The 72,089-nt window shown below is 40.3% G+C and overlaps 1 protein-coding gene and 1 pseudogene across 9 annotated transcripts; one reads left to right on the top strand and one right to left on the bottom strand.

Moving 5' to 3' along the window:
* Nucleotides 1-28,505: 28,505 nt before the first annotated feature.
* On the top strand, nucleotides 28,506-58,119 carry CCNG2 (cyclin G2). Of its 9 annotated transcripts, none has more exons than XM_042984336.1 (10): nucleotides 28,506-28,792; nucleotides 28,903-28,956; nucleotides 29,648-29,674; nucleotides 29,760-29,897; nucleotides 30,496-30,633; nucleotides 31,931-32,181; nucleotides 32,367-32,445; nucleotides 32,538-32,636; nucleotides 34,574-34,779; nucleotides 35,935-37,381. In XM_042984336.1, exons 4-10 carry the CDS (start codon nucleotides 29,760-29,762, stop codon nucleotides 36,053-36,055), a joined length of 1,032 nt encoding a protein of 343 aa, XP_042840270.1. In that variant the 5' UTR covers nucleotides 28,506-28,792; nucleotides 28,903-28,956; nucleotides 29,648-29,674; the 3' UTR covers nucleotides 36,056-37,381. The 9 variants fall into 9 exon arrangements, 8 of the variants coding, with proteins under 8 accessions (XP_042840270.1, XP_042840266.1, XP_042840269.1 ...); XM_042984332.1 differs by having other exon boundaries at nucleotides 29,367-29,674; XR_006216931.1 differs by lacking the exons at nucleotides 28,903-28,956; nucleotides 29,648-29,674; nucleotides 35,935-37,381 and adding exons at nucleotides 51,405-51,760; nucleotides 52,978-53,046.
* Nucleotides 58,120-61,110: 2,991 nt separating this feature from the next.
* On the bottom strand, nucleotides 61,111-67,864 carry LOC122238085 (annotated as a pseudogene).
* Between the last annotated feature and the right edge of the window lie 4,225 nt (nucleotides 67,865-72,089).

The following is a 72,089-nucleotide window of genomic DNA, read 5'->3' as shown; positions in this document are numbered from 1 at the left end:
GGTGGAGGTAATTCTTGTTGTCTCTTCTAATTCTCACAGGCTGGTCCTTCTAAACGATTACATATTCCTTTTCAACTTTCCTATGTAGTTAAGGCACATTCTATTACTAACTCCTAAATATTAATAAATTAGATTAAATTATTCAAGACAAGATTAAAATATTAGAACCATCTCCCAAATACATCTCTTCTCCCATGCTGCACAAGGATGATTGATCATTTAAAAACAAAAACAGGGCAGTGTTAAAGAAAAAATTATTCATGACACTTGTTAGAGATGGTAAGGCAGACTTTATTCAAGTTGGGGCTACCTCAGTGAAGTTCTGTAGTAGAGGAGAGAGATCTGACTCCACTCTGACTCCAGTAAGGACAAGCCAAGGTAGGTGGGGGAGTCAGTGATTGGAAAATTACTAAGAGGAAACATTGTAAGTTAAGGAGGATTCTTGCTAGCAGGTTCAATAGAATTCTTGCTGAAAGCAGGCCAGGGTGATAAGAGATCATTAAACTGATTTAGCAGGATTCTTGCTTAAACTGGATTCTACAGGACAAAGAGTGAAACCTAAGGTCTGACCTAGCCCAGCAGAGAGCTCATAGGAGGCTGGTTAAAAGTAGGTCAGGGAAAGAGTATTCATCAGCAATAACCAAGAGTCAGTGGAGGTTATAAAGTTAGTGCATTAATAACTAATGCTTAGTATGGCCAGTGTTTTTTCTTTTTTTAAAAAAAAGTTTTAATGTGTATTTATTTTTGAGTGAGTGAGAGAGAGAGACAGAGCATGAGCGGGGAAGGGGCAGAGAGAGAAGGAGACACAGAATCCAAAGCAGGCTCCAGGCTCTGAGCCATATCATGACCTGAGCCGAAGTCGGACACTTAACAGCCACCTAGGCGCCCTGACCAGTGTTTTTCAAAGAGCTTTGCGATATTAAATAATCTTCACAATAATTGTAAGAGTGGATAATGTTATGATTCCCATTTTGCAGGTGAGGAAAGTGAGGTACAGAGAGTTTAAGCGACTTTCCCTAAGCCTCCCAACTATTGACTGAAGGGTTTAAATCTAGGGAGTCTGGTTACGTGTCCACAGTCTGACCAGTAAGGCATACTGTCTTTTTGTGCAAGAGAGAAGTAGAATTCAAATCTATGATCTGCGTATAGATTTTATAGCTGACAGAGTGAGGTGGAAGCTATGACAGAATAATTTATAATCTCCTTTTGTTGGTTACTGTACCACAGTTACAGAATTTTAGATTAAGTAGGTCAGTTTCTAAGATGATTTGCAGCCCCTTAAATGAGAAAGGAGCTGAAAATATGGGTAATACTTATTAAAATGCATGTAAACACCCATGTTCCTTTTTAAAAAACCAGCTCTTGCTGGACGCTTGTAAATTTGCATTTTAAGAGGACAGAAACTGCAAATTTTGGAAAATTCCCATCTTTGAAAACTCTCTTAGGGCTCATTAAAAACTAAATTTGTTCATTCTTTAGGATGTTAGAAGGTATTGCACAAATGCAGACTCCTTAGGATTTTGCATATAGTGCCTTCTGTTTATAATATTATTTATTCTGCAAAGAACACAGCGTGATGGCTAAAATGTGCAAACACACAGATAGCAATTACAAAGTAGGTCTGGAAAACAAGACTACTGTTTGGAATGGGAACAGAAGGAAAGGTCAAGATCCACATTTTAGGAGAAATGGGCTGCATTAGAAGTAGTACATTGATGGGCCTCCTTTCTTAATGTATCTTTTTTTTTTTTTTTTAAGTGGCCCAGGGTTGTTGTTGCTACTGTCAGAACCACTTCTCTCTCTCTCTCTCTCTCTCTCTCTCTCTATATATATATATATATATTTGGTATATGTCTTATTTGGAATGGCTAACAGTATCAGACAATTAAAACTCTAACACAGGTTATTTTTCCAGTTGTTATCATGGAGGAAAAGACTGCAATATAGAACAGATAGGTAATACTTGGGTGAAGAACAGGTCTAGAAGGTAGAGTAGTGCATGGGCGATGGCCAGCCCAGGTTTAGTGACAAAGTGGGCTGTGGGAGGCATAAGGCATATGCTGGGGGAAGTCTGCAAAGGGAGAGGTTTCTCAAAACATATTTTGACATTATTGCTGGGTGTCAGAAAGTGGTTTTTGTTGTTGTTTGTATTTTGAGGGTGGTAGATCTCAAATGTCCTTTTCCAAAGCCGTGAGATGGAGCCTCATCAACTTGGAATCACTGAAGAGTTGTTTTCGCTTAATGTGGTGGTAATATATGGTTCATCCTTTGTAGTGGACATCTTTTGGAATCAGCCAACTAATAATAAACACCACCCCTCACTTAATTGCCCCATCTGGTGATTCATGGTAGTAAAACCAAGCACTCCCCAACTCCTACATTATTCCAACCATCAATTCCATTTTGTGTAAGGTGGTTCCTTGACTCTGCTTCTCAGTTGCAGTTCATTGTACCAGTGATGAATATTTGACTGAGGCGAGACCAATCAGAGCACTTTTTCTACAAATTTGGAATTGAGGTGGATGAAGAGTAGAGGGAACAAAGAAGGCAAGGAAGGAGGAAACTGGTTCAATTTCCCTGGGAATTAGATGGTGACCTGCAAAGTCAGGAGTTGTGGGTAGCCTCATTCTACCGGGGAGGCAGAAAGGTAGGGTACATGGACAGAAGAATGCAGTGGTTACACTTAGAGAAACATGATGGAGACACAAGGAATCCAGAGGTGGCTCTTTCTGAGGCTGAGCATCTCTTTAAGTTTCTATGAGATACCCCTGCAGTTTATAATGAATTCTCCCTGTTAGCTTAATTTAATTCAACTGGATTTGTTTTTTGTTTTTTGGGTTTTTTTTTGCAACTAAAATAATCCCAACTGGGGACATCCCAGAAAGCAACAAATTCTCCAACTACACAGTTCCCTCTGGCTTGTAGCCTCTGTATTTTATGTATTTTATGGCTTATGGAAATGAAATTCATGTCAACCTTGTTTGTTCCCATTGCACCTGATGTGTGGGAGCATTGTTGGTACATATGTTTAAGCCAAGAAATATGGCTTAAATTGAGACAATGATGTGAAAGTAACCCGGCATGATGCCTTCCCTAGTAGTTAGGAGTTCATTGGACTGCAGTGGTTACAAGGAACACTCAAGTTTTTGTTTTTGTTTTTTTAAACACTGGGTTCTTGGAAGGAAATACATAGACAAAAGGAATCTCAGTGGAGAGCTGAGGCCTGGCACAGCTACTCTAAGAACTGGATTTTCTAGTTAGCCTTTCAGTAGCAGGAGTTTGTTGCCCTTTTACCATCATGATGGCTTGGTTCCTCTTCACCTCTTTTTGAATTGCTTTTGCAGCTCTACTGACCAACTTGCTCACCCTCTCTTCAGCCCCCTTTCTCTACTTCATCTGTTTTCCCTCACTCATTGTCTCTTTTCTTGTAGCTTCAGCTTATTATAATTTTTGTATGCTTGTGAGCCATTATAGCCCTGACTACCCCATTTCTGATCTGAGTGTTTTTTTCCCTCTCAGCTTCTATGTCATCTACACTTGCTGATTCTTTTTTTCTCTAGTTCATATTTTTTTCTTTTTTCTTTTTCTTTTTTAATTTAAATTCCAATTAGTTAACATCCAGTGTAATATTAGTCTCATGTGTGCACTATAGTGATTCAACACTTCCATATATCACCCGGTACTCATCACAACAAGTGCATTCCTTAGTCACCATCACCTAGTTAACCCCTCACCCCCATCCACTCTCTTTCTGGTAATAATCAGTTCTCTACAGTTAAGAATCTGTTTCTTGGTTTGCCTCCTTCTCTCTTTTTTTCTTCTTTGCTCATTTGTTCTGTTTCTTAAATTCTACATATGAATGAAATCATATGGTACCCGTCTCTGACTTATTCCACTTATAATACTCTCTAGATCCATCCATGTTGTTGCAAATGGCAAGATTTCATTCTTTTTTATGGCTAATATTCCATTGCATATATATATATATATATACACACACACACACACACACACCACACCTTCTTAATCCATTCATCAGTTGATGGACACTTGAGGTGTTTACATAATTTGGCTATTGTAGGTAACACTGCTGTAAACATCAGGGTGCATGTATCCCTTTGAATTAGTATTTTTGTATTCTTCAGGTAAATGTCTAGTAATGCAATTGTTGGATAGTGGGGTAGTTGTATTTTTAACTTTTTGAGGAACCTCCATAGTGCTTTCCAGAGTGGCACCACCAGTTTGCATTTCTGCCAACAGTGCAAGAGGATTCCTTTTTCTCCATATCCTCACCAACACCTGTTGTTTCTTGTGTTGTTGATTTTAGCCATTCTGACAGGTATGAGGTGATATCTCATCAGAGTTTTGATTTGTATTTCCAGAATGATGAGTGATATTGAGCATCTTTTCATGTGCTTGTTGGTCCTCTGTATGTCTTCTTTGAAAAAATGTCTATTCATATCTTCTGCTATTTTTTAGTTGAATTATTCACTTTTTGACTATTGAGTTTTATAAGTTCTTTGTGTATTTTGGATACTAACCCTTTATCAGATATGTCATTGGCAAATATCTTCTCCTATTCTGAAGGTTGCCTTTTAGTTTTGTTGATTGTTTCCTTCGCTGTGTAAAGCCTTTTATTCTGATGAAGTCCCAATAGTTTATTTTTGTTTTTGTTTCCCTTGCCTCATGAGACGTATCTGGAAAGAATTTGCTACAGCTGACGTCAAAGAAGTTACTGCCTGTGCTCTCTTCTCGGATTTTTCAGGCCTCACATTTAGGTCTTAATTCCATTTTTAATTTATTTTTGTGTATGGTGTAAGAAAGTGATCCAGTTTCATTCTTTTGCCTGTTGCTATCCAGTGTTCCCAACACCATTTGTTGAAGAGACTGTTTTTTTCCCATTGGATATTCTTTCCTGCTTTGTCAAAGATTAATCAACCACATAATTGTGGGTTCGTTTCTGGGTTTTCTGTTCTGTTCTCTTGATCTACGTGCCTATTTTTGTGATTCTTCTTTTTTTAATTTCTATATTTAAATTTTGGAGAGAAGGAGTCTGATTTCTGTTTAGTTAATCTCTGTTTCAGAATAGCTCTTGGATTAATGTCATTATAATATCCTGGTTGCTATGATCCTCTATATTGGGTGTCCTCAGTCCAAAGTCATAGCTGGACAGTAATAGGGATGCTGGGTGTTATGAAAAAGCTGTATGGTCTCATGGTAAATCATGACATTCTAGAGCTGCTCCATCTCAGGAGAGACCATGGACATGATTCATTTGTTTAATATAGCTCTCAATAAGTTCTTTCTTTCCTTCTCTTTCTTTTTCTTTCTTTCTTTCTTTCTTTCTTTCTTTCTTTCTTTCTTTCTTTCTTTTCTTTCCTTCCTTCCTTCCTTCATAGTGACCTGGTAAAACAACTTCCCAAAAATGTTCAGTCATTCACATTTGTATGGCCCTTATATATATGCAAACCTCCCAGAAGATGACTTGTGGCTAGATACTTTTTCAGTTGTCTTGTGCAGTGATTCTCAAAGTGTGGTCAATAGACTCCCTGGGAGATCCTCTCTGGAGTCTGTGAGGTTAAAATTATTATTTTTTTTTATTTTTTAACGTTTATTTATTTTTGAGAGACGGAGTATAAGTGGGGGAGGGGCAGAGAGAGAGAGAGACACAGAATCTGAAGCAGGCTCCAGGCTCTGAGCTGTCAGCACAGAGCCCAATGCAGGGCTTGAACCCACAAACTGTGAGGTCATGACCTGAGCTGAAGTTGGACACTTAACTGACTGAGACACCCAAGCACCCCCAAATTATTTTTATTTTAATACTAAGATAGTACAAAATTATAATACTGTTTCTCTGTGTTAACATTTGCACTAATGGGATAAAGCAATAGTGTTTAAAATTGCTGGCATCTTAGTGTGACTCAAGGCAGTGGCACCGAATTGTACTAGGAGTCATTATATTTTCTCACCTTCTTGCACTCACAGTAAAAACCAAGAAAGCAAGAAAGCAAGCAAGCCAATTTCCCTTAAGAATGTCCTTGATGGAGGGGTGCCTGGGTGGCTCAGTTGGTTAAGCATCCAACTTAAGCTCAGGTCATGATCTCATAGCTCATGAATTCGAGCCCCGCATTGGGTTCTGTGCTGATAGCTCAGAGCCTGGAGCCTATTTCTGATTCTGTCTCTCCCTCTTTCTCTGCCCCTAACCCACTCACATTCTGTCTCTGTCTCTTTCAAAGATAAATAAACATTAAAAAAAAAAAAGTCCTAGATGGAATGGTAAAATAAATTTTCTTGAATCTTGACACTTGGTTATATATTTTTCAATATTCTATGTAAAGAAGTGGGAAATATGCATAAAGCACTTCTGTTGCAGAGAGAAGAGTACAATAGTTGCCTTGAGTAAAATGGCTTGGACAATTGCTGTAGATGTAAGCTGAACTGGTTGCTTTTCACATGCAACATTATTTCTTGAAAAAATGGTTGACAGAAAATGATAGTTATTCAGACTTGGGCATTGGCAAACACTTTATTAAAAATGCATGAAGTGAACCTGTCACTTAAAGGAAAACAATTGATGGTGCTTTCTGCCAATGAGAAAAATAGGAGTGAAAATTAGAATTTTGGGAAACTTATCTCCACCACAGTGAGCTTGATAGTTTCCGAGTATTAAAAACTTTACTGATGAGATTGGTGGTGATATTAGTGAAAATAATTTTTGACCTTATATAATGAAGCATGACAATATTTGGAACAGCTGTATAACTCAGTGAAGCAATACTTTCCAAATGACCAATGTTTTATTTTACAAAATCATGCTGGGTAAAAGATCCACTCAGAATGCAAGATAGACTAATGGACATTCTTGTAGTAGAGTTTAAAAGTTTATTGTATGGTTTCAGATTCCACATTATAACTAACCTTTAAGAAACTATCACTTTCGGGGCGCCTGGGTGGCTCAGTCGGTTAAGCGTCCGACTCCGGCTCAGGTCATGATCTCACGGTTTGTGGGTTTGAGCCCCGCGTCGGGCTCTGTGCTGACAGCTCAGAGCCTGGAGCCTGTTTCAGATTCTGTGTCTCCCTCTCTCTCTGCCCCTCCCCCACTTGCACTCTGTCTCTCTCTGTCTCAAAAATAAATAAACATTAAAAAAAAAAAAAGAAACTACCACTTTCTGAGTTTTAGTGTATTGTCAAAGAAGAATGTCCTCAATGATCTGAAATGGATATTAAAATATGCATTCTTCCTCCTTTTTGTAATAACATATCTACGTGGGACTATATTTTCGTCATATACTTAAACCAAAACAACATATCCCAATAGAATGAATGTTGAAGGAGATATGAGAATCCAGTTGTCTTCTCATAATTCATAATTAAGAGATTTGCCAAAATGTAAAACCATGCTCCTCTTCTCACTAATTATTTTTTGTTTTGAAAGTATAGTTATATTTTACAAAAATGTTATTTATGCTAACAAGTAGTGGGATTATTGTTATTTTTAATAGAGTTAAGAAATAAAGAGTCGAAAAATTTCTCAGCTCTAATTACTAATGCTGTAAATATTTGCAGATGTAATTTACATAAACCAAAGTCCTTTGAAGTCCTTAATAACTTTGTAAAGCAATGGTGTGTTGGAGCTTGAAGGCACTGGTTCATGGGAGCCAATTGTGTGGATCTCCTTCCAGCTCTGCATTCAATGACATCATGTTGATGGCTTGACATCAGCGATGGAGGAAGGGTTTACAAAAGAAAAATCAGCATATGCTACAAATCAGTTTTTTTTAAAAGCTGTTTATTCAATATTTACCAGTATATTACTCTCCAAAGGAATGCTGAGATCAATATATTGGTGAACCACTGGTCTGCTGGCTACTCTCTTTCCTCTGTCATCTTCCCATTAGGAAACTTCCTAGAGTATTCCTTTACTCACCCAAAAAAATATCCACCAAATGTCTCTATTTTCTAGGCATTATTTTGGGAAATGGAGATGCCAGGATGACTAATTTAGAAATACAGAGTTCCCCATTTATCAGGGATATAAGAAAACAGACAACCACAAAATTATATGATAATTATTGTGGTAGAGGGTTGTTAATGGTAGTACGGTGGGAGAGAAATTTCCAGCCTAGAATGGAGGATGGAGCAGGCGAGGGAATCCTAGGAAGGTGTCTGTATCAGTCCGCATCCAGTCAGGAGACAAAAAGCACACCAAAATGTAACACAAGGAATTATTATCTAGGTACAATGTTGTTACCTAGCGAACCAAAAAAGACAAAAGAAAAACACCAAATTACTAGGGAAGTAACAATTGCTGGGAGCAGCCACCACTCCAAGGCTGGTGGAATAGAGAGATGTTGGGTTTATTAAAACTTAGAAGCTTGGAGCTGAAATTCAGATATCATAGCCTGAGGGATTGCTCAGTTGGTGCTGGTATCTCTCAAGTTTGGAAGAGGAGCCCTTTGGGCTGGAAGCCAGATCTCTGAGGAAAGGGTGCCTGCTGCCTGCTGCTGTCTTTAAAGTAGGGCAAAATGAGGATGGTTCTACAGGAAGAGGAAAAACTGCAAATAGAGTTAAGCTGCTGCTTTGGGAAGAAAAGAAATGGTGCTGCTAGGGTGAAGACATGATGTTAGAGCAATGCTCACAGGCACAGAAAGCAGGCAGAAAGTGCCCTCATCCTCCTGCAATTTTGCAGTATCCTTCTCTAATACCTTCTTAGTGGTGCCTAACAGGCAGCCAGCTGGCAGAACAAAAGTGTGGGAGTTCCTGTATCAGCATCACAAAACAAGAGTAGAGAAGAGTGCATTTGCAGCTGAGAGATAACAGCTTAGTAACTGACACAGTTTACTCACAGCATCCATACTCACCCTGGTATTCGATCGGATGGAAAATGAAAAGAACTCTACATTTCCACTCAGCAAGACTCAACTATCCTTTGTGTAATTGAAGATATTTTTCCTTTCTTGTCAAATTGAGGAGACACAAGGTGCTGATAATCATTGAATCAGTTTCTGGGCGTCGGTTGCACCACCTACATCTGGACCATGTCAAGTATTCCTCAAATTCAGTCATAGTCTCGCCTGAATATTCTTCTACTATAGGCTAACTTGTAAAGGTAACCTCCAGCAAAACTTGTGTAAAATAATAAGGGGAAGAAGGAGAGAGAATAAAATCGTTTTTTTCCCCTCTTTCTCTCTGTATATACACACACATTCATGACAAGCAAGAAAAAATATACAAAGCTGCTACAGTCTTTATTTCTAAAACTGGTCACAAGACCATCGTTGATACTAATAATTTCTCTCTTTCTTTCTATATTTTATTTCTCCTTGGGTAGGACTTCAGCTGAGAGGAATTCTTTGCCTGGTGGTATCATGTAAACTTTCAGTATGGAGGCATCTAAATATTCAGTTGTCCTGACTTTTTTTATGGCTGTAGTTTTCTATTAAATTGAAGTAGTGAGAAGCTCCTCAAAGTATCCCCTGGGCTCTAGACATAGTCCTCACCCCCTTCCTTTGTTGTTTACTGGCAATTCAGTTTTACCTCAGTAATCTGGATCCATCGTTCCAGTAGTCTCAAGTACGCATTCAGCCAGTAATAAGAAGAGTCCTAAAGAGGCAGGTATCAATTTTAACTTCCAATTCAATGGAGCCATTGTTCTTTCTCCTGGCAAAAATATTCTGCTCTTTGGAACCAAGATCTCCAAATCAACAGAACTGTAAATTGCAAGAATGGGTAACAAAACTCCTGGGAATGGTCATTAAATGTAATATTGAAGGGATGCATTCCCATGTCCCCCTTCATTCCTGAACCTGTGTATTTTGCTTATGGAAGGGACTGCATTACATATTAGTTGCTGATTTAGAGTGTTTTTATCTTGTATGCTAGAGCCCCATTCTCTGGGAGACATTGTGAGTTCAGGAGGCTATTCCACTCTTCCTGTAAGCTAACTGCTTCTGACTGATAGACATGTGGTAAGACAAGTGAATTCCATGGGTAAACCCATTGCTTCTTTGCTTGTGAAATGAATTCTTTGACCAGGAGTGACGTTGTACAGAATGCCACTATGGCAAATAAAACATTCTTAAAGTCCACAAATGGTGATGTTTGCAAAAGCATTACAACAAGGAAAGGCAAATCTATCTCCAAAATACATGTCTATTTTAGTGAGGGCAAGTCTCTGCCTCTTCTTTAAATTTTTTTTTTTAACGTTTTATTTATTTTTGAGACAGAGAGAGACAGAGCATGAATGGGGGAGGGGCAGAGAGAGAGGGAGACACAGAATTGGAAGCAGGCTCCAGGCTCTGAGCCATCAGCCCAGAGCCTGACGCGGGGCTCGAACTCACGGACCGCGAGATCGTGACCTGAGCCAAAGTCGGCCGCCTAACCGACTGAGCCATCCAGGCGCCCCTCTGCCTCTTCTTTAATACAGCGATCCACCTTAATCAGTCTGCACTTGGTAGCTGGCTGGTCCCCTGAGGAACAGTGCTACATTGGGGACTCAGTATTGATCCCTTATGTTGGCCAATTATGGACTCATCAGTAACAGTGGCTAGGCCAGTCCATGTTGTTAAGTCCACAAATAGCTTCCATTCTTGCCACCGTGACCATGTTATATATGGGCCCAGTGAGCAAGCCCTGCAACGGCTGGTGAAAGAAACTGATTTATACAGACTATGTCATTTTTTTCTACCAACGTGATTCCTGAAAGCTTCCTCTGTGATGTATGCTGTTTGGAGGGTATTCACAAACAACTTCATACTCTGTGCTTATTATGAGACATCCATTCATACATCTTTGCCACAGATCCCTTCTCACCATTATTCCAGTCCTTTTTTGTTGTTTTTTTTTTTAACTAAGCCCCTGAACATCCAGTCAAACTGTTACCAACTGCCCATGAACCAGGGTAAGTCCATACTTCTGGCCATCTCTTAGTTCAGAAAACATGGACAACCAAATATATTACTCGAAGTTCTGCCTTTGGGGCATATAGTTCTGAGTAGAACTATAACGCTGCAACTGTCTATTCCAGTTTGTCCCAGGATATTGTTTTACTATCTGTAAATCAGGACTGATCTTCTTCCTCCTCATTCAACTGGTAATAAGAAACTCCCCTATGGGGCTATAGATATGGATTGAAGAAGAGCCAGGAGTTGATATTGAAGGAGTAAGCCACCTGCTCGGGCAACTTAATTGTGCCCTTCTGGACCTGCTTGGGCTCAATCTCTTGTGTACTATTTCCATTTGATGATAGTCGCTTCTTTGTATACCCAATCTTACGGCCAGGAAGGTCACCTAGTTCATAATGGGAAATTCAGAATATATGTAAGGCATTCAGTGCCGGTCTCACAGCAGAAGTGGTTTCTGAAAAGAATTTTTATCGGTGGACGAGGCATGCATTTGCTTCAAAACCCTGAGTTCTACACTTGATTCTGCAACTGTTGCTTGCCAGAAACTTCACTCAACCTCCCATTTGTCACAGACAGTCCAAGTATCATTGAGTCTTCTGGGTCACCAAGAAGAGCAGCTTGCCCTTCATCCCATACTTATTTTGGTCTCACTCAATGCTGGCAGCTTTGCAGATTACTTGTAAGTGGGACCTAAGTAGCCCACTCAAATATGGCATATATTACCTCTAAAATCCAAAAAGGCACCAAGAGGTGCCTCTTCTTTAGAGGTAGACCATTACAAGGTGCAGTAACGATCTTTCAGTTTGAAGGGCATCTTGAGATTTTCTATACTGTTTGATTCCCAGGAACTTCACGTATGTAATGAGCCTCTGAAACTTCATGGGGTTTATCTCCTATTCTCTGACTCACATGTGTTTTCTAAGTCACAGAAAATACCTGCTACTTCCTCTTGAGGTCCTGATCAGGCCCAACCAATATAATGCCCTCAATGCAGTAGCCCGGTGTGATTTTATGTGGACTGTGACATCAGCATAATCTCTGCCAAATACATTGTGGCAGAGAGCAGGAAAGCTGACATAGTACTGAGGCTACATCTGATAAACACAAATGGCTTCTGGTGGCCGGTGCACGCTGATATGGGAAAAGATTTATTTTCAAATCAATAGCCGCACACCAGGTGCCAGAGATGCTTGATGTGTTCCAGGAAAGAGGCTACATTTAAATAGCAGCTGCAGTTGAAGGCACCTGATGGAGTTTGCCATACTGCACAGTCATGTGCAAGGATCCACCCAACTTCCCTATAGGTCAAACAGGCAAAGTAAATGGTAATACTATAGGTCTCGTTACCCCTGCTTTTTGTCAAATCTTTGATGGGAATGCTAATCTCTGAAGTTCCATCAGGGTTGAGGCATTGTTTTTAGGCTACAGTCCTAGTAAGGATAAGAATTTCCGGGGTCTTCTACTTGACCCATGTTTACGATAATGGTCCTCACTATGCAGAGATTCAGTGAGACCACTGTAGAACAAATGAAAGAATTATCCCATCTCTGAGCTATCCCACCTGTGTTGGGAGACCGATGGGTTATATATTCACCCACTCAGTCATTGGTTCAGGGCTGTTCTCACATACAGCCTGGACAGACTCTGGAGGCCAGAGAAAATGAACAGGTTACCTGCAGCTTCTGCTACACAGGTATTTGAATGGGACAGTTTCTGAGTTCTGTGTTGCACGTGTTGAGAAGTGAATGATATCCAGTAGGCTGTTGGATTAGTGAGTCTGAAATTCAGTAAAGAAGGTTTTAGTTTCTCCTCTGTACTTCCATGGCCCTGTGCTCACCTATATTATAGCATTTACAATGTTTTATTTGAATGACCTATGTGCTTGCCTTTTGACCAGTGAAGGGCTATGTTTTCTTCTTCCTTTTTCTTTTTTTTCCAGTGTCCATCATGGTACCTGGTACACAGTAGCTGCTCATTAAGTGCTCACTGAGCCATAGTGAATGTTTTTCTCCTCATCAATGTTTTTGTGCTGTTTTAGAAAACTCTTCCAGAAGTGGCAGAATAACAACTAATATATAACCCAGTAAATCTCTTTGGGTAGTAGGGAAAAACTTCTTCCAAAAGAATATTGAAGAGGCCAAAGTCTATAATTAATCTATAGTTTGGAAGCGAATACATTTCCTATATTAGGATATGATGTGATGTAAGTGCATTTAACTGTCTTACACCCCAAGGTAAGGCCAAGTCAGTTATTGACACCATATACAATCCCTAAAACTTAAAAACTGGCTGATAATATTCATATAGAATTTATTATTCCCTGAGAACAAAAAAAAAAAAACAAGTTACCATCAGCAGTGGGGTAAATATGTGAATCACACCATTTTATTTTTCAAATAGGAAATAGATTATTAACAACAAACCTATACACGAAAGGAAATATATTGTTTGATCTGAAACAGAATGCGTGCGTCTATTTTAGAGTCATTGAAACCCAGTGATCAAGTTCCTTCAGTTGCATTAACAAATAAACAGGTGTTTGATTCCCAGTACTTGTGCAACTGGTTGGGATAAGATCAGAAGTTACCATGATTCAGTGACTGCTGGGAACACACGCTGTTATATATTTATGGAGAAATAAAACAATATTTACTTGGTTTACATTACTGTTGTTCTGTATGCCACATACTACAATATACCAAAAATTTCATACTTTTTAAATGTATGTCACTTTATTTTTTTTTAATGGAATAACATAAAGGGTTAGCATCATTTGGAGCCAGAATTGTCCCATACAGCTGTCTGCTTTCCCTGGCACGTGGCTGACCTGAATTTGGGTCATAAACTTCTTGGAGATGTCTGACCTCAAAGGCTGTAGGGGAAAGTGAATTAAGCCTGTGAGAAGTAGCACGTGGCTTTTCTCCATAGATACCCATTTTGTTCACCTCTCAAAAACCATGGAAAAAAGACACCTGGGAAGAGACAGCCCAAGTCATTTGGTTGTAGAAATGGGCAATAAGGAAGGACAGAGTACAGAATTGTATCTTGAATAAGAAAGAAATCGGTCATGATTGAATTGTCCTTGTATGAAGTAAACAAGCAATATTAATTTTTATCTAAACATTTTATGAGTGTAATAGTCATCAAATTATAGTGATGTTGATCCTTGGGCTTTGCAACAATAGTCTTGGCATATGAAATTTGTTTACATAGTTTATGTCCAGGTTGATTCAGCTAGTTAACTAATAAGAACAAGGGTCAGTTCTCATAATGGCAGGTTAGCTCTATAGAGAGAAAACATCTGTTTCTTTGCTTTGGCTTGGGTGCTGTCCAAATCAGATCTCTCTAACGTGCAGGTCATTGACCATATGGACAGTTCAGTATTATCTATTATGATTATTGGAAGAATGACTCAAGCAATTATTCTCCTGATATGGTAATAAGTTACAATAAGAACTAATAGTTACCTTTGCTAAGTCTTCACCATCCGCTCTGTGCTTAAGCTTGCCATATGTATTATTTCATTTAATCCTCATAAAACTGATATTTTCAGATAAGAAAAAAGGCTTTAAAAAGTTAAGTCACTTGCCACATAAGTCATAGAGATATTAAACAATAAAACTGGAGTTTGAACCCCCCAAAACAATAATAATGATAACAATAACAACAACAATTTACATTTGTTTAGCATCTTATGTTTTACTAAGGGCATTTATATACGTTCTTTAACCTAATCTTCCCAGACAGTTTTCTAAGATAGTCAGGAGTTATTTTCTGTTTTTACAAATGTGGGAATGGAGACTCTGAGAGATCACTCAGCTAGTAGGTGTCAGGGACAATATTCAGAGCTAAGTGTGATGGTTAGAGGTTTCAGGATCTTTCAACTATTAGACAGCTGAGGTCAGGCATATGCATACTTATTGTGAAATTAAAGTCTATGCAGTACAAAGTATAATGTAGATTTCATAATTACCCAGATTACTCAGGCCCTATCAGGCCCAGCCACTCCATTTTTATTTAATGAAAAATTAAAAACATGAATGAAGTGTTATCAGTGAAAATTAGAATATATACTACTTTAAATATGAGATCCAATACAATTCATCAGGTGTGATACTAGAAAGCTTATATTCTCTGCTGCTTACTTCATTATCTTTCCTGACTGGTAAAACACAACTTCTCTGCAGTTGAAGTATCTGAAAAGTATTGATTTTCTAATAATTCTCAAAATTATTAGAAAACAAAGGCAATTGTCTTACTCTTTGTAATGTATTATCACTTAGTAGTCATTTAAACTTTAGATAAGAATCATGTATTTAACTAGTAAGAAATGGCTTTATTTTTTTACAACTATCATTAAAATTTTTATATTCTGATTTTGAAATATGTCAAAATTGCATGAATCCACTGTCTTTGGCTTTAAAATTACCAAAGTCTTAAGTTGAAATTGATTGTATCGACAGATGAATAAAAGATACATATTTTTAAATAAACTTGGTTTTAAATTGGCAGCAATGGCAAGAGGATGAAAATCTGATATAAAGAAACAGTAAATTTAGAGTTTCAAGTAATTCACCAAAACTATTTCTTCTTGGATAGAGTCACATTTTTTAATTAAGATCACTCTAAACTGTGTATTTTTAAATTTTTTAATTTAAAAAAATGTTTATTTTGATAGAGAGAGCTTGCAAGTGGGGAAGGGGCAGAGGGAGAAGGAGAAAGAATTGGAAGCAGTCTCTGCACTGTCAGCTCTGAGCCCTACATAGTGCTCCATCCCAGGAACTGGGATGTCAACCTGAGCTGAAACCAAGAGTCAGACCCTTAACCGACTGAGCCTCCCAGGAGCTCTGTATCTATTTTGTTTTAAGTTTATTTATTTTGAGAGAGAGAGAGAGAGAGAGAGAGAGAGAGACCACATGAGCGGGGAGGGGCAGAGAGAAAGGGAGAGAATCCCAAGCAGGTTCTGCACTATTGATATGGAGCCTGATGCAGAGCTTGAACTCATAAACCGTGAGATCATGACCTGAGCCAAAGTCAGACACTTAACTGACTGAGCCACCCAGGTGCCCCTAAACTATGTTTTGGCTTTTTTTTTTTTTAATGTTTATTTATTTTTGAGAGAGAGAGACAGAGCATGAGTGGGGGAGGGACAGGGAGAGAGGGAGACACAGAATCTGAAGCAGGCTGCAGGCTCTGAGCTATCAGCACAGAGCCTGATGCGGGGCTGGAACTCACAAACTGTGGAATCATGACCTGAGCCAAAGTCAGATGCTCAACCGACTAAGCCACCCAGGTGCCTCTAAACTATGTATTTTTAATTTGATTTCTACACAATTTGAGAACCTCTAATCAGTGGTTTCAAATGAGGAGCATGTGAAATGGACTACTATGTTCAAATTACAATGTTTTAAAACCCATTTATTCACAGATTCAAATATCTAAGGAGGAACATACACACACACACACGTGTGTGCCATATACACCATGCACGTACGTGTGTGGGTGTGTACGGTAGAAAAATTTCAGGTTCTCTTTTTTTAACTGAAGAAATAGTGTTTCTTTGCCCCCATGCTTTTTGTTAATAATCAAGCATTACATATTGTGTTTGAGTGTATGTATGTGTCTGCATATATGTTTATGTATGTACGTATTTGTTAATTTAAAAATAAAAGCAGAGCATTCTCTTATCTATGGAAATAGAACTTGTATGTTTAAGTATAGTGGTCTTGAATTTTCTAGAATATAGTCTCCAAAATCTAGCCACCAGAGAATTTTTACTGAGCATCTGCTCTGTGGTTAGCTTTATATAAAGAAGAAGATACAGACTTGTAAGTCATTCTGAATTTTATTTTTACGTATCAAAAAACAGGTAACCTGTTGGTGAGGATGTGTCACCACAGGAACTCTCATAGAGAGTTGATGGGAGTGGAAGTTAGTTCAACTTCTCAGGAAATCCATTGATGCTACTCAATCCAGTTGAAAATGCTCATGCCCTGAGGCTTAAAAATTCCACTTATAGGTATCTAACATAGAAAAACTCTTGGATGTATGTACAAAGAGATGTGGTGGGGCGGGGGGGAGGCATGAATTGCAGCAGTTTTTATAATCATGATAAACTGGAAAGATATCCAAAATCCATCCACAGTAAAATGGATAGAATGTAGTATTTTCATACAATGTAACATTATCTAGCAATTAAAATTGCTATGGCTGTAGGCAAACATGTAGGAAGCTCAAAAACGTAAAGTTGATCCAGGAGGGCAGCAAAAGCTAACAGCATCCAGTGTCCTGAGGCTGGGCTCCCATTCAGGTTTTCTCTTAAAAAGGAAAACAAACCAACAAACCATAATGTCGAAAGAAGTCACAGACTAATGCATTCAATATGATTCTACTTACATAAAATTCAGACACAAAACAATATTTTGTTCAGGGATACACATAAACCAATCTATTTTTTAAAGGAAGAGAATGATTAACTGAAAATTTAGTACTAGAACTACTTTTAGAGAGAGTGGGGGATGTGACCCCAGTAAGGCATCCAGAGGCTTCAAAGGTACAGATTATATTCTATATATATTAACTTGAGTGGTGGATATATCACTTGTTTTATCATCGGTCTTTAAATGGTGTGTAAACTATACATACTCTCTTGTATGTATATTTCAGCAGTATGACTTTTTTTTAAATTTTTTACGTTTATATATTATTGAGAGACAGAGTGTGAGTGGGGGAGGGGCAGAGAGAGAGGGAGACACAGAATCAGAAACAGGCTCCAGGCTCCGGGCTGTCACCACAAAGCCCGATGCGGGGCTTGAACTCACGAACTGCGAGATCATGACCTGAGCCAAAGTCGGACGTTTAACCAACTGAGCCACCCAGGGGGCCCTCAGCAGTATGATTTTTTAAAAACATCAGAAAAGAGGGGCATCTGGGTGGCTCAGTCAGTTAAGCGTCCTACTTTGGCTCCGGTCATGATCTCACAGTTCGTGAGTTCAAGCTCTACGTTGGGCTCTCTGTGCTGACAGCTCAGAGCCTGGAGCCTGCTTCTCATTCTGTCTGCCTCTCCCCTGCTCGTGCTGTCTCTCTCTCTCAAAAATAAACATTAAAAAAAATTTTTTTTAGAACATTAGAAAAGAGACCAGCAGATTTTACATCACCACAATCACATTAGTTGTGTAGGATGGTTTGGTTATAGGTGATTCCTTTTTCCATATTTTCTCTAATGTGTTTTTATTATCTTCATAATTAAAATACATTAAAGGAATCCATTTATAGGGAAATGGCAATATTCTGACTTAGCCTAAATAAGTCATAAAATGTAATTTGAAGTAGTTTTAGTTAAGATAATGAATATCACAAATACCTGACAAACACCAGTGTTAAAAGAACATTCTGAAGGTAGAACTTCTACCAATATGAACACCTGAAAAACTCAGATGCTCCTAATCTGTTCTCAGGACAGAAGCAGCTCAGTTTGTTTTTTTTTTTTTTTAATGTTTACTTATTTTCAACAGAGAGAGAGAGAGAGAGAGAGACAGAGCATGAGTGGGGGAGGGGCAGAGAGAGAGGGAGACACAGAATCCAAAGCAGGCTCCAGGCTCTGAGCTGTCAGCACAGAGCCCGACGTGAGGCTCGAACTCACAGACCGCGAGATCATGACCTGAGCCAAAGTCAGATGCTCAACCGACTGAGCCACCCAGGTGCCCCAGAAACAGCTCAGTTTTAAAAATAAATACAACATTCTGAGTTGAATGGAGAAGATAGAGCCATAGAGTAAAAGCAACTTTTCTAGAAGCAAGCAATAATCCTGTCCTATATACGGATTTACCTAATCTCCCTTCCCCCTCTTGATACAACTTGTTCCCAGGTCTTGTTTGCTATACTTTGGGCACAGTCCTAGATCAGAGAGTAATATTGTTATTTGTAGACTTGATTCTCCCTTACTAGGCTGGGAGCTCCTTGTGGGGAGTGTTTAACCGTAGCCACTTTGTATCTCTTATTTCTACCACTGTGCCTCCTATAGAGCAGCTGCCCTGTTAATGTTTATTAAATTGAACAAAGAAGCAGCAACAATTTTAAAATGCAGTGTGGGCTGCATTTATAAAACACATGGCTACAAAAACCTGAATATTCTAGAGGCTAATCTTCATGCAGAATGAGTCAATAAGTTTCTATTGTGTTTAAATGAAGATCAGATATTATGTCCATCATAAAAACTTACCAACATTGCACAACACAATAAGCACAGTAAATTGGTAACCTCTGCGTTCATGCCAAGAGAAGTATCTTCCACATAGTATTTGTGCTACCCCTCCTCAGGTCCACCTTCCTTCTGTCCAGTGCAGGTAGTAAGGCTCAAAACTGCTATTTTTAGCAGTGAATGATTAGAGAGCTTGACTTCCTCATGAAGGTTCTGAGGAGAGTACAACTAACCATGGTAGGGCAATCAGAGTATTTGCTGATTACAATCTTCTGTTACAAAGAGAAAAAATATTTACATATCCTAAGATGGAAAACAGCCCAGATATCTGCAAAATAGCCCCTTATTAAGACCAGTAGGAACACAGCAGCAATTTCTCTCTATTGCTCGGACATTTGCCAACTACTGATATGACATTCTCACATGATGTTTTAAGTCTTTAGACATCTCCCTGCAATGTCTAAAGAAAGGCAGAGGAGAAAGTGCCTCTTTTTTCTTCCCTTATTGGCTTTCCTGTGATTGGAGTGGTGAAATTGTGCTCAAACAATTGGCCTCTTTGTTAGAAACACTTTAATTCAAAATTCCAGGGAAGAGTTAATCCAGGTAGGTCTGGTCTCTATCTGGACAATTTCTTTTTTCTTTTCTTTTCTTAAGTTTATTTATTTATTTTGAGAGAGAGAGAGAGAGAGAGAGAGAGAGAGAGAGAAGGGGCAGACAGAAAGGAAGAGAGAGAATCCCAAGCAGGCTCCACTCTGTTAGTGCAGAACCCTACAGAGGGTTCAAACCCATGAACCATGAGATCATGACCTGAGCCGAAACCAAGAGTTGGATGCTTAATCAACTGAGTCACCCAGGCACCCCTGGACAACTTCTTTTCAGATTACTTTGGCAGAGAAAAATCCGATGTCTTGCTATTTAAGAAAAAAATAACAACAAAAGAAAAACACATTGCACAAGTATGCAGGTGGCTAATTTATTAATTTTCTTAGTAAAACATCCAAATCTAAATTGCCTTGATTTAGGCTAACCTAAACTACTAATGCAAGCATTTTACATGAATTTAAGAAATGCACTAAATGGAGCAAGCTTATGTCCAAATTTGGAGTTTTATGCTCCTTCTTCCTGATACCAGAATCACTATGTAAAATAGTGGTTAAGAATGTGAGGTCACAGAGGCGCTTGGGTGGCTCTGTCAGTTAAGCAGCTGACTTTGGCTCAGGTTATGATCTCACGGTTCATGAGTTCAAGCCTCTCATGGGGCTCTCTGCACTGGTGGTACAGAGCCTGCTGGATTCTCTCTCCATTTCTCTCTGCCCCCTCGCCTCTGGCTCTCTCTCTCTCTCTCTCTCAAAATAAATAAACTTTAAAAAAATTCTTTAAAAAAAAAAAAAAAGGAGTGTGGGTCATGGAGTCTGCTAGTGCATACTGAATCCACCTGAATCCACCAGTACCTGGTGTGGGATCAAGTTACGTAAACTCTCCGGACCTCTTTTTCTGCCTCTATGTGTGTTACAGCCATTAAAATTATGTCAATACATATAAATCACTTAGTATAATGGTTGACAGTTAATTATTGATTACTAAGTGTGGATTTATTGTGAAGCTGATGTGGATTTATTGTGTCGCTTTAGAGGACCTCACTTGCACAGGCTCTTCCTGAGGTCTCGGGGCAGGGGGGTGGGGGTCTAGCAGAGCCCCCCCCCCTTTTTTGTTTAGTTTTGCAAAAGGAAGACATTTTAATTGTAGTCAGTTAAGGCTGCTGTCTCTCTCCATGTCAAATTCCACTGCACCATTTTCTCCTGTGTTTAAAGGTATTTGAGTGTCCACCAGTATTTTGGGATCTGGCTAAGGGTAAGTTGATCTGGGGACATACCACTTTAACTATTTTTAACTTAGAAACATGCAAATATTATACTTTAGGATTGATGTCTTATTTAAGAAAAACTTTATCCAGTTTTTTTCATGTATTATGATATTCCTAATGAGTCATAAAACTGAAAGAAATATCTTAAGGTAGCAACAATTTTTTTATTTTAATTTTTAAGCCATGCTTGAGGAAAGACTAAATTTTACAAAATTCTATAGAAAATTATATTACAATATTATCATCTTATGAAGAGGTAATCGGAGAGTTTGAAGCCATTAACTTTGGCAAAGAGTTTTATAACCATGCATTAAGCAGTTTATTAATAAAAAAATTATTGCTGATTTGATATAAAATATTGATGTTGACACAGATAACATAAAACTCAAAATATGTTTCTGCAATAAGGAAACAGAGAAGCTAATTAATGAGTATGGCTAGTTTTCAATGATGCCCTGAAGTTTTACAGCTCATACTGTGAATGAGAAAGGTCACAAAGATCTTCAAAAGGGGAAAAGGAAGGCAGAAGAGTCAGAGTTGAGAAGGATTTGAAGATTCTAGGATACTGGCTTTGAAGATAAAGAAAGGGGCTACAAGCCAAGGAATGTGATGGTCTTAAGAAGCTGGAAAAGGCAAGGAAATGTTTCTTCCATAGAAGCCTCCAGAAGGAACACAGCTCTGCCAACACCTTGATTTGAGCCTAGTGAGACTCATTTCAAATTTTCGACCCCCAGAACTATAAAATAATACATTTGTGTAGTTTTGAGTCACTAAATTTATGGTGATTTGTTATAGTAGCAGTATGAAACTAGTATAGAAACAATGGGATTGCCAGGGGCAGTTTGTAAAAGGAGGCGCAGTGTTCACCTGGGTTTCTTTAAGCCTGTCACCATGCTGTGAGGAAGTAAAAAGACCACAGAGAAAGGCCACACATGCAGGCATTCTGGCCACCAGCCTCAGCCCAGCCCACAGTCAGCCCCCACTCCGGACATGTGAGGGAGCAAGCCACAAGATGGCTCCAGCCCCAACCACCATCTCAATGCAACTTCATGAAGGACCCTGAGAAAGGACTGACTGCATCACTGAGCTCAGCCCAACTGAGAACTGTGAGTGACAATAATAAGATTATCGTTATTTTAAGCCATTAAGTTTTAGGGCGATTCACTGCACAGCAATAAGTAACTGGGCCAGTTAGCATATATCAGCTTTTAAAAATTTACAATTTTTCTTGATTTGCTTCATCTTAAATAAACATTCACGCTCATATCTAATTTTGTATTGTTAATCCTACTCTTTTTTCCTAGAGAGAACTCCTCTAAATTGGAAAGCTTTAACCCCTCCTTAAAAATTTAGTTCTGTTCAGATGAACATAAGGGAAGGGAAGCAAAAATATAAAAACAGGGCGAGGGACAAAACATAAGAGACTCTTAAATATGGAAAACAAACAGAGGGCTACTGAAGGGGTTGTGGGAGGGGGTATGGGCTAAATGGGTAAGGGGCATTAAGGAATCTACTCCTGAAATCATTGTTGCACCATATGCTACGTAATTTGGATGTAAATTAAAAAAAAAAAGTTCTGTTCTTGAATGTAGACAGAATTTCTTATTCAGAGTGTGGTTAAAAAACATAATAATATATGTAATTAAGCAGACCTGAGGATCTTTGAAATTATGCAACCTTTCTTCTTAGAAATTAAAAAAAATCCTTCATTTTGAAGACACCTTAAAATAACAAAAGCAAAATTTAAGCTTATATTACTTATTCATATCACCTTAAATGTCAATTGCCTTTTCATCTGAGATTAAAATAAGTGATAATTACTTTCACAGAAAATGAAAACTTCCTTTAGCATTAAGATGATGTATTCAACAGATGTCTCCTAAATGATTCTTTACTGACAGTATCAACTTCCCAGAGCGCTGTGATGGCAAGAAAAGACAGGAAATATCTGACTTAGGTTATGGTTCTTGGAACAAGTCATAAAAGAAGAATGTGTTATGTAAATAATAATGTACAATGTCCCAGAATGCAGCCTGGACCACTTAAAATATATTTGCTTTGGGACAGATATACCATTTTGAGATAATCATCTCTGATTTCAAGAATTGCCAAATTATCGGTTGCATGCTCCTTTACCCATCTCTCCATGCCATGTCAAAGCTACTCCATTTATTTCAGTTAACTTTAGCGTAACAGAAAGAGTTCTGGACACTAAGTAACGAGTCAGGACACTGAGGTTAAATGTGCATTGAGTTCAAGGGTTTTTCAGAGATAGTTCTTATAAGGCTGACTCACTTGCAGGATAGTAGGACTGGGAGGGCCCAACCTGGCTGGCTGGCAAAAGGTCTCTTCAGAAGGTCTCTACCGTGTGGTAGGTCCCACAATTCCAAGGCTGAGCACATCACTTTTGGGGGATTAACTGTATTATGAATATCACTAACCCTCTCATGGATAAACACTCCCTCTAAAAGATACAACATGCTCCAACATTGACAACAACAAAAACAACAAGTTCTATATATAGTAAATAAATGGTAAATGTTGAATTCGCTAATTTCAGATTTGGGGGCTTGTCTATGAGAAAAAGTCACAAGGCAGAATATATGAGATGTTCACTCATTTATTGATTGCTTGGAGAAAGGAATTAATTGTCTGCATATAAAATCATCTCATTCCTTCAAGTTCAGATTTAGAAAAATGAGCACTTGGTTGAAAACCTGAATTACTTCAAGATGGCACCCCAGGTTAGTTTATGCTTTCCCTGTTCCTTTCCCTCCAGAAAGCATTCCTGTCCCCTTTTCCAGGTTCTGCTAGCAAGGTTAATCTAAACAGGAGGTTTGGGTCTGCAAAACACCTAAATGACAGAAACTAGCCAAGGCTTAGAGCCAGAAATAGTGCATGAGTGGAAGAGGGAGTGTGGCATTATGTCAGCTTTACCAGTCCCCATCCTGAAGTTGTTTCCTTTCAGGGCTGCTTGCTATTAGATTCCTTTGACAAAGCTAGGGATGGTCCCTTCTTTTCCCTCAAGAAGTCACAGCATTGTGAAAGTCCTGACAGCATACATAGGTGGATATAGTAAAAGTGCCTTTACAAACGTTTCTTTACATATGAAGAGGAAACAACTACCCCTGGTGATTGTTCCTCCCTATTTTTCTTTCCAGATTACAAAGTTAAGGTTCAGTACAATTCACATTATTCAAGGTATTTAAGGTGCTATTTCTACTAAGTAAGGGGGTGCCTGGATGGCTCAGTCAGTTAAGCGTTTGCCTTCAGCTCAGGTCACCAGCTCACAGTTCAAGCCCCGCATCAGGCTCTGTGCTGACAGCTCAGAACCTGAGGCCTGCTTCAGATTCTGTGTTTCCTTCTCTCTCTGCCCCTCTCCCATTCACACTCTGTCTCTCTCTCTCTTAAAAATAAATAAACATTAGGGGCACCTGGGTGGCTCAGTCGGTTAAGCGTCTGATTTCAGCTCAGGTCATGATCTCACAGTCTGTGACTTCCAGCCCCGCGTTGGGCTCTGTGCTGACACCTCGGAGCCTGGAGCCTACTTTGGATTCTGTGTCTCCCTCTCTCTCTGCCCTCCCCCTGCTCATGCTCTGTCTCTCTCTGTCTCAAAAATAAATAAAAAAATATTTAAAAAAATAAATAAACGTTAAAAATTTTTTTTTTAAAAAGAAAGCTGGGACTCAAAGTCAGGCATTCAGATCCCTCGGCTAGGGCTTTTGCCCTACACCTCAGATGTACCAGCATATTCTGGGCATATTCTGGGACTGTGTTTTATTTGCCTATTTTTGTATCCCTGAGGCCTAGTACTATGCCTGGTATCTAGTATATATTCATTAAATGTCTGTTAAATAAAAAGTTAGGATTTATTGTTTAAAACTACCATTTGTAAGAAGAAAGATGTTATCAGAAAAGTTGTATGGGGATTCTGATGCCTTACAAAGTTCAGGGAAAGTCCAAGTATAAAGCACTAAGGGAAGCAGTGCAGCAGCTGCGTGGAAATACTCTATTTTATTTCCAAGGTAGAAGCTTAAGTGCTGAGTGGTTTGAAAGACACTCCTCAAGAGTCAAGGATTCGCTGAATGAAGGCTGTGTTTCTGTGGGTGTGCTGTTTATTTCCTGCTCTGTGCCCACTTTCTAGTTTCACAGTCTCAGATGTCACTGAGGACAAGTTCCCTGTCTGACCTTCATGGGGTTATTGGGGACAGATTATTACCCAATCACACTGCACCCCTATCACTGTGCTGTAGAACACCAAGTATCTTGTAATGAAATAAATCCCCTCAAAGTCCTTTTTGGGGACTGCCAGATTCCTTTTTTTTTTTTTCCTGAACTGTCAGCACAGAGCCCAACACAGGGCTCGAACTCATGAACCATGAGATCATGACCTGAGCCCAAGTCAGACACTTAACAGATTGAGCCACCCAGGCATCCCAGGAACTGCCAGATTTCTGATTCCGTTTTGTATGCGTGCCTAATGCAGGAAAGTCGCCCCCGAGAAAGCTTAGGAAACACTGAAAGGTAGCTGAAAGGTACCTAGAGGAAAATGTCTTTTAAATAAATAAGACCCACAGCTGCAGGAAAGTAAACTTAAGTGATAAGAGCAGACAAACGGAGCCTGGAGAAAGTCTGTCATTAAAAAAGTTTAAAAATTTGGGACACATGGGTGGCTCAGTCTGTTAAATGTCTGACTCGTGATTCCACCTCAAGTCCTGATCTCATGGTTGATGGGGTTGAGCCCCACATTGGGTTCTGTGCTATAGCAGGGATACTGTTTGGATTCTCTCCCTCTCTCTGCCCCATCCCTTCTCTCTCTCTCTCTCTCTCTCAAAAATAACTTATTTAAAAATTTTAAAGATTAAAAAATAAAGGCTTCGGGCGCCTGGATGGCTCAGTTGGTAGAGCGTCTCACTCCTGGTTTCTGCCCAGGTTCTGATCCCAGGGTGATGGGATCAAGCCCTGCATCAGGCTCTGCACCAAGCATGGAGCCTGCTTAAGATTCTCTCTCTCCCTCTGTCCCTTTCCCCCACACCTATCATGCACATGCTCACTCTTGCTCTCTGAAAAAAAAAAAAAAAAAAAAAGATTTAAAAATTAAAATAAAAAAATAAAGGCCATATTAATAACCAAAAAAATGAGCATAACAAAAGAAAACTTGCATTATCAGAATATCATCGTTGTTAAAAGGAGGTGTTTTGAAAAAGAGGATGATGTAACTACTTGTCCACTATTTTTTGATGATTGCTATTTCCTTTATCTTAAAAAGGTAAGTGGATTGAGGTGGGTAAAGGGCTCCATACTGGACAATTTGATCAGTCTTTTCTCCCTTACTGAATAGATGCCTGCTGAGAGCAGGAAATTGAACACAGATTACCAAGCTTTCTTGTCTTACTCTTAGAGAACAGCTCATCATTCAAAAGGCTGCCTGATAAAAGATTAAAAAAAAAACACCCAATTTTGAAATATCATATAGTATACATTTTGTATAACTTTATAACAGTGATCTAAGTCAAGTACAATTTCTTGATCTCTTTCTTTTGCCTTATACCATCTCTATTTAAAAAATCTTCTACCACATAATTTTACATTTCCTCTTTCACATCACTTATTTTATGTTCCTTTTCTATCTTTGCCCTCCTACTTGAAAAAAGTTTTCATGTTTTGGCCACAAACTCTCCTTTCTCTTGAGGTGTATGTTTTCTGTCCAGCTGCTTTCTGTCTCTGGAGCCTCCTTATATACCGCAATGAGCTGTTATCTACTTAATTCTAATCTTAGCTTTATTTTCCATATTAGTTACATATCCTCACTTATGTTTTTCAGCACAGATTTCCAGCAAAAAGTTTATGTCAAATAAAAACAATAGTTTTAATAGTGTTTACAAGATCACAGGCATTGCACAAAATTATGCAGTCTGTAAATCATTTAAAAGTAGTCTGTTAATGTAATTTTGTTTTTTTTCTAAAATAGGATTTGCTCTTTGAGTTTCCCTTCCACTCAGTTGCTCTTGTGCTGGAGACTCTTGTGTCTAGTCCCCTCTAATATGCATAGGGATCTATTTCTAAACTTCCTTAGCTGCTCTGAAAAGAAATCTGCTTCTAAAGCAGTGTTGTATGATTTCTCATATTCTACAAGTAATAAAACAATTCACAGAAAACATGCAGATGAACAGAAAAGAGAATCTGTTCCTCAGGGCTGATTTCTTAGATGAGAACTCAAGAACCTACTATTTACTGATTTGTGTATTTGGCTGACTGTGGCTGGGAATTGACAGAGAAAGTGAAGAAAGTATAAATGTTAGAAGGGAGTCTCTTACACCTCTCAAAGACATTCTGTGTGCAGGTTTGTTTCTCTGGCCTAAGGCACCCTTTGTTTTGCCTTTTTGCTCTGCTCCATAAGAGGTGTGGCCTCTTAATAACGTTAATTATAATGGACAATAAGTTATAATTTATGGGTGGCTGAGACCAAGAAGCCTCTGGGAGTCTTCATTAAAACAACAGCACAATGACAACCTCTGGAGGCATGATATTATAATGATTAAAAGTTTATGTGCCCTTATCCACATACACAGATTAAGTTTTTTTAAGTCCCCTCTTGTACATGGAAAAATTTGAAGGCACATCAAAGTAAAAAGAATACTTAAAACCAACACTCTTGTACCCATCTCCCACCTTCATCACCTCTTAACGTTTTCCCAATTTCGTTTCACTTATCATCTCTATTGTTTTCCTCTTGGTAGGAAAAACTTTAAAGCGAACGCGAGATAACATTTTACTTGTAAATATTTCAGTAAACACCCCCAAAATTTTATAATAACTTGATTGACTATTACCGTAAAGTGGACCCGCAGAACAAATAAATGTTTTCTAGCTGTTACGGCTCTTCTAAGGTAAGAGCGTAGAGTGGCATACCCCCAAGACGAGTGGAGGTGGGGGTGGGAGGGACTAGACCCGGAGGGACTAGACCCCCGGGTAAGGTTTATAAAGTCCTCCGGAGCCATCAGGCATGCGCAATCCAGACCCCAGAGTTGCTAAGGCCCCAAGGAAGATAGAGGCTCCGGATAAGACGAAAGCCAATCAGAGGACTCAAAGGCTAATCAGTTAGCCAATCCAGATTCTAGAGTGCATCAGATGCTCAGCATTCTGATCTCTGTACCAGTATCCAATCGGAGAGCTGGCTGCTTTGGGCGGACTTTTCAAAACAGCGAAAACAAAACAAATGGGGACCTTTAAAAGGTGCAATGCGACCAGAAACCGTCTCCTTCCGCCTCTCAAGCCTATCACTCCCTGTCTTTCCCCTCTCCGGATCAATCGTGGAAAGCCGACGCCCAGATTCCACCCTCCGCCCAGGGACCGAGAGGGAGGGATGGCTCGGCAAAGCAAAACCGAGCTGAAGAGGGCACAAATCCGGCTGGGGACAGCAGTATGGGGTGGGACTCTTTTTCAAAGTCTTTTGCGGTAGCCGCGGATCCCTCCGCGGGGAGTCACGTGCCCCGCCCCCTTGGAGGCGTCGAAAACTCAAAACAAAAACAAGGGGTTTGGTTCGGCCTCCGCTGTGGAGGCGGCGGTGCCCGCAAAGGGCCAGGGTTAGAAGGGCCGGCACTGCGCCCCAGCCGGAGGGTGGGCGCACGGGTAGCGGGATGAAGCTCCGGCTGTGAGGCCGAGGCGGAGGTGGCAGTGGGGGGGAAGGGTCCGATGCCGGTCCGGGGGCACCGCTGAGGCGGCGGGTCCCCGACCTCCGGAGACAGGTTCGGACGCCCCCGCCGTGCCCAGTCCTCACCGGACCGTGACGACGCGGGCCGGTTGAGGCTCCTCTCCGGCACGGTGAGTGGGCTCGCCCGGGCTCGCGGGGTTTCTTTGTTTGTGGTTGGGACGTGGTAGGGGGATGTGGGAGTATCCAATCGGCCCCGGAGCGACTCGGGTCCTGCCCTCAGCCCTGCCCCGGGGGAGTGAGCACTGAAGACGGAAAGATGTTGGAAGGAGGAGTGGTGAGTCGAGGAGGCTGAAGACAATTCTTTAGTTGCAACCCACCCCCATTTTGTCACGGGGGCTCGCTGGGGTGGTGCTTCCTGGATTGACAGCCCCAGGGCTCAGCACGGTTGAGGAACCTGGGATCAGTGGATGGACGGGTGATGTCCAGGCATGGGGTGGGCTGGACTTCTGTCCCCCGACTGGGTGGGCCACGCCACCCCACCGCTCTCACGGATCGGGGTCTTGACACTCGGGTGGAACGGGGATAGGCGCTGCCGAAGCGGATGAGAAACCTTGGGGACTGAACTCCAGCGAGAGGGGCTTCAGGAGCTGGGCTCCCCGGGAGAGGCGGGGCTCGGGAGTCTCCTCCCCCCGGTTCTTTGTTCAGTCGCGAGACTTTCTTTCCCCTCCCCCTTATTGTGTAAAGCGCCCACTCCCAAGACCCGCTGCCTTAGGTGCCCCGGGTGCTTTCCGCGGGCAGAAGCCCCTCCTCCCCCACGGCTTCAGGTAGGGCGAACGGACACTGCCGCCCCAGGGCAGTTTCCGGTTTGTGAAACCTCCGGGAGGCTGGGGCTGGCCGGTCTGACCCAGCGCTGGCCGGCGGACGACAGCGCGGCCCCTCCTCCTGCCACACCTCCCTGGCGGTGGGGGAGGATTGCGCCGGGGTTCTGGAGGACGTGACTGATCCCCTCATCCGCTCCTACCCAGGGTGTGCTGGGGCGTCTCTAGCTTGAGGTATTGACCCCAGCTCTTTTTTTGCCCACTCCCCACCCCCTCCCCAGGATACCTACTCTAACTGTGGGTGGTGTCTTTGCTGCAGATGAAGGATTTAGGGGCAGAGTATTTGGCGGGTCGTGAAGGGGTCCAGCTCTTCGGATTGTTGAACCTCTATTTAGAACAGGAACAGAGATTCCAACCTCGAGAAAAAGGGCTGAGCTTGATCGAGGCTACACCGGAGGTAAGCTCCCAGAAAAGATGTCTTGCTCAAACAGCTGATAGGGCTTGGAAAAGGATAACTTTTAAGTTGAATCAAGATTAAAGGCTGCAAATTTTCTTAAGATAAAATTTTGTCTTTCTAGAGTACTAAGATAAATCTTACAATATTATGCACGAGAGTGATACTAACCCTCGAGAAGTGTTTCTTCAAATGTGGTACCTCCAACCTGCAGCTTCTGGGGTGGGGGGGAGACTCTTACGTCGGAATTGAGTAGTTCCGTTGTGGAAATAACCTTTGCCCGTGAAATACTTCATAGTAGGGCCTTTCCTTTATTAGAAAAAACAAAAATCTAATTATCTCCATTACAAGGGAGTTATATTTGCTATAACCCCTGGAAGTGACAACAGTTTTCTGAAGCTCTTCTGTAATGTAGGTTTTAAAAAAGCAGTGATATGTATACATATTTTGTACCTGAAAAGGTTTGTAGCATTAAATGATTCCACTCTTTCCCCCCATATTCTTAAAGGTTAAGGGAAAAAATTACTCTATTTGAATCTAATTGTGTGTATTTATCTAGTTCTAAGAAAGTCATAACTTTGGCTCTTGGTTTTTATTTCAGGATGATAACACTTTGTGTCCAAGATTGAGAAATGCCAAAGTAGAAGATTTAAGGAGTTTAACCAACTTTTTTGGATCTTGCACTGAAACTTTTGTCCTGGCTGTCAATATTTTGGACAGATTCTTGGCTCTTATGAAGGTATTTAACCAGTGTGTGTGTGTGTGTGTGTGTGTGTGTGTGTGTGTGTGTGTGTGTGTGTGTGTGTGTTTTGTTTTTGAGAGAGAGAGAGAACAAGAACGAGCAGGGAAAGAGCAGAGAGGGAAGAGAGACAGAATCCCAAACATGCTCCATACTGTCAGCATGGAGCCCAGTGCAGGGCTCTGAACTCGGGAACCCATGAGATCATGAGCTAAGCCAAAATCAAGAGTCGGACGCTTAACCGACTGAGCCACCCAGGCGTCCCTATATCTTTATATTTCTAAACGTAGTGCACAGCACAGTGCCTAGGATACAGGGGTTCGATAAATGTTTGACAAGTGAATGTAATTATGTCACTGTGCATAAACATTTTTAATTGGAAGTGTGATCTTTAGTGCCAGGTTAAGAGATTACAGAATTAACTGTGTTGGATTTTAAGTTTGGTTTTGCTGTCCCTCTTCTATGCCTTCTCTTTGCAGATGTGACAAAATGAAGAACACTGTTTTTAGGTATTCCCTATATATGTATACAATTCTCAAAATAAGGTTTTCACATTTTCATCTTTCATCACATTTTCTGTTGGAGCTTAGGTATTTTTAATACTGAAACATAAATTCAAGTATAGCAGTATGTTAAAGGTGACCTACTGCCTTCCCTGTGAGAAGTCTTTTCAAAGCGGGGAACCATAGTCTTATTAACAAGCTACTGTTAGAAAAATGTGGCAATTCTTCTGCCAATAGGATTGCTGTCAGCTGCTGGGTCAGTTTTCAGGGCACTGAAAAGAAAAGGGCAGCCATCTGTCCATGGCAGCTTTTACATATGCTCTGTTCTGCACAACTGATGCAATATTTCTCTTGGGCAAATTTGCACTGAAATGTAGGATGATATTTAAAGATAAGTAGAGAAGAAGATAAAAAGATAAGTTACACGTATTATTTTTATATTCAAAGAAGTATATATTTTCTTAGAGTTGAAAGGCTTAATTTATTTTGGGGGAGATTGCACTATTAGGAATTTCATGTTTGAAATACAAAGTATAATTCAGTGTTAGAAACCTAGCTGTTAAATTTGCATTTAAATTACTTAATTTAAATGCTTAAAATGCCTTTTTTAAAAAAGAGGAAGTTAAGTCAGTTTAAAATGTAAAAATGATTAATTATAATTGTGAATAAGGGTAAAGTATTGGTAACAGATTGTGTTCTGTCTTAAGAGTTAGGGACATCATCATATTAAGTGTCGGCTTTACTGAATCAGAGTGACAGTTGTTAGAAGAAGCTTTTTGTTCTTTGCTTTTCAGGTGAAACCTAAACATTTGTCTTGCATTGGAGTCTGTTGTTTTTTGCTGGCTGCTAGAATAGTTGAAGAAGAATGCAATATTCCATCCACTCATGACGTAATCCGGATCAGTCAATGTAAATGTACTGCTTCTGACATAAAACGGATGGAAAAAATAATTTCAGAAAAATTGCACTATGAATTGGAAGCTACTACTGCCTTAAACTTTTTGCACTTATACCATACTATCGTACTGTGTCATACATCAGAAAGGTCAGTGGGATTAAAAGTAAAAATTTTGTGCTTTAGCGTTCCTGTAGCTAACAGTTGTAATGCCAGTGAAGTTTATATTTTTACTTTTCTAAACTTTCAACTTGGATTTTCAAGAGCAAGTTTTTAGAATCATTTAAGTCTTTGGAAGTTTAATAAATATTTTGTCCTACCTTTTCATTGTATAGGAAAGAAATACTGAGTCTAGATAAACTAGAAGCTCAACTGAAAGCTTGCAACTGCCGACTTACCTTTTCAAAAGCAAAAGTAAGTTGATTTCTTGCTTACATAGGTCTCGCTGTTTCTGTTTTTAATTTTTAAAAAAATATTTTTTTCTTTTTTTTTTTTTTTTTTAATAGCCATCTGTGTTAGCTTTGTGCCTTCTCAATTTGGAAGTAGAAACTTTGAAATCCATTGAATTACTGGAAATTCTTCTGCTTGTTAAAAAACATTCCAAGGTAATTGATCTTCAGTTCTTATTCTTTAAAGCAGACTTGTTACCTAATTTATCAGTTTTTTACCCCTGTGGTGATTTAAACATTAAATAATAACCTTATGGGCCTTTTACCTTTTCCACTTCTGTTTTGTACCTCATGTGTTGACGTTCTCAAAATGCAGCTCTGACCCAGACAGTATTAAACTGGAAGGGAACCTGACCACTTACCCTAGCTTCTTTCTATGTTCAGATGTTGTATCTTCTCTGGTATTCTCACTTATTGATAACAGTGTTCTGCAGTGCAACGTGCAGATTATTCAAAAATACATACTAGGAAATAGACTTAGTAAATATACTAATGGCAGCCCGTTACATCTGTAGGGCTGAATCATTATCCCATTAGTAGCATTACCAAAATAACTTCAACAATGTTTTTCTTTTTAAACCTCTTTAAGCCAGCTCAATAAGTTTTGCAGTAAAGGGTGTTAGTACTAAAAGGAGTGCCTCAGGGTTCTGTTAGCACAGAGGTAGGGCAGAGTGTGAGAGGCACTATGACTGGGAGTCTCATTGGACCAAAAAAATCTTAGACAATGAAAGTTTGGGTAGCAGAGGCTTGTGGCCAGAAGGTTGGTGGACTAGAAGAGTTTGGGAATCATTTTAAGGTTGGCTTATAGTTGGAATGTCTAGGTGATAGTCAGAAGCCAGGAGTAAGGAGATCCAACTCAAATAGTGATTTTGGAAGCCAAGCATGGAAATGAGACAAGGAGTCATGAATGACCAAGATTTGAACCTAATGATGGGGAGAATGTTGACCCCATTGAAGGAAGTTTGAAAGACACTAATTTGTGATCAAATTATGATTTTGGGTATTTGTATATCTTTCAGGTAGGTAGATATTTAGCAGATATTTGGCAGCCTGGAATAAAAACTCAGAAGGTACATTGTAGTTGGAGATTGAAATATGGAATTTGTCGTGAAGAAATAATAATAGAAACCATAAGAAACTTGTGGGAGTTCTTTGTTTAGGGGTCAGTTGAAACTCTGGGTTTTCAGTGTTGGTGGTTTTCCCCTTAAGAGTCCAGTGAAGGAGGGTACATGAGACAAGTAAGTGCGCCGTCAGGTTGGAAAAAAGTTACCAACAAGGAGGTGGTCAGGAATATTGAATTTAGATGAGATGCCCAGTATAAAAAGAATTGAAGGAGGCTATTCTATACCTAGAGGAGATGTCAGTAGAAAGAGAAGCTAGTGGTAGAAGCCAGATTGCAAAGGGGTTAAGATGTAGGTGGATTAGGTGGAAATGGAGACCACGATGATATAAAATTATCTTCTGTTTGTGGCAAAAGTATTTGTGAAGTGTTTTGTTTTTAGCAGATGAATTCTAGCTTTCATTTAAATAATGAACTTACTAGTTTTAATCCAAACCTTTTTTAATAACGTTATCTGGAAATACCTTAAGTGAAAATTGACTCATTAATAAATTGGGGCATTTCCCAGTGGTGGAGAGGCTATGCCCTTTTGGGGAAATTCCTCTTCTGTCATATTGCTAACTTCCCCATTAGCATATATCTGGTGTCTTTAGCAATCCAAACAATGCTATGTCACAGAAACCTAAATCATGTTACATTCCTTTCATTGAGGCTATTAAAGAATATACTTAATAATTGGCTGATTAGCAGACCTAATGTTTTTAGGTCAGTGTATTTTCTTAAAATAGGCAAAGCATTTTATTAGGTTCTGTGTAAATTGTTTGTATCTGTGATGCTCCTCCCTTAAATCAGCGGTTACCAAATTTTGACTGCTCATTCGAATCACTTGTGGAGCTTTAAAAAATCTTGATGTCCAGCTCACATCCCATATCAAATAAGAATATCTGGTGGTGGGAGCCAGGCATCAGTATATTTTAAGCATCACAGGTGATTCTGAGGTATTTAACTTCTTCGTTAAAATATTTTTTTCCAGGTTAATGACACCGAGTTCATTTACTGGAGGGAGTTGGTTTCTAAATGCTTAGCTGAATATTCTTCTCCTGAATGTTGCAAACCAGATCTTAAGAAACTGGTTTGGATTGTTTCAAGGCGCACAGCCCAGAACCTCCACAACAGCTACTATAGTGTTCCTGAGTTGCCAACAATACCAGAAGGGGGTTGTTTTGATGAAAGTGAAAGGTAAGCAGGTTCCTTGACAAATTAGACCTCCTCAGAGTAAGTAACACTGATTTTACACTCAAAATGGAACCTGGCAATACTACACAGTATTAAAGAAAGCCAATAGCATCATCTCTTCAGCTGAGAAAATTAGCTAGAGGTAGTTTTATTAAAATAGGTGAGGATTTAGTGATATGCTCCCAACCCCCCCCTCCCTTTTTTTTTTTCGTTATTAAAAAAAGCAAAACATGATGCTCTGTATTCCATCTCCAGGACTTGTAACTGGAAGTTTGTACCTTTTGACCACTTTCGTCTATTTTATCCCTCCCTCTGTCAACCACCAATATGTTCTCTGCATCTATGAGTTCTGGTTTTTGTTTTTTTCATTCTTAGATTCCACACTGAAGTGAGATCATACAGTATTTGTCTTTCTCAGTATGACTTGTTTCATTGCCTCCCTTTTTGAAAACTGGTTGTTTCACATCTCCCTTGCTCTCTGAAATCTAGTTTAAGAACAAACAAAACCTGAAATGGCTTTACCAGCTTTTCAGGGTTAGTATGGATTCCTAATATGGTGCTGCGGGTTAAATGACCAGAAAAGGGAGGGAACCACCACCACTAATGTGGCAGACTTATGTAGATATTTTTACGGTTTTGTCAGATGCCATTGTCTTGCTCAGAGTCCATTTTCGTTCATAAAATGACTACTTTTACTAAATTTGATTGTTTTACCATCTAGAAATAACGAGTTTTATTTTCACAGTTTACTGGTTTCTTGGTTTGATATTTGAGAGTAATAGGGATACAATTGTTAATGCAAGAAAGGTATCAAAACCATGTGATTGAAGATATGTTGTCCTTAGTCTCCATTTATTGGATTTAAAGTGGTTAGAATTGTAGTTAGTTGCTAATATGTATTAATTGGTACAAGAATAATAGTTTGGCAGATGGCAATTTATCTAAATCTCTTAGAATCTATATTTTCTAAGATTACAATAGATTATAATTCATTTTAGGAAGTCCTTATAAGTTAAATTTTGTCTCTATAAAGTTTAAATTTTGATACAGAAACCCTGAGACTAAAGATACCCATTTAGCAGTTTCATTTGGCCTGTAAAACCTTTAAGTATTTTCTAAACAATGGAATCTTCTTCTTGTGTCTTGTTCTCCCTTTAGTGAGGACTCTTGTGAAGATATGAGTTGTGAAGAGAGTCTCAGCAGCTCTCCTTCCAGCGATCAAGAGTGCACTTTCTTTTTCAACTTCAAAGTGGCACAGACATTGTGCTTTCCATCTTAGAAATGTAATTGTTCTGTGTCAGAATTTAAAGTGCGTATACAGGTTTCAAAGCAATAAATGGGGGAGTAGGTAGTTTTCTGGTCCATCCCCCATCTAGGCAGGAATCGCATAGACTAGAATACCTACCTTCTATTTATTATTCAGATCAGATCTGGCCTATTTTCATATTTAATCCTAAGCCATCAAATGGGTTAGTGCCTCGTAAACAATTAACAATGTTTTACACATTGGCACTTTATTTTTCTCATTGATCTTTAGCTACTTGGGGGAGGAGGGAAGGTGCTGATACCTTCAATTTATTACTTTTCAAGAAGATTTTTAAAGATGAATAGTGTAGCTTATCTTAAACTTTTTATAAAGCCTTCACGTGTCTTTCTTTAAACAGATTGGGAGCATAAAAGTGCTTCCTCAGCAGGGACATTGGATAATCCTTTAATGGTTTATCATAGATCTCCCCTACTTTCCATTCTCGGAACAGAGAATATACTCTTAGATGTCAGACAACTTTTTTTTGTTGCTTTGTTGTTTTCTAAATGATCACTTACTCTCTGATGCAGACTCTATAAACTTAGGAATTATAATAGTGACATTTCTGTGAATTTTAGTATATAATGTGTTAATTGAGGTTTCTGCTAAAGCAGAAATCATTGACAGGCTAGGGTTGTTAGTTGCATTTCTAATGCCTAAGTATTGTCAGACTATAGTATTATTTTAATGTTATTAAAACAATCCATAATCTATTAGTTATGCATGCATCTATATGAAAGCAGTACAGGAAGCTGAAGAGAACTATAGGTAACTGGAATGATAAATGTTGATCTTTGTAGCATATTTTATTTCATTTTCTTATATTAAAAAAAAGTCTGCATGATTATGTTTTATTCCCTTTATAATTCACGTTTCAAAAATATTGGTATTAGTGTATGGGTGCCAAGACTGAACATGAAGTAAAAAAAAAAAAAAAGTTAAGTGTTTGTAGCATTCTAGTTTTAAGCATATCTGTGTGGTGGTACAGCCATGAGAATAGGGATTTACAAACTCTGTACACTTGGGATTTTGTACAGAGAATTTTTTTTAACTTTATAAATTGTATATGAAAATGTAAATCTTTAAAAATGTACATAAAAATACTGTATTTTTTTACCTTGTGTGTGTGGTAGTCTAGTCATTGCATGTAAATATAATTTATTGTGTATTCTGTTATTCTAAGTAATACATTGGTGACTTTTTAAATGGTCAGTCAACATCCATTGGATGTTTTCTGAAGTGAATCTTTTTGAAGTAATGATAGATTACAACTCAAAATAAAAAGGTTAATGAATTATACTCTTCGTCTGCAATCTTAATTTTTTTGGCAAAAAGAAAAAGTGCTTGCTGTATTTCAGTGGAAAGGCTTGAAGTGAGGCTGGAGTGCCTCCAAGGTAAGCTGTCTATCTGGTTACCAGAAGTCCTCTAGGTAATATTTCTTCATCACAGTTTGGCCCTCAGCCTTGGAGATACTGAAAGCAAATCTGTCACTTGAGAATTGACCGCTCTCTGGGGTGGACTTATATTAAACAAAAGAGTGATGTATTGACCTGAATGCCTATTAATTTATAGCGAAAGGCAACAGGTATCAAGTGCACCGGAATACTCAGGTTGGGAGATCGATAGTTTCTTTCTGCAGACACGCCAAATTCTAATCAGAAGGTTGCTTGGCAAATAAACACGAGGAGTGTTATTATGACTGACCCTGCCAGCCTCTGGCTCTTTGGACCTCTTTTTCCAAGACTTAGGCTTGTTTTGAAAGTCATGGCGCGCATGTGTGTGTGTGTGTAGGAGCATATGTTACCCGTCTAGTTAATTTTGCAGACTTGTTTTCTCTAGTTGGTTAGAAAATCAGATCTACTAATGTGGTTTTCATTTAATACTAATACCTCTTCTCCCTTGGAGATAAGGCCATGTTTTCCTAACCCTCCTAGGGGTGACTCTTGGCTTGAGGATGACCTTCTCCTTAGGTAATTTGGGTAATAGACAATATATTCTGCTTTCAGATTTTGATTTGTTGAAACATAAAAGGTATTGGTGGCTTTCTAAATCTCAAAACCCTCTTCATTCAGTTCAGGATTTCACTGCTTTTCTTACTAGATGCTCTTACTGTGAATTTGCACACATGGTTTCATCTGTTCCCCTTTCTGGCTTTCAGTACGTTTGGTCTAGCTGTCTTTACTGAGCTCCCAGCTTGTTTTTTCACAACTGGCCACCCCACTTGCAAGTTTTTGAATACTCCCAAACCTGCTATTCCTGTATGTTTATCTTGGTGAATAGGTATTCCATTTACTCAAGTTGGAAACTTAAGGGATATCCACATCTCCTACCTCTTTACTGGAGGTTTCCATTTATATGATTTCATTTATACTGTATAGCTCTTTGTACTACTCTGTCTCCTCTTTTCTGCCACTGGCTTGGTTGAACCCTGTACTTAACCCTGTACAGCAGAGTCACTACAAGATCTTAGTCATCTCCTAGGATGTGGCATGCATACTTCATTGCTTCTGCTGCCTCATGCTGCTGTATCATTGCCTGGTCCCTTGGTCTCCACCCATTTGGCCCTCAGGAAGAGAGATTGAACAAATAACATGTTTTAATCACCTGTCACACTCAGTTAATATTCAGGTCAACTATAGAGGCATTGGTTGTAGAATTCATGACAATTTTAACCAGTTTTTTTTTTTTTTTTTTGTCAAAGATTTGACTTTTCCCTTCAATTCCTTTTCTTTCAACACTAAGTTCTAACATGATGTTCCCCCTTGCCTCCCACCTTCCCCTGTGCACATACAAATTGCTAGCTTATTTAGGCAACCCATTTTTTTAAATTTATTTTTTTAATTTTTTTTAGGCAACCCATTTTACCAGGTTCTTACATGGACAAAGACCATGTACTTTGCATTTGTCACTTTTGAACCAAGTTTCTCTAATTATTTGTACCAGAAATTGGTCAACAACTTACTGTTTTTGTGTTTAGCAAATCAGGTTGTGTGGTAGATAGTTTCCTAATAGCTAATGATTCTTTCCATCCCTATGCGTACATGCTGCTCTTTCCCGTCAAGAGGTGGAGTCTGTTCCCCTTCAATTTCAGCTGGCCTCGTGCCTGGTTTTGCTTACCAAAGTGCAGTGGAAGAATTTCAGTGTATGTCCAACCCTAAGGCTTTAAGAAGACTGGCAGCTTCCCTTTTATCCTTTTTGGAGGCCAGCCACCATGCTGCAGAGAAGCTTGGGTTAGATTACTGAAAGAGGAGAGGCCAGGTGGAGAGGTGCTTCTTGAGGATGAGAGGTCATCTTGGATGTTCTAGTGTTAGCTAAGTTTCCGGCTGAATGCAACTTGCACAGGTGTCCTCGGCTACAACACACAGAGCCAAGGAACCACCTAGCTCATCCCACTCAATCCACAGACTCATGAAAACAATGAATTTTTTTAAGCCACTAGGTTTTGGGGTGGTTTGTTATATACAGCAAGAATTAATTGAGATAGGCTGCTTGTTATTTATTGTCTGATGGTTACTTCTGAGTGCTGATACTATGTTTTTCTTTCTAATAATGCGTATCTGTAGTTTCCATTTTTTCATTTTAAAATAGATTTGAGTTATTAGGGTATTAACAGAATAAAGGATGAACTTCAAAAAACCTGCACTGATTATATCCTTTCTTTGATTAAAATCCTTAATGGCTTCACATTGTTCCTTCGCATCACGTTCAAACTGCTTACCAAGGCTTACAAGACCCTGCTTGATTTGATCCCTGCTCCCTTCTCAGCCTCATCCCTCATGGCAGCCATGTACACCTTTCCAGCCTAATTGCCTGTAAGTTTATTTGTGAGAGAGAGCACGAGTGAGACGGGCAGAGAGGAAGAGAGAATCCCAAGCAGGCTCTGCGCTGTTGGTGCAGAGCCCCATGTGGGTCTCAAACCCACAAAACGCGTGATCATGACCTGAGCCAAAGTCGGGTGCATAACTGACTGAGCCACCCAGGTGCTCCAGCCTGATTGCCTTTTACCTCCTCCTATTCACTATGCTTCTGTTCACCTCAGTGGCTTCATGCATACTCTTTCATCTGCCTGGAACACCTTTCCTGTCATCCTCATCTGGCAAACTCCTACCTTCCACCTTCAGAGTCATTCCATTTCCTCCAGATATTTGAATGCCTATTAATGTGCGAGGCACTACAATAAGAGCTTTACACATAAAACCAAACACAACGCACAATGTCCCTGCCCTCATGCAACTTAGTGGTGAAACCAAACAATGCACGGCAAAGAATATGACTTTTAAAGGTTATGATGATATTTTCTTCCAAGAAATCTTTCTGGAGCTCCTTCATTTTCCTCTCTTTCTCAGTGCTACATGTTTCCATAAAACTATATTTTTCTTACCCTAGCAGTCAATACCCTGCTTGTCTGTCTCCCTTGTTTGCTTAACTTACCTGTCCGCTCTGGGAAGGCAGGGGCTGCTTGTTGCCTTCCCAACACCCAGCATAGTATCTGGCCCTCCTTCTCCTCTGGCTGTTACCCATAACAAGTAACTTTACTGACCAATTGATATGTTTCAGGCACCCTACAAGAATTATTTCATTTTTGCCATAATCTATTAGACAAATACTGCTGTTGGTCCCATTTTACAAGGAAAGAAGCTAAGGATTAGACAAGTACTTTGACACAGATCTGATAAGTAGCAGGGCTGAGATCCAAACCAAGTCTGTCTGCCAAACCCTATGCTCTTTCTTAACCACAATGCTAAACTACTACCCAGATGTTGATGGCACTCATTAAACAGTTGTTGAATGAGTGACATAAAAGTTCTTATAAGGAAAACGCTGCTCATTATACCAGTAAAATAAGTCACAGTATTCTTCTCTTCAACTTCTAAGTGCTTACACCCATATGAAGAAAAAGTGGCTAAGATTTAGAGTTAAAATGTCTTTAATTGCCCAGGAGTTAGAAGTGGTAATAGAAAAATTCAAGACCGTATATTGGTAGAGAAGATGAAGTCTCTCAAAAGCTGGGATTTTAATTTGCCCTGGAAACTTCTTTGTGTTCGCCTGAGCCCTTCCCAATGTGGGCCCTTCCCAATCCCTGGTTCCTTTTTATGCTTAGGTTATAGTTTATACTTTATCATTATCTTGGGTTCCAAGGCCCGCAGTCATTCGGTGTTAAAGGGGGTGGAACTTTGTATCAATAAAGGACTGTTTGGTTAAAGGTCTGCTTGCCCTTTGCTTGTCTTACTATTATCCAACGTAACCATCATCTCCCACTTGCTCATTTACTGTTCTGGGATTTTTCCAATAACTATTTCATGTGTCTGTGGTTTATTCCTTTGCCTAACTTCTAAGCTTCCCTTGAGAGGAGACCATGTGATATGCTTCCTTTTTATCCTTCATGGTGCCTAGTATAATGCTGGGTAAAACAGGTGTCAACATCTTCTACATGTATCTCACCTGATGGTGCCTTTTCCATTCCTGATTGCAGTGATTCATAGCTTGTAGAGATGAACTTCCTTGCATGCAAAGATGAATTCACCCTCCCCAAAGTTAGGATTTCACATCATTACTAGGCATGCAGGGGCCATAGCCCACTGCGACAATTTATACACGTTATTCATGAGTAAGATGTAGTGATCAGGAACACAGGCTCTCTAACCAGCCTGTCAAGATTTGATCCTGGTTTGGCCATTCAGTATGTGACCTGATTGGCTGTTAACTAAAGTGTTTGTGCCTCAGTTTCTCTGTGTAAAGGGGTAAGTAACATTACTTACTTGTTTTGGACACAGAAATGTGCTGCCTAGATGTTTCAGCTGTTGGGAGTGCTTTTGACACAAAACCTTCAGCTAACAACCCTTTTGAGGTCATGCACCCAGAGAACAGCCCCACCCAAGGTCATACCCTGCCCAGAAGAGCCCACATCTATGCCAGATTAAGGCGAGAGGAGGTATAAAGGCTTGGTCACTTTGGTCCAACACAGGAAAACCCAGATGGATCATTTTGGTCTCAGTGCTCCTCATGGGGGTTGGCTGAGGTTGCTGTTGGGCCAGCATTGTGGCTCAATTCCCTACACCCTAACATGCTTCCTTTCCCTCTCTGCCATGGATGTTGATCCCAAGGGTGCTTCCTAAGGAACATCCTGCACCATAAACTTTGTCTCAGAGTCTGCTTCCTGGACATCACCACAGTAACACTAACTGGTGGGGTTACTATGTGTATTGAATGACATGATGACACAAGATAAAGAATTTGAAACAGTGCTTGATATGCTCCCAGTAAATATTGGCTATAATAATTATTACCCTACTTTTGCCCAATCTTCTTACTTCGCTGCTAAGATAAGACTCAATTTATTCAACTATTGTTGAGCTGCTGTGATGTACTGACTTTTACTCTAGGCACTTAGAATACAAAAAGGAATCAAAACCCAGGTGTTACCATTGAGAAGCTCATACTCTAAAGGGAGAGGCAGACAATCAATTACTATGCAATGTAAGAAGTACAATAACAGAAATATGTTCAAGGCACAGTATAGCATCTTCTGGATAGAACCAAATGATTTCTGATAATGATTTGGTGTGATTTTGGTAATTTCAGGGAGGCCTTGATGGTCCATCCTCTTTCCTGTGCCCCTCACATCCCTGTTTCCCTCTAGCGCATTCTGTCATTCTCACTTCCGGGAAATCTTTCTTTTAGCTAAAGATTATGAGTCTGAGGAAATGCAAATATCTCCAGCAGGGTTTATACTGTAATGGGATTCAGAAACTATGGTTTGAGTACCTGTTCACTGTGAGTATAGTTTTGGGCAAGAAACATGTGTTAGTTTGGGAACCTTAGAAAGCAGATGCTGAGAAGTCAGAAGTGCAGTAGGTTTGTTCAGGGGTGGTGCCTGTGAACGAGAAAGTGGGAGGAAGGTGGGTTGACAGGGAGAGCCTGGGGCTGTGAGGCAGGTCTGACAAAGACTCACCTAACCTGGGAACTCCAGCTGCCAGTTAGAACAGCCCCGTGGGTGGTAATGGCCAGGCTCAGCGCTCCCAGTGCTCAGTCACTGGCTGGGGTCTGTTCTCGAAGAGCGTGGCCTGGTGCAGAGGTGGCTCCTGAAGGGGCTGCCCCTGCTGGCTGTTGGCTACTGGTCTCCTTACAGGGGATGGCAGGTCCTTTCCAGAGAAAGATGCAACTGGTGCATCTCCAAGCTGTTACCTACCATCTCTGAACAAGTGTTTTAATCTGAAAAGGGGAGATACTGAGAACTGCAAAAATTCTTAGCAAGATTACTCCATTCAAACCCCTGCACTAGAGACTTGAGCAAATTTTAGCAGGCCTTTAGCTTTTGGTTATGTCCCTGGGACAACCCCAGCCCCCACAGCTGGGAAGAGAACTTACGGTCCATTCTAGCCAACACCTGACTTCCCTTTCCTACAGCACTTACTAAAAAGGTCCAAACGTTGTGAATCCTTTTTCTAATCCTTTGACATGTGACACTTTTTCTAGCCCTTTGATGTGTGACACTCAGGAGTGTCTTTCTCAAGTATCTGAAAACCTCTGCGATGTAATCATTAGGAAGAGTAGGGCTTCTGTCTCCCAGTGTCTGTGGGAAGCTAGCATCCTAACTTTGAAAGCTGCTGGATAGAGGGTACAGCTGGCCTAACCACATTTACACTCACCAACTCTGTCACTTAAAAAAAAATTTTTTTTAATGTTTATTTATTTTTGAGAGAAAGAGAGACAGAGTGCAAGTGGGGGAGGTGCAGAGAGACAGGGAGACACAGAATCTGAGTCAGGCTCCAGGCTCTGAGCTGTCAGCAGAGAGCCCGACACGGGGCTCGAACTCACAGACCGTGAGATCACAACCTGAGCCAAAGTCAGACGCTCAACCGACTGAGCCACCCAGGCGCCCCCAACTTTGTCATTTTTTATTGAGCCTCTGCTTAGCTCTTTCTCTCCTGGTTTCTCTTTTCACCACCTTAACTAATGCCTAGTTTTGCTAATCTTTGACAATGCTAAGATTTTCCTACATCACAGTGTTGTGAGGACTGAATGAGTTCGTGAGAAAATAGAAGTTATTTTGTAAACTGGGAATCTGTTTACAAATATAAATGGTTGTCAGTGTGAAGGCATTGCATATATTTTCCTGAGAGACAGTTTTAAAAATTACATCAAAAATATTTTTTCTGTTAATAAATCTCGTTTCTAAAAATGTAAACAATATAGAGAAAATGATAATACCTACAATGCTACCCCTCAGAGATACTGTTAACAAAATGCTATTTATCATTTCATTCTTTTTATACAAGTAGAAACATATAAACTTTTAAAAAGTTTTTTAAGTTAATTATTATTTATTTTGAGACAGAGAGAGAGAGGGAGAGAGAGAATGAGCTGGGGAGAGGTAGAGAAGGAGAGAGAATCTCAAGCAGGCTCCTACTGTCAGCACAGAGCCTGATGCAGGGCTCGAACTCATGAACTGTGAGATCATGACCTGAGCCAACATCAAGAGTCAGACACCATTAACTGAGCCATCCAGGTGCCCATAAACTTTTTTTTTTTTTTTAATATAAATGGGACCCTACTCTCTATACACTCTTATAACCCACTTTTCTCATTTAACAATGTGCCAGGGCAAAAGTCAGTGTCAACTGTATGAATCTCCTTCCTTAATTTTAATGGTGGTAGAATGTTTCATTGCATGCTTATGTGACAATTTATTTACGATCCCCTTCTAATGGATGCTTATTTTGTTTCCAATTGTTCAGTATTTGTAATCAAAGCAGCAGTAAACATTCATATGCATACATTTCGGTTTATCCATATAATAATTTCTTTAGGATACATTGAAAAATTTTTAAGTTTCTTTATTTTTAGTAATCTGTACACCCGATGTGGGGCTCAAACTCACTACCCCACATCAAGAGTTGCATGCTCTTCCCACCGAGCAAGCCAGGTGCCCCTCTTTAGGATACATTTCTAGAAGTGAAATTCCTGGGTTTATTCTAAGGGAATACACATTTAAAATTTTATATTGTTGACCTGTTCTCCTGAAACGTTATACTTTCAGAATTTATACTCCCATCAATGAGCATGTCAATTTGTTTCCTTACTTCTGCACCAGAGGATTTTGATGGGGACAGGGGAAGGGGGTCAGAAAAAGTGATTGGGATCGTTAGATTCCTAAAGGGCTCAGAGGAAGGTGCTACTGTGCAAGGGATGAGGGAGGGGAAGTAAGCAGTGACCCTGAAAGCTGGGCTTAGAAAATAACCTGCTGCCTGCTTTCCATTTGGTCCCAGGTCCCAGCTTGCCTGCTGTTGGGCAACATGCAAGCCAAGCCACCAGAACACCAGGACTCCTCTTTGTAGGATGTGGCAGACAAACAACTGTAGGGGCTCTCCTTGGGCCTGGTCAGGCAAAAGCCTTTCTGCCCAGCGTTGAAGAAAGCCCTGCCTGCAGCTATACCTGCCTGGCTCAAGCTCTTGTCCCATCTTGTACATGAAAGAGGAACAAAGTTGACGTGTCCCACAAAGGAAAGTTGATCAAAGGCTAGACAAGGTGCCAACTCTCAGAAGTGGTGCTGTGCCTGAACTTGGGGCCTGGCCCCAGGAGCAGACATTTATCCTGCTTGCTCCAGGGAAGCCTTTCATGCTATTTTTGGGTGGGGCACCAGGCAGAAGAAGAAGGTGAGGATGACAGGGAGTCCCATTTTACCTGTTTCCATGCTCGTGTTATGCCAGCTGCCAGGGTCCTTCCCTTTCCCTCTTTTTGTTTTTTTCCTTATTAATTTTTCTTAAGTTGAAAAGATTAGGGTGCATAACTTTTATGGGAAAAAAACCTTAAAATAGAAATCTAAAGATCATCCACCATGTATCCATTCTAATGCCATGAATATTTTCACAATATATGTTACCTGCCAGCTGTTGTCTCAGGGGTTAGTATTTTTCACAGAGGTTCAGGGAGCTGGTCCCTTTTTCATTCACATCTTACACTAAGCGGCTTTAGGACACGATGGCACAGCTGCTTAACAGCTGTTGCCTGGACTTAGGGCAGGAGTCCCGTTTGAGGTTCAGTGACATAGCTCCTATAAACAGTTTCCAGGACTCTGAGATTTTGAGAACAGCCAGGGCCACTCAAGCAAGAAGTGAAATGGTCCTACAAGAGGTACTTTTCCTTTGCCTGGGGAGCAGAGAGAACTGTGTGTCTGCTTACTCATGGCCAGTCCCAACATGTCTCAGAAATGCTTTCCCTTCCTTTTTCGATGCTATTAGAAGAATGTGAACAGAAATGGCACAGAAGAATGCAGGCCTAATCATCCATTTCTTCAAATCATTTTTACCCACTACTGGTTTGTTTAAATCCAGATTGTCTACTCTCAAAGGGCAAACAACTTAACCATAATCAAGGCCGTGCAATCATGCTCAATAGTTATTTGTTAATTTATCAACTTACAGAAGTAGGAAGGGCCCCAAAATGCTGAAGAGGGAAGCTGGGTGGACATTAGGGCCGTGCTCATGGTGACAGCATTTTGATGGGGTCACCAGAGTTCAAGGTCAGAATATCAGCTCTGCAGGCCCAGAGCTAGAGTCTAACACATGGAGTGCAAGGACAGGAAATGAGAGTACCAACTAATTGATTTATATTAGAAGATTTCCCTTCCTTGGATCTAGAATGCTAATGCCTGCCATCAGAAACATGCCCTTCCTGCTAGCAGAATATGCGGGACATTGAAATGGTTTCAGTTTGGTTCACATCTTACACTAAGAAGAATAGTTTTGTTCTGTGCATCATCCCGTGCAGACTGGATGGAATTTGGTGCCTCTGCTTGTCTCCAAGAAGCTTTCTCTAGTTAATGTGATGGGACTTTGTGGTTTTTGTGCTTTGTGAAACTCTTCTCAGTCATTTATTTCCATTGCTGTATGGAGAGTTAATATCATCCATTACATTTTGATCTGATTATATTACAGAAGACTAATCCCCCTACAGGAACTTTATATCTTTTCTTGAAGTCCTGAGGGCCCCATGCAATTATTTCAAAACCTACTCTGCTGTCTCAGAAGTGTGTTAGTATTAAGCCCTGGGAATTCAGAAGCATTATTTTTCCAGTAGAATTTATAGTGTATTTGTGGAATTGTTACTTTAAAGATAGTTCAGGATTTCCATATACATCAAGCTTTTTTTTTTTTAAAGTACTAAATATAGACGATACAAAGATAGACACATATATTGGTTTTCTTCCTTTACTGCTCACCAAGACAGAAAAAAACAAAAGGTTCAGGAATAGGAAACACACAGGACTGACAGGAATGCAAAAAATCCTGTGGAGGGAGAAGCAAGAGAGAAGGAAAGGAAACTGCAGATGACAGAAGATGAAAGAAAGGGGGGTGTGGTGGGGATTAAATATGGAAAAAGCAGAATTAGCTGTGGAAGCCAGAGAGGCCAGGCAAATTCAGTGTGGACAGCTGTTGGAAAGTGCCTGACTAAGGAATAGTGGGTTTTAGCGCCTTATCCATCAAGTCGTCTTATCTAAGGAAGTTAATCTATTGCTCGGGAGCTAATTTTCCTCTTTGTAAAATGAGGATATTGGGCTAGGTGACTTTCTGAAGTGCACTGTAGTTTGCCATTCTTTTTCCAAAACTTAGAGAAGAAAATACTACAGCAACACAAGACTGTTGTCTTCTGGGAGAGCGTTTCTCAAATCCTAGACTAAAGGGCTATCATTATTTCTAGTTGTAATCTCTTTTAAGATTATATCCAGTCTGTGATCCAGTCAAGTCTGTCTTGGGCTTTCTTAATTTGTACTTAGAAGGGTAGAACTGATAAAGGATTATATAAATAATTATGGTGGGAAAATGGAATGATAAACACTAATAAATGGGAATGAGCACATTTAGAACAAATACAATCTGAAACCAAGACAAGGATAAATGCCTTAACACATACATACTTGGGACGGTGCTGCAAATGTGCCTGTGCAGAAATAGTCACCAGTTGGGGAGCTCCATTATTTTTCAAGCCCTGGTGAGAGAGAAGCCATCTCAGGCAGGAAGCTATCAGCAGAGGGAATCTTAATGTGGCACCAGACAGTGATAAGCAGCATAGATTGGTAGAAAATAAGCCATATCCATATTTAATATTCAGTGCATGTAGAGAGGCTTATTGCCCTGAAAACCTTTGAAGTTGTATCTCATAGAGGATGGAAAATTTAAAATATTTAGGTGGCAGAAAAGCTCTGATGAGTGATTCACTATTCTGTTGACTTACATCTCATCTCTTCTGACTTTTTTTCTAGTTTTGTTTAACTTCAAAACAGCTTCTTGGGAGAGTGCCTGTGTCTTCTTCTTTGTTGTATGCCTAGCACCTGCTAGAGAGTCTATCACTTAGTAGCTGCTTAATAAGTGAAGGTTGAATGAACAAATAAACAAATGAAGCTATTTGAGGATTCCTGAGAAGAAATTATGCTCTAGAACTGATGCTACTTTATTTTATTTTATTTTAAAGTTTATTTATTGAGAGAGAGAGAGTGAGAGAGAGATAAAGAGGGAATGCACAAGCAGGAGAGGGACAGGGAAAAGAGGGAAAGAGAGAATCCCAGGCAGGATCCATGCTCTCAGCACAGAGCCCAATGTGGGACTCTAACCCAAAAACTGTGAAATCATGACCTCAGCCAAAGCCAAGAGTTGGACACTTAACCAACTGAGCCACCCAGGCACCCTTAGAACTGATGCTATTTTAAAGACCGGCACCAACAATGTGGATGTAACTGGAAGGCATTATGCTAAGTGAAATAAGTTAGTCAGAGAAAGACAGATATCACGTTTTCACTCATATGTGGAAGTTGAGAAACTTAACAGAAGACCGTGGGGGAAGGAAAGGGGAAAAAATAGTTTTAAATTTTTTTTTCAACGTTTTTTATTTATTTTTGGGACAGAGAGAGACAGAGCATGAACGGGGGAGGGGCAGAGAGAGAGGGAGACACAGAATCGGAAACAGGCTCCAGGCTCCGAGCCATCAGCCCAGAGCCTGACGCCGGGCTCGAACTCACGGACCGCGAGATCGTGACCTGGCTGAAGTCGGACGCTTAACCGACTGCGCCACCCAGGCGCCCCAAAAAATAGTTTTAAATAGAGAGGGAGGCAAACCATAAGAGACTCTTAAATACAGAGAATGGGGTTGGGGGGATCAGGAGGAGGGGAAAATGGGTGATGGGCATTGAGGAGGGCTCATTGGGATGAGCACTGGGTGTTGTATGTAAGCAATGAATTATGGGAATCTACTCTTGAAACCAAGAACACACTGTATACACTGTATGTTAGCTAACGACAATAAATTATATTTAGAAAAAAAATTAAACAAATAAAATAAATAAGTAAATAAATAAAGACCTGCACCAGAACCATGTAAGAAGTAAAAGGGAGTGGCAGTGAGACTTCTTCAGAACCCAGAGAATTGAAACCATAAAGTCAACACATAATGGAAGAGAACAGATTTTTGGCATATTATCCTTAAAGCAATAACAAAACAAGCAAACAAATGAACAAAAGAGAAAATAGAATGTCTTCCAGGTCCCAAGGTGGGGAAAACAGGATTGGTTACAGCATCCCATGTTGGAATCAACATTGCCAAGAAAGCAGAAGCCGACAGAACAGAGATGATTTTAAAGGAAAAAGAAAAAAGGGAGTCAGAGAAGCAGTGATCAACTTTGCCAGTGTTTACTAGTATAGGCTGAAAGCATGGATGTCCTTTCTGAAACACAAGAGAGGAATGCTTACATTAGGAATATCCTCACGGTAAAAGTGGATTCCTCAGAGTAGGCTAGTTTGTTCTGATCCTGTATTCTCTTAGCACACAAATATTATTTGATTTCCATGGAGATTTCTTTATAGGGAACAATTCTGCTGCCATAGGCCTTTCCTCTAAGTTCAGCTCCTATAGAAAGCAGATACTGAGATAGAGTTAGGAGTACGGAGATGTGGGGTGCCTGGGTGGCTCAGCAGGTTAAGCATCCGACTTCAGCTCAGGTCATGATCTCATGGTCTGTGAGTTCGATCCCCACAATGGGCTCTGTGCTGACAGCTCAGAGCCTGGAGCCTGCTGTGGATTCTGTGTCTCCCTTTCTCTCTGCCCCTCCCCTGCTCATGCTCTGTCTCTCTCTGTCTCAAAATAAATAAAAACATTTTTAAAAAATGTAAGGAGTACAGAGATGTATTTGTGGGATAATGACCATGAGAGATAAAGAGGGAGGAAACAGGACTGGGCGGGGAAAGTCTTCTGGCCACAATGCTGATCTGACATCTGTGAAAGGAAATGGGGAAGGAAGCAGAATTGTGCAGGGAGAGCTTCAGACTGTGATGTGGATCTGAACAAGTCTCTACCAGCTCAATAGGGATCTCTGAAACAAAGATGAGAGGAGTCTTGCATCGGGTGGACATGGCCAGACCCTAGTACTCCCAGTTTGCACAGTACTGCCTGAGGCTACACAGGAACAGTAGGGCCTTGGCTCAAATATGAGGCATATCCTGAAGGTACTGCAGCTAGAAGCTGTCAGCCAACTGCCCTGTCAAAGCGGAACCATGAGCTCTATTGAAGGGAGGTCTGTGCAGCACACCCTCCATAGCTGCTACAGTATCCAAGGCCATTTCCAAATCTCTTTCAGTGCTGACTCTTACCACTGAATAGGGGCTGGAGAGTTCGATGCTTGCTTTCCCAACCTCCCTGACAATTGGAACGACCATGAGACCCAGTTCTTGCCCATGGAACTTCTGGGATGCTAACTGGGCTAAAAGACAAACAAAGCCTTATGAAAAGAAAGTGTTTTCCCTCTCTGCCAACCAGCTATTTGTTTTCTGATTTTGAATGCAGTACTGATGTCTAGGGTAGCAGCCATCTTGTAACCATGAGGCCATAAGCAAACATGCGAAATGGTATAATTCCTTGCTGACGCTGATGAGACTGCTTGCTCTTCTTGTTGAATAAACAATAAATAATGTTCCTATGGCTTAATTCATTTTTTTCCCCTGTTACTTGTAGGTGATATACTCATTGCCTGGTTCCCATGACTTATATAACATTTGTAAAGTTCCCATATCATAGATCTTATTTTAAATCGTAGGTTGGCATTCTGCTTCACATATCAATTTCTTATTACTTTGGTTAGAGTGAGTCAGTCCTTGTGAAATCAACACTCACTGAGAAAACTGAGTAAATTAGTTTTGGGCTTCCCAATCTTAGCAAAGGGAAATGCCTTTATTAAAACCTTAGGACAAAGTAAGGTTATATGTCCTAGTAAGTAACAAATTTTAAAACATGAAAAGCTTGAAATCTCTAACCTATTGGGTTGGTTTTTCTTTAGTGAAGAAATGAAGCAGAAGAGAAGACATGAGAGAGGACCTGTGACCTCAGTTGAGGAGACACAGCCCATTTAAAGGAAGGAGCCAGGATCTCATATTCCTTCCTCCCTCTGATCTCTGCAAGGGTTCCCTGCTGCCTCCCCTAGAAGCCAGAGAGAAGGAGAGCCCTGTGATACAGCCCATCTTATTTCCTGGGTAGAAAGCACAATGGAGAAGAACTGAGAGTGGAACTGAATGACAAAGAGAAGATACCCAATCATTTCCTTTGTCCTCTTTGTAGAGATGGTGCTCAACATCGTTAGGACGAAAATAAGGAAGAGAGAGATAAGGAAATCAAGTCTGGATCCTCTGTAGAGGGGTGTGAGTTGTTCTTCAAAAATTGAGAGATTCTGAAAACAAATAGATAAAAACTTCAGGCTTTTAAGGAAGACTCAGTTTCAGCAGGCTCTCCAGGGAGGTGCTGAGGAGGGTGTTTGCAAATGTACCTTTGGCTGGTATCAAAGGGAAGAAGAGTTCTAATTTCAACTAATTAGTTATTTCATCCATGAAATAAAGTAATAAAAAATATATGGAAATGAATATTCAAGTGTTGGGGGGGGGGGGGAAGGAAAAGCGGAGCCAAGTAGGAAGACAAGGTGAGGGATGGGTGAGCATTTACTGAGGGAAGCAAAGTTTCCCAGAAACTCTCAGCTATGACTCACTGCCCAGAACTTTATCACATGGGTAGTGGGCACCCTTAGCTGTGAGACAGTCTAGAGAAGTCAATGTTTCTACCTGGCACATTGATGCTCTGAACTAAGCCAGGTTTCTAGTAGAAGATACAAAGGGGAGTAAACATTGAGCAGGTAACTAGCAGTGTCTACTATCTTACAGAAAACTAAAACTACCGATGTGAAGGGATTTATCCCTAAATTCAAAGATGGAACTGGGATTCTAATTCTGCTTTCTGACTCCAAAGCAAATGCTTTTGCGGCTATGGAGTTGTAAGGGAAGGTTGGTGCTGGCTTCTTCCCTTAACATGTAGCACGAAAGAACTGCTACTTATTAGATACTTATTAAATACTTATTAGGATCTGGTATTTCTTAAAGGGCTGATATTTATTCTGTAGGTAACAGAGGCTTTGGACATACAAGAAGGAAAAACAGAACATTTTCAGGAGATGAATTAATCTCTTCTGGTGTCAGGAACACTGGATATTGGTCCCGGTTTTGCCACTGACTTATGACATAGATATGTCACTTACTTCTCTATGTGACATTTTCTTACTGTCTATGAAATGAAAGTTTAACAATGTCATCTCAAAACTCATGGTTGATATGAAATGTAATGATGATGTTAAATGTTTACTATCCATAGACAAAGTGTTTTAAGGAAAAGCCTAAGACATGTCAAACCAGCATTTCTGACCATAGTACTCATCAAAAACATTCCGGATAAAGGCAGAATACCATCCCTGTGGGATGAAGTATCAGTGGGAGAAGTACTACCAAAATCTAAGTGCTTGGAACATTACTGTTAGGAATATGAACCACAGAGAATAACAATGCTTCCTCTTCCTTTCCTTTTTTCGAAAGAACCCTTCTGCCTTGTTCTGAGCTCCTGGATCTGAAGCAGACCTGCAGGGAGGAGATGAGCTGCTGCAGAGGTCACTGTAGGGACCTCTTCTAACATGTGGGGTCCTGAAGAAGCACCGTGGGATTCCAGAGCTGCCACACAGTAGTCTCATTTCAAAGAGAAAATGTGAAAAATACAACTGTGGCAGCTACTGAGGTATGCAAGACAGTAGGAATTGGGGCTTAAAATCAAGGGAGCCTCGTGATAACAGATCCATAGTATTTTAGAGCTGGTGTCAATCCAGCTTCAAAAATACCCTGATTTGTAGGTTTTTTTTTTTTAAGGCTATAAAAGCTCCCCTTTAAAATGCTGAAAATGAGTAAATATACTCACAGCTGTTGAGATGATCTACAAATACAGACTGGCTGGGTTTGAAAGCTGAATTCTAAGTATCCACTTTGGGAAAGTTGCTTCATCTTTCCAATGTACTTCCTCATCACTGAAGTGCGGTGGTAGTGGAAGCTCTCCTGGGTTACTTTGATTACACAAGATAACCCACATAAAGTCCTTGGCACAAAGTATGTCCTCCATTAATTCTAATCCTTATCAGCATGTACTGTAAATGATAAGAAGTACCTAGCCATGGTTCCTGTATTCCAGAGACCTAAGTTTCTCACATGCCCTTCTCTCCTCTTGTGTCAGCAACACAACGGAAGGAGGCAGGTTGACAGAGGAAAATGCCCAGGTTTTGAGTCCTGCTCTGTCTCCTCTAATGCTGCTCTTCGTTCAGCCTTCATTCAGTCACTTTACTTCTCTGAACCCCAGTTCCTTCTCTGGTTGACTAAGGAAATGTGTCTTCCTTCTTGGACCCTTGTCTTTGGCAGCCTGGTACCAATCTTGATGTAAATAAATCCCTTCACTAACTTTCACAAAAAATCCACTCACAGTGATCATATAATGTTTTTGTAAAAATTCTTGCTGTGAGTTTATAATGACCACAGAAAGATACTTCATTGCACAGAGTGCCCACAATTTCATTTGGAAAATCTCCATTAGATTGATTTCTTCTCCTAACTCTTTCTTCCCAGTCCTTGGCTGTTGTCTTCCTCTTCCTCTTAAACTAGTCCCAAGTTTCAACCCCATTCTCCTTCCCTTTCTCTCATTTATCATCCAGAAAAAGGGGCTTCTTCTGCAAGAAACCTGGGTGCCAGCCTATTGCTCTTCTTTATAAGAACTGGCTTATCAAATATTTCTCTCTCTTTAGAAATAATTCTCTTACCAGCTGCAGAGAAGACAATTTTTCTTTGGTTGTTATTCTTAAACTGCTTAACCTTTAGGATGCAGCCAGAGATTCTGTTCTTGGAAAGAAACTGTTGACTAGCTTCCATTAGTTCTTTCAGATCTCCTCCCCAGCCTGCTCTGTGCCTTGAGAAGTTGACCATCTTGATTGCATCATGGGCTCCCTTGCCCTCTGGTGTCTGGTGGGTTTGACCAGTGAGAGGCAGTAGCAGGAGATTGGAGGATAGGAGGAGAGTGCCTTCAGGCACTTTACTCTTTCAGCTCCCATCACACCAGGTCACTTCAGGTTGGATGTATCCTCTACTGAAGGCCACTACTGAACTTACCTCCTGTCCACTGCTCTTCCCCTTCAGTGACTCTTCTGGATTCTGGAAGGTACTCTCTCTCTCTCTTTGTATCTTCAGACCTAGAGATCGTCCCAGCTCTTGCTGTAGCTGGCCCCAGGATGCTTCGTTTTTTCTTATGGTTTTCCTTTACCTTGTCTACACCTTTATAAATGGTGTCTTTATTAAACTCTTCTCAATCACACCATTTGAGTATGTCATTTATTCCTAGATAGAGTAAACTGGCCATTTACTCATCCCTTCATTCCTTCGTTCCCTCACAAATCATAACTGAGTAACTATTTCTGGTCAGAAACTATTCTAGGGACTGGGCCATAAAGGTGAATAAGAAGATATATTTTCCATGATCTCAATTTTGGTGAAGGAAACAGACAAGTGAACAGATGATGACAACAGAGTTGTAACAAGAGGTTATAGATTTTTTTTTTTTTTTTTTTACTTTCAGAGAACATGAGGGAGGTTCTTAACTTATGTTGGGGAGTCTAATAGAGAAATGCTTTCTGAAAAAGACACAACTTGTGTTGTTCCCTGAAGGATGAATGGGAATTAGCCAGGAGATGGGGAGAATAAAAAGAGAGAAGATGTACTAGAGGATGGAACAGTAGAGGGGAAATGCTAGAAGGAGAACCAAAGGGAGCCAGAATAGAATGGCACTTGAGTGATGGAAGACTGAATCAGTCAATAAATGAGCCCTCTCTTTCTCTCCCTCCTTCTTTCTCTCCCTCCCTTCCTCTTTTTTGTTTTGTTTTTGTTTTTTACTGTGGAAAGAATTTGTCTTTATCCCAATCATGATGTGGAGCCAGAGAAGGGTTTTGTCCTAGAAAGCCCTCTCTGGATATAGTGTGGAGAATGGTCTAGAAGGTGGGACCTTGAAAATAGTGAACACAGTAGGAAGGGTAGAGAAAAGGAATAGGTGAGAACTAAGGGCTTAAGCTACAGTAGTAGACGAATGGATGCTGCCATAGGTGGACTCATGAGAAAGTCTATATAGGTAGGCTTTTTACTACACGGGCAGCTGCTTTCTCATTTCAAACAGGGGACATAGAAATATAGGCATGAGAAGGAACTGGAAAGTTCTAGGTCTGTTTATATTCTAAATTAGGCTTCTGAAGTTCAATATCACATGGATGCTGTAAAAGATCAAATAAATACTATGATATATCTGTATATGTAACACCATCAGCTCCATACAATGAGTTACAGAGCAACACATCCAGGGCTTCCAAAGGGCAGGCCACCAACACGGAGAGTTCTTTCTTCTGTGCTTGTAGGGATGGTGGCCGCCTTCCACCACCTGTTCCTGGCTACCTTTGTTCTTCAAAGAATAGGCACAGGATCCAAGCAGGCATCAGAATGCACTGAGAGCAGCAATTAGTTCTAGTGAACAACCTATTGGAATTAGTCCAGTTTAGAATGAGTTAGGAAAACTGAAACTGGAATTGTTCTTTGCACAAACCCTTTTTCTCCTCCGTTTCCTCTTTCACCAATTCAGGTTTTGGTGGAGGCAAAGGAAACAAAAAGGTTGAGTAGGATTTGGAGTCTAGCAGTTTGCCTTGGTTCAAAAGTAACAATTGAAATAAAGCTGTTGAAAAAAAAAATTGGAGTACTTTTCCTGCACCTCTTCTCTCTGTGCCTGTCCCTATGGATGGCTCCTGTGGCAGAAAGAACATTTTTCTATTTTTTTGTGGGTGTTAGGGATCTTTCATTGGAAAAAGGGATAATAAGGCCATGACAAGTTGTTACTGGCTTTGCCCTTCAAATACACTTTCTTGACAACCTCAACTGTATATCTTAGTGCTGAAGAGCAGGGCCTTGGAATTTGAACAACTGAGGTTTAAATCCTGGCTCTGACTCTCACTAGCTGTGTAACTTAGGGAAAGTTGTTTAATCCCCCTGAACCTGAATTTTCTCATTCATAAATGGTAATGTCAATATTAATCTCATGGGTGTCAAGGGTGAATTAAATGAGTCAAAGTATAGGCCATCCGGCTCAGAGTAAGGACTCAAAGGATGGTAACATTTGAACAGTAAATTAGAGATGGGGTTGTCAAATTAGGAGTCCAAGTTGGGCCTTCACTTTTGTGGTTGCCCTCTACTTAGGCTGGGAAGCAGTAGAAGCCTTCAAGAATGTTGCCTCAGGCTTGGGTTGGCTTTCACCTTGAAGAAAGATGATTAAGTGTGGAATGTTGGCTGGCTCCTCTACAGTGAGGATTGTCACGGGTCTAGTTTTGAATTGGACTGTCTGGTATTTGAGCTTTCTGTCCAGGAAATCAACTGAGAAAATGCTGGGATAAGCATGTGGGGAGGGCATGTCTCTAATTTGGTAAACTTTACTTTTACAATGTTATTACATGACTTATAAAGGAATGTTCTCACTGACTTTTGGGCCTGCAGAAGCAAGTGCTACCACTCCAATTGGCTTTTAGACATGAGTTTGATATCATTCCCAATTTATACCTGCATTATTTATATATTTGTAGTACCATGGTAGAGCTGACCATTTCCCTCCTATCAAGGTACCTGTTTTTGGACCTCTCAGCATGCCATGTCCCCTTTCTTCTTGCTTCCTTTCTGATAACAGAAGAGGCAGTGCAGTGTTCTGGCTAAAAGCAAAGATTCTAGAGCCAGACTGTTTGGGTTGGAATCAAGCTCCATCGCTTATATGCTATGTTGTTGGGCCAATTATTCATTGTCTTGTGGCTCAGATTCTCCATTTGGAACATAAAGATGAATGACAGGATTGTTGTGAGGATGAAATGAGTCAATATGGATTGGATGTAGAACATATCTAGGTAATAGTAAGTGCTGTGTATATGCCATGAACTATTCTAGATGCTTTTTATACATGTTATTAATCAACCCTCACAATAATCTTATGAGTAAGCATTCTTTATTCTCATTTCACAGATGAGGTGCTGAAGCTTACAGAGGTTAACTAGTGTGAGAACATAGAGCTAGTAAGCAGAGGTAAATCTAGTGGAGAATTAAACACAGGTCTGTCCCCCTTTATAGTCCATGTTCTTTACTACTTACTGTATCTCCCATAGTAGGTAATGTGCTTTGTTTTTTGGCTTTTAGGTGTTGTTTTTTTAAAAACACATACTTTGCAAGCATATTTGGCAATTTTGATGCTACTGACTGCCTCAGGAGAGAATCTTCTCTCTCCTGACTATAGATACATGAACACTCAAGATGAAAATGGATGACTGGAATTAGCAAATTCCCAGAAAGCACTGGTAGCAATCACAGAAATAAAAAAGTCAATTTGTTCCTACTTGTCCATTGGCTTATTGCCTTAGACTTCTTGCTTTGTTATACCCTAGCTCAATTCCAGCTGGCCTCTTAGCCTCTGGCCTTATCCCATCCTCCAAACAGCTTTGGGATTCATCTAGCTAAACACACCACTTTTCAAACTTTTGCTCTAAATTACCTCTAAAAATGGAAAAGTGCTTATACCAAGTCTAGAGGAGGTATAGTTTAAAGCAGCTTGCTATAGGCATAAGATTTTGAAGACTTGTATTTTATCTTTAAAATTCCTGTGGGTTTCTTTTTCTAATTTTTTCCTTCAAATAAATGTTTTATTTTTAAATTTTATTTAATTTTTGTTGTGTGTGTGCAAAAAGGTGATTTTGTTAAAGCACAGAGACAGGACCTGTGGGCAGAAAGATCGGCACTGAGATTGTGAGGACTGACTGATTATATACTCTTGAGTGGGGGGAGGTAAAGGCAAAAGGGAGTTTTCCAACATGACTTTCATATGCTAAAGAAGACTCCAGAGACACTGGAGGCCTAGCTATTGTCAAGCTAGGATTGTGTTTTTCCTCTAGCCAGGTATTGACATCAAGACAGCAGGGAGTTCCTAGAGAAATGTTATACTCTGCCAGTCTCAAGTATTCGTCAATGGGCTGCAGGTTATAAGGAAATTTAATTTTACCTACCATTTCCTTCTTGTCTTTGTTCCTCACATCACTGTAGAGGGGAGGGTGATCTTGGGGCTCCAGGAAACTGAGTCTATAGGTTTCTGGAGATAGGTTACTGATAAGATTGCCCCCCCCTTTTTTTTTATAATTTACTAAGGCATTTGTAAACTGATGGAGACTCATGTTCTGCATAACTGTGATCTCTATCAGTTAACCATTGGTTTTTTCCTTTCCTTTGTTCTTGGGCAGCCAGGAGTGCCTGTGGAATGTCAGACATATCCCACCTGGGGCGGGGGTGTTAGCTTGTGCTTTGCCCTCAGCTTGCCTTTGGCTCCCACATCATTCCCCCCCTGAACCATTTTGACCCTTAAATCTTTAAAGTTGCTGAAGGCAGAGTATCTCATCTTCTATAGTTTCTTCCTGCTGAGTAGGGGCATAGAGATGTTCCTGACTTTGAGTCAATATTCATCAGTTGGGGAATTTATATATAGGAGTTACCAAAAGCAGAGGCAGCCAGCCCAAGGTAGATAACTATAAATTGAACCTCCTTGAATAGAAAGGATTATCTATCAGCTGGAAATTATGGCAGTGAAGGAGTCTTGGCAACATACAGGGAGACACTGGAAAAGACAACAAAATATGGTTAATATTATTGGAAAAAGCCCAATAAAAACAGCCTTTGATAGTTAATCAAATTTTCCTCAAGTCCTTCACTGTCATTTGAAGATAAATTTGGGGTCTTCCACAGGTTCACAGGAATAAGAAGGCCTGTCAGCTGGCATACTATATTCTTGTGAGGAAGGTACAGTTTAATTATTGATATAGGAGCCCATGGAGAATGTCCTTCTAATTTTACTGCAGTGGGACATAATATGACCTGGTAGGAGCCCTTCCATTTTGGGGTTAAATCCTCGGCTGTATTAGGATTTCAATTCTTTAAATAAACCATGTTTCCTGGGTTTATATGGGATGAGTTTCAGTAACTGTCAGATCAGGTTTAGGGAAGATATGGTTTGCATATCCATTTAGAAATTTATGAGTAAAGCACTATAGTCTTTACCTATTGATAGGTTTACAGGAAGAAAAGGCTTTTTGGAAGAAGATTGGAAACCTTAGTTTGGAGAGCCACAGCCAAATGTTTGAGGAAACCAGAAAAATTAGGATCTAAATAGTATTAAAATTTAACATCTACAGAGATGAGTTATTGAAACATAATTTTTCTCTATAATTACCCTCATTTCCAGAGGTAGCCAAATCAAGACTAATTCATCTCGTAAAACAAGTCCAGTTTTAACAAGCTTGGCTTAATTATTTATACAAGCTCAGCAAGAATAGCAATTGAACATATAGATCTTTTAAATTTGCTTTGCTGTAACTTTTCATAAGGAATCTAGATTGAACGTTTAGTAGACTCTCCAGGCCAGAAGTCAAGCCAAATACTTGCCATCAGACATGTCTACAATACCTGTAGATTTGGGCGAATTCCTCTTCATGAGGTCCCCAAGATATCCTGAGGTTCCTGCACCTGCCAGGAAATGACATTCTTTACTCACCTGGTAAGGCTGCTGGGAACCCTGTTACCAAAGTATCAGGCCAACATTTCCAAGGGCCTTTATTGGTTCCAAGCTTCATAAAGTCAACCTTAGTTCCTTAAAGCTGTCTGGTCATATTGGAGTCTATGCATGTCACTCTCACATATGACATTCTAGTTAAAGCCTTGGTAAAATAACCAGTATTTCCAATAGCGTCCTGGGACACCATGGGGAAATCTGAAGTGGGCGGTCCAAGGGGGTGTTCTTCGCTCCTAGACATCTCAAATGTTTTATTTATAAATACTTTTAGATTTATATAACAGTTGCAGGGACTGTAAAGAAAGCTCCCTATTCAAAGGGAAACCCAGTTTCCCCTAATGTTAACATTTTATATAATCATGGTACATTTGCCAAAACTAAAAGATCAACACTATATATATATATATATATATATATATATATATATATATAGTCAAAATGGTTCAGGGGGGAATGATGTGGGAGCCAAAGGCAAGCTGAGGGCAAAGCACAACATATATATACATATATATATATATATATATATACACACACACACACACACACACACACACACACACATATGTATAATGAACTAAACTCCAAACATTTTGGATTTCATCAAATTTTCTATTAATATATTTTTCTGTTTCAGGATTCCATGTGATATCCCCTTAGTCTCTTCTGGTCTGTGACAGTTTCTCAGTGTTTCCTTATTTTTCATGGCCTTGATTGACTGTTTTAAAGAGTGCTGGTCAGGATTTTATAGGATGTCCCTCCATTTGGTTTTGTCTGATGTTTTTCCCATGATTATATTGGGGTTATGGGTTTTGAAGAGGAATATCATGGGGATGGAGTGCTCTTCTCATTATAGCAAAAGGTACTTAATAGCAACATGACTTACCGCTGGTGATGTTAACCTGGATCACTTGGTTAAGGTCGTGTTTGTCAGGTTTCTTCACTGTAAAATTGTTTAAGTTTTAGTTTAAATTACAGTTAGTTAACATATGGTATAATATTAGTTTCAGGTGTATGTAAAATTATTATTTTTTCCCTTTCTCTACTCTGTTCTATAGATACCTGAGTCACTAAGCCCAGCCCACACTCAAAGGGAAGGGAATTAAACTCCACCTCTTGGACTGGGGAGCAGGGACATATATCATTTCAAATTATTCTGTAAGGAAGTTTTGCCTCTCTTCCTCTATTAATTAAATCACTTATTTATATCAGTTGGATTGTTAGTGTCTAAACATAGTACTTTTTACCCCCAAATTTACAAACGAATGAGCTTTTCAGAAACATGTGTATCCTGAGGATTCTGAAAAACACAGACAAAACCCATTCCTACTAGGTCACTTCTTGCTTCCTCTGAATCATAGGCTTTAATGATAGCTGTAAATGAAAAAAATAAATGAATGACACACACAGGTGAGCATGAAGATCATTAGCACTGTCTGAGGGTAAGGATGTTTGACTCTAACACCAGTGTCTGACCAAAAAGCTACTCATATTTCCTTTTGCTTTGTTTTGTTTTAAACAAAGAATCAACCTTATTGGACATTCAGGGTCAGTTTCTCTTTTTGCCCTTCCCTGTGACTTTGGCTGGTGTGAGGCCTGGGACTGCTGCCTGATACAGAGTGGAGGAGGCCTTGTTGATGTAGCATAGGCCAACCATGGAGAATGTGAATCAGGTGGTGAGGCAGACTCGGTGGGTGAGGCCGGATGCAAAAAGAGCCAACGGGAGGCAGAGAAGAATCTCATGGAAGATCTTTGCTTGGAATCCTTTGCCAAAGACAAGATTCTCCAGATTATTGAAAGCAGTCAGAGAGAAGACAAAAAGGCCAAAGCCCAGCAGTCCCCATGAATGGCGAGCTACTCGCTGCAGACAAGCTGGTGGCTACCATCTGCAACCTGGTGAAGAGTAGCAAGTACATGAGGGAGGAGAGTGCCAGAAAGGCACCTGCATCTTACCCTTGGGCCCAATGGATGCCTCAGGCCAAGAAATAAGGTAGCCTACCTGAGCCTTTGCTCTGCGCATGCGTCGGCCCCTCAGGGTTCTCCTTTTGATTCTCCTTAAGGCTCACAAAATCTTTCACGTTAAGACTAAGTGCTAGAGGGGTAGTTGATTCAGCCACTTTTGGAAGATGACTCTAAAGTATTCCCTCACAATGTCTTCAACAACTCAGTGACCTTTACCAGGCAGGAAAAAAAGCAGAGGGAGAGCACTGCCTTTTTAAAGTGAGAAGCCTAAAGCCTGAGGCTCTGGCAACCGGGTATTTGGAAGGCTATTTTTTTTCACCAGCCGGAAATCACGGACCAATTGTAGACCGGCTCCTCGGTGTTCTCATTGGTCCGCACCCAAGAAGAAGGCGGGGCTTTGAGTATAAAACGGAGGCTGGCTGGCGGCCGCAGTTGCTTGCGGTGCTGCTGTAGGGTTGGGGTGTGTGGGTCCCTGAGTGAAGTAGTTCGCGGTTTTACAGGCGTATTAGTAGCTGAGGGGGTTCTCTGAGGGTTAAGGAGGGGGTGGGTGGAAAGAACCAAACTTCTCGTTGGATCTCAAGGGAAATTTTGGGTAGCTTACTTTAGAAGTGAAAGAATGAAGAAAAAGATGGGTATCTAAGCAAACAGATCAAGGAACTCGAAAGCAGTCATTTGCAGACCGAAAATATCTGTTATGTTATGTAGGATGTTATGGCCGCTTCCTGAAGTCACTTTATCAGTCATGTCTTCCTCGAAATACAGATAGAGGAGAAACTTTTATAGTTATTGGGAGTCCTGGGGGGGGGAGGGGCGGTTCTTAAACTTTGGGGCTCCTGGGTGGCTTAGTTAAGCATCTGACTTCAGCTCAGGTCATAATCTCCCAGGTTGTGAGTTTAAGCCCAGCGTCGGGCTCTGCGCTGACAGCCTGGAGCCTGCTTCGGATTCTGTCTCTCTCTCTCTCTCTCTCTCTCTCTCTCTGCCCCTCCCCTGCTTGCACTGTCTCTTTCTCCCTTAAACATTAAAAAATACAAAAAAACCACATTGAACCTTGAACTTTGAGTTTTCTTCTCTCGTGCTCAAACCTCGCTGAGAAGTCACCTGCTTTAACTGACTTGTGTTTAACCTCCCACTTAGAAGATGGTTGATCAAATCACTCTTCCAACTAACTTCAGTTGTATAAGCCTTAAAAGGACAGAAGTTTAGAGCTTCTATGCTCAAAGCAGATTCAGTAATCTAGCTTTCCTCACAAAAATTTCCTACTTTTTTTTTTCTAGCGTTCAGTTGGAGTCCTAAAGTCTCTATTGGAAACTCCTGTCTAGACTAATGGCAAAAAGTGAGGACAAACCACCTCCTCCCTGTGTTAAGAGACCAAAAGTTAGATTGGCTTGGGTGGAAACCGTGGGAGAAAAATGTAGAATACTTTGGAATTACATTTCTTTGGGGGAAGGAATTGTCTTTAGTGACAAGTTGGTGAAGAACTAAAGCGAACTTCTAGCACATGTGGCTTTTGAGCCTTCTTACCAGGGAGTTAAGTTTTAACCACATTCATTTTGCAAGCCCTTGTCTGACCTGAAAATGATACAAAACCTGTGGGCTGAAACTGACCTACTTGTATGTGGAGCTGGAGGGGGGAAATGTATTACCTCTCCCTGAACTCTTCATTTAATGTCAGAATTGCTCACCTGAGATCACTTTTCTGATGAGGAATGGATAGGAGCTTTTGCAGTTGGAATAGTAAAGAAATTTGACTTAGATGGTTACCTAAAGCACCATGAGGATTGTGAAGTTTCCTTGAGCTTATTAACAAAATGTCACAAAGGAAGTCGATAATGTGGCATCTTTGTAACAAACTGATCAAGAGCATCCTAGGTGACAATCGGGACTAGGATGATTTCCCAAGTGCTACCTAGCAAATCGTAGTGTCACCTGTATAACAAAGTGGTCTCGTAAAAAATCGCACTATACCAAACTATACCTAGGTCTACCTGCTTTAAGAAAAATCTGGAAAAATAAAGTAGGATACACAACTTTGTCTACCCTCACCCCTATCAGTGGGGAATTAATTTTGATAATGTACTTGTGAAGGAAAGCCGGGCTCAAGAAGAGCAAAGATCTTGCCTTGTAGACAATGTGCTCAAGACACATATAGTTCTGGGGTTGGCAATTTGCTTGACGCAGAATCACTTGACCGATGAGATCTGGGGTCTTGAGTCCCAGCTTTTCCAGAAGATGCTGCTGCTTGCTAACTGACGGTTATAACTAGAACTGGGGTAAGGGGAGGGAGTGCTCCAGCAGGATGAGGCCCAGGGATCGCAATTAATGGCTTTGCTTCTTCATGGCTGCCTAACACTGAAAACCAATATTCTCGTTACTCCTCCTGTAGCATTCTCACCTGTAATCATATCTTTACTGATGGCAAAATTTCTCTGCTTTCCAATAATTCCAGAAACTGGTATACTGGTGACTTAACTGGCAATGAAGAATTCAGTTAAACTTAGGTGAATTCTAAGATGAACAGCATGGTATGTTTTGTCTACCAGTCCCCTTTCCATTTCTGTAAACTTCATTAAATATAAAAGTGAAAGGAAAAAAGGAAAAGCAAACCATATACACAACTTCAAATCTACAAAATACTTCAGTGTACTAGACAAAATGCTGACTTCCCAGTAGAAAACTAACTGGAGACCCTGAAAAGCTTTGCTTTTCTCCTTAAAAATGCAGACCAAAACAACACCTACTGTTTGCCTATTTAAAGGACTCCACTGCAGGTGGGCCCTATAAAACTGGTGTCTGTATGTTGGTGTTACTGCATAGGCTTCTGGAGCCACTTGGCTCTAGATATCAAACTAGGGTATGATGAAGGGTTAGTAGTCACTCTTGTAAGACCATAATTGAAGAGTGGGGAGAAGGGGTTCAATAACACCAAGCTTCTTAAATGTCAAACTTCTAGAACAAAACCTGGAGCAGTGCAGGGTTCTCTGCCAATGGGAATTTGGCCATGCTCTAGGACCTTTTTATCTGTGTGGTTACCTCCGAGCTGTGGCCTGATGTGCATTCTGTCTGCTTTCTGGCCACTGGGCTCTGTTCAACCCAAACCTCTTAAGTTTTTTCTTGAAACTTGCCTGGGATTTAGCTCTTCATAACTCCAACCCCGACAAACCCTTAGGGTGGCATTAATAGAAATTCTTCAGCTGTGGCAAGACGATTTTGCGTTCAACTCATTACTTGGGTTTCTGCTTAGTATTCAGTGGTTACCCAGAGCTGCTTCACACCAGAGTTCAGTGCTACCTTCCCAGGAAATTGGTTGTTTGCTTAGTTTATTTCTTAGCACTAAATCTTAGTGTCTGTAGTCAGACCATTATCATTATCCTAATTGTAATCAGCTACTCAGACTAGAACTAAGCAAGAAGAGTAGGAAAACTATTAGAGGTGAGAATTCAATGATAGAAATTGTAACCAAGTAAACTGAAATGTGTGCCTCGGAGAGAAGCAGTTTCTCAGAAGGGTTTTTGTTAAAGGCAGCACTCTGAATATCAAGAGGCCCCCCCCCCCACCATAAATCTTACATGTAGCTGATGCATTATTGGCTATCCTTTTTTAAAAAAATATAATTTGTCAAATTGTTTAACATAGTGTGTAAAGTGTGCTCTTGGTTTTTGGGGTAGATTCCCGTGGTTTGGCTATCCTAACTCAAGCCAGTAGCTTTTGGACCTTTGTGTGTGCAATCTTGATACATAAAAAACCTGCTCTAGGAACAGGGGAGAAATGTACATTTTTATCAGCCTACTGCCCCAGAGAATATTCAAGGTACTAGGGAACATAATTTGAAAGTGTTTAAAATATACTTAAGCTTGTTGAAGAAAAAATACTGACGCATTAGTTTTAAAAGGAAAAAAAGTCCTCATTCAGGAAGACACTTCAAGCTTGCAGCTGTGATTACAGTATTAACTTCTCAATTCTCCCAGTGCTTCTAGGGAAACTCCATATCTTTAGGCTTCATTTCATTTCCTCTACGGCAAACTTAAGTTTAAGTAGAAATGAACTCACTCTGGGTCTTTGGCTTCTGTGATGTCTGTTCCAGTGTTGTCAAGTCTGAGGTCTTGCATGAAATGGAGATGGAATTGGAGAAAAGGCTCACTGGGAAGCTTCAACCTTCACTATGGTTCTGAATCCTTTGAGGCATAAAGCAGTTTGCTTACGTAATAGTCCTTTCACAGACCTGATTCTGTTTAACTCCAAAGGCTGACATTTTTTTCTCCAGGGGAAAAATCCTGTAGAAGCCTGTGGGTGGGAGCTGTGGTGGCCGGAGGTGATCCAGGTCAGTTTTCCCTTCCCCCACCTCCCAAACCTGACCCATGGTCCAGGAGACTGGTGACTGCAGCAAGTGACTGGCTGGGAGCAAATAACTCTTCTCTGAAGCTTGTGTTAATGTGAGGCTGGTCTGAAGGCAACTAGATTCAACAGCCCTGTACTGAGCACACTCTGAAAGGAGGCCTTGCCCTCTTAGGAACGTACAGCACAGCTTAGGAAGGAACACAAACACCCAGCTGTGGCCGAAGATGCTTAACTGCAACAACTCTCCACAGAAAAGGGTGAGGGGGGGAGGCTGGCTGGGAGTCAGAAATGAATTTCATATCTGGCTGTTACTCTCCGAAGTAACTTTGAAAAGTGTTGAGTAGACTTCTCTTTTGGCCTAAATTTCCCTTGCAGAAAAAACCATAAAGGCTTGTTTAAAATCTGCTATGGAATCCAGGCACAATCTTCCTCAACTGCGTGATAGAAAGGGCTTCTGAAGAACCTAAGGATGGAGTGAAGGGAATGAAGCTTCACTGCAGTAGCAGGAAGGGTCTCACTTCCCCAGTGGGATGGCCTGGGTGGAAGCAAGGCCAGGTTTTGAGTGGAAGAGTGGAAGCTTGGAAAAGCCCAGGATGGTTTTTGGTCTGTGTGCTGCTGCTGGTGAGGTTTCTAGAAGCAGTAGAGAATTCTTTGAGGGATGTTTACACTAGGTATGATCAACTAAAGGACAAGCAATCACTGTCTAAAGATACCTGATGATGTAACATTTTTGTTCTCATGTCTGAGGTTTAGGAATTCCCAGGTAGATGGGATGTGGTATAAACAGAACAATCTTGTGATCTTGTCTAATTCTCTGAAATCAAGTTCTCATCCCAGAGAACCCTCAACTTCTGAAGTAGCATTTGTGGAAAGCTTCTAGATGACAAGGTTGTTGGCACATAGTCTCCTATAAATTCTTTATAAAGACACTAGAATGGTGCTGTCTGAGACATGTGAAACACAAGTACAAACCACATACTACAATCCTAATGACCCCATTAAATGAAACTCCGTTTTAACCCGATAGACAATCGATTTCAACATGTAATACAAAAACTAAAGGGCTTATATTTTGGTACTATTTGTAGTTGCTATGCATCTTAAACTTACAGCACATCTCCATTCAGACTCATTCAAGTGCTCGGTGGCTAGTGGCTATCCCATGGGAATAGATAAAAGGTAACATTGGGGGGCCTAGTATCCCTCTTAAACTTCACTTCCCATGTTTTAGATGTTGGTCCAAGCTGACTTGTGTAGAAAGTAGTTTCACTATTGCTGCCAGTTGAGTTCAAACCTTTCAAGAGGGAAATTCCCAGGAATCAGAACATTGGAACCATTTAAACTATTTACTTGGACTTTGTCAGAATGATTGCCTTTGTGTTTATACCATCATACATCAGCAATATGGCCATCTTCCACACCCCTAGCAATCATTTTGATTATTGTTGGCAAACTTTGTCCTGGAATCTTCAGGGCCATGTCTAAAAGCACACAGTCTAAAGCTTAGTTTACTAACTCATGGCTGTTCTAAGTAGAGGAAACTGGAAAAATACCACATGTAGCTCTTACTTTTTGAGTATTTTCCAATGGAGTTAGTGATATCATAAAGAGAACAAGTACTTAAACATTCAATACCTAACCAGAGCCTCACTCACTACCACCACCGCCCCCCACCCCCACCTCCAAAATGCATACCAGAGTTTCTTCATTGTGGGAGAAACTACCTCTTAGTGTTGAATTCCACTCCAGTTAGGCTGGTGATGGACTGTTACCAAAACCCTTCATGAGCCAACTGAAGTATAGATTCTGATAAACTTGACTGGAGATGTGCCTGCATAAGGACCAGTGTAAGTGGGTATCAAACTGAATTAAATTGTCTTCAGAGTAGACAGGAATCCTCCTTATAACAACTCCTTACTCAAGACTTCCTAGGTAAACTGATTAAGCCTGGATTGGAATTTAGAACTGGGCTAGTCCCTGCGCCCCCACCAGGTGTTTGCATTCATTGGCAGTATCTAAATTGGCCAAGGGGAAGTTGTGTTGGGAGCAGGAAGGTGAAGAGAAGCATGTCTCTTCCTCAGACCTGTGTTAAAAAGCTGTGGTGAGGCTGAGCCCCAGGTTCAAGTTGGGCAGCTTTACGGTCAAGGTGTCCAGTGGAATATGGAAGCCTCACTTAAGAAATATAGTTTGGTCCTCACATGGTGAAACATATTCTCACATACCCTTGGCACCTCTTAGAAGGTAGGTTGGGCAGTTGACATAAATAAGGCCAAAGCAGAACTGGAACCAACTTTTTCATGAACCTCAAAGCAGAACTGGAACCAACTTTTTCATGAACCTATCTGAGGTCCAAAAATAATGGAGGGTATTTGGGGGAAGTTGTGATACTGTGGGGGTGGTGGTAGGCATAAGCCAACAAAATGGGTTTTGATATCATGCCCTCATTTATAGTCCTAAAGGGCTAAAACATGAGCAATCAGGGGTTTCTGTTTTGGAGGCATATCACTTCAAACAGTACACAATGCAAAGCTTTGTGAGATATTTGAGTGGCTACAGAATAGAAGCAGAGTCAGTATCTTTACTGTCTGTACTAATTAAGGAAATACTTCATAATTGATAAAAGTGATGTACTTGCTAAGATGGCAAGTCCCTTAGTGGTGCGAGTCCCCAGCAGCCCCAAAGTTGAGGAATGGGAGCCTAGGAGCAGTGTCAGTGTGGAAGTTAATAATGCAGGTGGCCACCATTGAGATCCATGGGGTGATTGAACGGCATGCGAAGCATCTGCCTGATTCTCAGGAACTTCCCAGCATTGTTGGGGGTGGGGGGAGGAGGAGGAGGAGGAGGATGCTTGTGGTATTTTCAGGTCTAGATCTAGACCTCCTGTTGATGGCCAGCATGCAGATATGTGCCTTGTTATATCTTGGGCGCAGACCACTCAACCACCCTTGAGCTGCAATAAATCTCCAGAGGCCAATGGAGAAGTCATCTGGAGGTACTAGCTTTTTTTGTGGCAAGTCATAGCTGGGGGGCGGAGAGCATCACTCAGCTGGAAGCTATACTGTAAAACGCTTTGAATGATTTGGCCGTTACTAAGATGTTTTTGAATAACTTAACACTTGGCACTAGATCACTGGCTTTGTTGCTAAATACCTTAAATATCCTACCTAGTTTAAGAATTAGACTTTAAGCCAAAAGTGTGTGTTAACCCATTATATATCTGAGGGAGCTGGGATCCCATTTACCTTGTCACACGTTGATAACGCTGACCTGGAATCTCCGGTGCTTTCTCCTCACTGCTGCCTCTCTGGATTGTTTCTTGATAGTAAGGATAATGAATCTCAAGTATTACCTGTGGCTTTTATGGTTTTAAAATTATGTATAATAAACTATGTATAATACTTAAAGCATTTTCTAGGAGTTCTTAACCAGTTAGCTTATATAATAGGCCAGGCTAACTTGTAAGTAGGAGCCAGTAATAATGCAAGAGTGGTTTCCTTCACCTTGTGGGCCACTAGAAATGAGGCTTTGTAGAGACAGCTAATCCTTCATGGTAACTGGAAAAGTTTCTACAACCTGAACGCCTTGTCAAGTTACCTTAACCTGCTTTTACTGGCAGTTACTGTTTTTACAGGCAGCACTTGCTTTGTTTTGAAAACTACTTACTACTTTGTTTTGAAAACTACTACTCCACTCTCCTAGAATAAGAGTGGTCCTGTCCCCTCTACCCAGTCTTAAAATAGACTTCAGTATTTTTCCCAAGCTAAGTTTTGGCCCCCAATCCAGCAATAAACATTTGTCTAAAATGAGTCTTCAAATGCCAATCATGGTCTTAGCTAATGTAACATGATTACTCAAAGACAAAAATCCCAGAGACTGGTGACAGATCTGTCTTAGGGGGAAGGTAATTCTTACACATTTACTGTTATGTAACTGCCCTTGACTACTGAAACAGAACCAGTCTTTTTACTTAGGGATTCTCTTGCTCTCAAAATAAACTTAAGCAGGACCCACGGTGCCAGACATGGGGCTCAATGTCCCCCACAGATCATGACCTGAGCCAAAGTCAAGAGTCAGACGCTTAACCAACTGAGTCACTCAGGTGCCCCTGAACTAGTCTTCCTATAAAATGCCTAAACACAGTAGAAGACATAGGCATGGGGAAACTGACCAATATTTGACGTGACTCAACACTTAATAGGCTGAAGGGAACTTAACCTGTATTGCCAGCTAGTCAAATGTTTGTCACTTTAGCTAATGCTAACAGATTTAAGTCCAGTCAATGTTTTTCCCTGTCCAAAGAACATACAGGATAGGACCTTGTCTGGTAACAAAGTTCCCTCAAATAGATACTTAATAACTGTGATTCACAGGTTTTTTAAAGTTTTACAAGACTGAAAACTTGGAATTGTATTTTACAGGTTTGTTTTCATTTATGATCTGATCCTCCATAAATTGCCTGAATCTTTGCAACTTGTTTGATACTTGGCATGTCCCTATCACTAACAACTTGAATTAATAGATCTACCTATGTAGAAGTGGAGTTTGGAATTGTTTTAAATTTATTTTTTTTTTTGAGTTTGGAATTTTCTAGAGTTCTACCTGTTGCATACCTTCCTGGTCTCCACCCATCCTCATTGTTCATTGGAATTGGGTGTATTTTAGAATGCTTATCTGAAAGGTTCCTCTACCTCTGTCAAGGGTGAGAAAGATCTATCAGATCAATAGATGAACCAGACAGGACTTAATTCCGTGGGCACCTCAATCTAGGCAATGTTGATGTTTAGAAGAATACCTGAAATTTGGAGTGAGGAAGCCAGGCTTATCTCTACTCGGTGTACTCCATAGTGAATTCTTCATTGAAATGCAGCAGGTAGTTTGTTTCATACTATGTTGTGACCCATAACTGGAAATTATTCTGCTTTGTGGTCAATTCACAGATGTTTAAAACACCCTGGATCCGTGGCATAGGGCCCCTTCTGTTTGGGTTCTCCAGTATTCTCCTGGTTCCATTCTCATGTCTCCATACTAATTATACTCTTGCCTAATTTTATACCACTTTCAGCTCACCTCTTATGTTCACGTTCTATTCCCTATCCTTAATCCATTGTACCACTTGGCTTTAAATTTGAGTGGATATTGATGGTTTTAGTTCTCCCTTTTCCTTAGGTTAATAAGAATTTTCAGTCTTAAATATAAATGTTCTTTGCTCAAATATGTAGAACCTGGTCACCTTATGTGAACAGATAAGTGTTAAGTCTGTAATACATGTGTGGATATGACAAGGAATAAACAGTAGCAACAGGAGCCAAGACAATACTATTCGGAATGCTTCTACATATTTTGGTTCATTTATTTCTTAGTAACTACTGCACAGTGGCTCCATTTCTAGAGAAACAAACCTGCGACCCAGAGTATAAGTTGTTTTCTCAATCTCTCAACCTGGGAAATTGTTTGTTTTGGGTTAAAGTGTTTTTATCTATACAATTAAGTTGCCCTTACAATGACTTGCTATAATATACAAATAGAACAAACATTTCTTCAATGCTTTATCATAGTTAAGTGTTAGGTACCTCTATTAATAGCAAACAATCTCTAAAATAAGCCTAAACTACACATAATCAGGTGAATGTTATTTTTTACCTTGCTCAGCAGGAAGCTAGGCATCATAAGGGAATAGTCACTTCCTGTAGAACAAAGTCCTATC

The sequence above is a fragment of the Panthera tigris genome, chromosome B1, assembly GCF_018350195.1.
Source record: "Panthera tigris isolate Pti1 chromosome B1, P.tigris_Pti1_mat1.1, whole genome shotgun sequence".
Classification (NCBI taxonomy): Eukaryota; Metazoa; Chordata; class Mammalia; order Carnivora; family Felidae; genus Panthera; species Panthera tigris.
This window is presented reverse-complemented; position numbering and strand designations above follow the sequence as displayed.

Excerpts from the sequence above, each read along its gene's own strand:
- CCNG2 (XM_042984330.1), top strand. The coding sequence starts at position 29,760 with ATGAAGGATTTAGGGGCAGAGTATTTGGCGGGTCGTGAAGGGGTCCAG. Across the intron at positions 32,446-32,537 it reads TTACCTTTTCAAAAGCAAAA|CCATCTGTGTTAGCTTTGTG; the intron begins GTAAGTTGATTT and ends TTTTTTTAATAG. Across the intron at positions 32,637-34,573 it reads TTGTTAAAAAACATTCCAAG|GTTAATGACACCGAGTTCAT; the intron begins GTAATTGATCTT and ends ATTTTTTTCCAG.